This window comes from Nicotiana tabacum, chromosome 23, assembly GCF_000715075.1.
Source record: "Nicotiana tabacum cultivar K326 chromosome 23, ASM71507v2, whole genome shotgun sequence".
NCBI classification, from domain to species: domain Eukaryota; kingdom Viridiplantae; phylum Streptophyta; class Magnoliopsida; order Solanales; family Solanaceae; genus Nicotiana; species Nicotiana tabacum.
The window spans coordinates 2,034,212-2,106,300 of NC_134102.1; the positions used below are offsets into that span (position 1 = coordinate 2,034,212).

Consider the following 72,089-nt stretch of genomic DNA (forward strand, 5'->3'; position numbering starts at 1 on the left):
AACGATCCCACTAACCTCCAAAGTCAATCACACATGCCCTGAGCATATCCTCCAAAATCTGAATTGTCCTCTCTGACTGTCCATCGGTCTGCGGATGAAAGGTTGTGCTGAGCTCTACACGGGTCCCCAACTCACTCTGTACTGCTCTCCAGAAATGCAAAGTAAGTTGAGGATCTCTATCTGATATGATGGAAATTGGCATACCGTGCAACCGAACTATCTCCTAATTATAAATCTGGGCTAACCTCTCTAAAGTATACGTAGTCACAACAGGAATAAAATGTGCCGACTTAGTCAACCTGTCAACAATCACCCAAACTGCATCAAATTTCCTCAAGGTCCGCGGCAACCCAACTATAAAATCCATAGTAATTCATTCCCATTTCCACTCTGGTATGGTCATCTGCTGAAGTAGGCCACCTGGCCTCTGGTGCTCATATTTAACTTGCTGACAATTTAGACACCGAGCTACATACTCAACTATGTCCTTTTTCATTCGTCGCCACCAATAATGCTGCCTCAAGTCACGATACATCTTCGTAGCACCTGGATGAATAGAATATTGAGAACTATGTGCCTCCTCCAGGATCTTTTTCCTCAGTCCATCCACATTAGGAACACATAGACGATCCTGGAGTCGCAGAACACCATCCGCTCTAATAGTAACTTCCTTGGCATCACCTCGTAGTACCGTTTCACGAAGAACCACCAGGTGTGGGTCATCATACTGGCGAGCCTTGATCTGCTTAAATAGTGAAGATTGGGCCACAACACATGCAAGAACTCGGCTGGGCTCTGAAATATCTAGCCTCACAAGTCTGTTAGCCAAGGATTGAATATCTGAGGCTAATGGACTTTCCTCTACTGAAATGAAAGCCAAACTACCCATACTCTCCGCCTTTCTGCTCAAGGCATCTGCAACCACATTTGCTTTACCCGGATGATACAAGATAGTAATATCATAATCTTTTAGTAACTCCAGCCATCTGCGCTGCCTCAAATTTAGATCCCTCTACTTGAACAAATGCTGCAAACTGCGATGATCAGTGTAAACTTCACAAGACACCCCATAAAGATAATGCCTCCAAATCTTAAGAGCGTGAACAATCGCAGCTAACTCCAAATCATGTACCGGATAATTTTTTTCGTGGGGCTTCAGCTGGCGTGAAGCATATGTAATAACTTCCCCTTCCTGCATCAATACACAACCCAAGCCAACGCGCGAAGCGTCGTAATACAATGTATACATCCCCGAACCAGAAGGCAACACTAACATTGGTGTTGTAGTCAATGATGTCTTGAGCTTCTGAAAGCTCACCTCACAATCATCGGACCATCGGAATGGAGCACCCTTCTGGGTTAATTTGGTCAAAAGTGCTGCAATAGATGAAAAACCTTCCACGAACCGACGATAATAACCTGCCAAACCCAGAAAATTCCTGATCTCCGTCGCCGAAGTAGGACGATGCCAATTCTGAACTGACTCAATCTTTTTGGGATCAACTTTAATACCTTCGCCCGATACGATATGTCCCAAAAATGCTACAGACTCTAGCCAAAACTCACATTTAGAGAACTTAGCATATAGCTTTTGTTCCCGCAATGTCTGAAGCACTACTCTCATATGATGCTCATACTCCTCCTTACTACGTGAGTAGATCAAAATGTCATCAATGAAGACAATGATAAATGAGTCAATATATGGCCTGAATACCCTGTTCATCAGATCCATAAATGTTGTCGGGGCATTAGTTAAACCAAAAGACATTACTAGAAACTCATAATGACCATATCTAGTACGGAAAGCAGTCTTCGGAACATTCGAATCCCGAATCTTCAACTGATGGTACCCTGACCTCAAGTCGATCTTAGAGAATACCCTAGCACCCTGCAACTGGTCAAATAGATCATCAATACGCGGCAACGGGTACTTGTTCTTAATAGTGACTTTGTTCAATTGGCGATAATCAATACACATCCGCATTGTTCCATCCTTCTCTTTCACAAACAATACTGGTGCACCCCAAGGCGATACACTCGGTCTGACAAACCCTTTGGCTAGTAACTCTTCAAGCTGTTCTTTCAATTCTTTCAATTCTTTCGGAGCCATGTGATACGGTGGGATAGATATAGGCTGAGTATCTGAAGCCAAGTAAATACAGAAATCAATATCACGATCAGGTGGCATACCTAGAAGATCTGACGGAAATACATCGGGGAACTCCCGAACTACAGGCACTGAATCAATAGCTGGAGTCTCTGCAGTAGTATCCCGAACATAGGCTAGATAAGCCAAACAACCCTTCTCAACCATGTGTTGAGCCTTTATAAAAGAAATAACTCGATTAAATGAACTAACAGGCGAACCCTTCCACTCCAGCTTAAGCAATACTGGAATAGCCAAGGTAACAGTCTTGGCATGACAATCTAGAATAACATGATATGGAGATAATCAGTCCATACCTAGAATAATTTCAAAATCGGTCATCTCAAGCAATAGGAGATCTGCTCTAGTTTTATAACCACAGAATGTAATAATACAGGACCGATAGATCCAGTTCGCAACAACAGAATCGCCCACAAGAGTGGACACATAAACAGGAGTACTCAAGGACTCACGAGAAACACCTAGGAATGGAGCAAATAGAGATGACACATATGAATACGTAGATCCTGGATCAAATAATATTGAGGCCTCTTTGCCACAAACAGAAATAATACATGTAATCACGGCATATGAGGCCTCTACATTTGGTCTAGCCGGAAAAGCATAGAATCGAGCTGGAGCGCCAACTGGCTGGCCTCCGCCTGGCTGACCTCCACATCTAGGACGGCCCCTACCCACCTGTCCTCCACCTTTAGGTGGTCGGACTACTGGTGGAGCAACTGGTCCGGTAAGCATAGGCTGCTGACTCTGCTGTACTGGTCTACCCTGAAGCCTGGGGCAAAACCTCCGCATGTGAATGGGATCCCCGCACTCGTAACAACTCTTCGGTGCAATGGGCTGCTGACTAAGTGTCTGGCCCTGGGGACCTGAATACCCACTGGGAGGAACCTGAATAGTTAGTGGGCGGTAAGAACTCTCTGGGATAGCATTGAGAAAAGGTCGCACTGGAGCACCTCGAGGAGGTGGTGGTGCTGGATATAGGGGTCTGCTGGACTGTCCCCTCACGAACTGACCTCCGCCCCCGGACGGAGCTCCTCTGAACTCTCCAGAGTACCTGAACCGCTTATCTCTCATAATCTGCTCTCGGCTCCGCTGACGTACACCCTCAAATCCTCCGGGCTATCTCCACAACTCGCTCATAAGAAGTACCCATCTCAACATCTCGAGCCATAGTAGCCTGAATACCAGTATGTAAACCGGCTACAAACCTTCGCACTCTCTCCGCCTCGGTAGGGAGTATCATTAGTGCATGGCGAGATAATTCAGAAAACCTCGCCTCATAATCGGTCACTGACATCTGACCCTGCTGGAGCTGCTCAAACTGAAACCGTAACTCTTCCCTCCGGGAGGGTGGAATATACCTGTCCAAGAAGATACGGGTGAACCTGTCCCAAGTCATGGGAGGAGAATCTGCTGGTCTGCCAAGAGCATAAGACTGCCACCATCTACGGGCTCTACCCTTTAGCTGAAAAGTAGCAAAATCAACCCCATGGTACTCCAATATCCTCATGTTGTACAGTCTATCCTTACAACGATCAATGAAATCCTTTGGATCCTCATGTCGCTCACCCCCGAAGACAGGAGGATGTAGCCTAGTCCATCTGTCCAATAGTTTCTGAGGATCCGCAGCTACAGCTGACCTGGGCTCAGGTGTAGCTGTTGCCACTGGCTGGACTCCACCTATGGGTAGTGCACCCTGGGTCTGATATACAGCAGCTGCTTTTCCATGAGCCTGCGCGGTAGGGGTCTATGCTCCCCCGCCCGCTTGAGATGTGGCTGGGTCTGCCGGAAATAAACCGGCCTGAGTCATATTATCCATGAATCGCAGCATACGACCCAAGACATCCTGAAATCCCGGTGCAGATGTGAAGTCCACCGGAGCTGGCTCTGCCACAGGCACCTCACCATGCTCCTCAATAATGGGATTCTCTGTTGGATCCACTGGCGGCATAAGCGGAATAGTCTTGGGACATCCTCGCCCTCTACCACGAGCTGGAGCCCTCCCTCGGCCTGTGCCTCGGCCTCTAGCAACTGGGGGAGTAGCTCTTCCCTGGTCTGGAATCTCATTAGAGCGTGTTCTTACCATCTGTGAGAGAATAAGAGAAGGATATTTAGTACTACATCAATTGCACGATAGAATATGAAGAAAGGTAGTTTCCTAACACCATATAGCCTCTCGAAGATAAGTACAGACGTCTCCGTACCGATCTGCAAGACTCTATTAGGTCTGCTCATAACTTGTGAGACGTGCATGAACCTAGTGCTCTGATACTATGTTGTCACGACCCAAATTCGCCTATAGGTCGTGATGGCGCCCAACACTACAGCTAGGCAGGCCAACTAATAAGTCAAACATACATTTGTTACACTTTTATTCCAAGAAGATAATAAAATACCAATTTCTACTAATGTGTGTGCCAAGACCCGGTGTCACAAGTGCATGAGCATCTAGTAGATTATACAAAACTCCAAATACTGTCTGAAATAAAATAGACAGAATAGAAATATCGGAAGAGACATTGGTAGCTGCAGAACGGCTCAGCAAGGCAGCTCACCACTATGCCTCGGGATGACGTGGGTATGTGATGATAGGTCCTCCACTAGTACCTGTCTCAGATCCTGCACAAAAAGTGCAGCAAGTGTAGTATGAGTACGAAATAACTATTAAAGTATCGTGTAATTATTATTATTAAGCACGATTTCTGCCGAGGACGTACGACCCGATCCAGAGTGTCGTGTACACTGCTGAGGGACGTGCGGCGCGATCCATAGATGCATCTATCCTGCCAAGGCATTCGGCCCGCTCCACAAGAAGGGAGGACATTTTCTTATGTGCCTCCGGAAGGAGAGTATATTAATTATGAGATGAATTTGGGAAGAGAACAATTTCTTTTAACAATTAATTAATTTTAAATAGACAATAAAGCCTATATGATTTCCATCCTTTAATATATTTATCTAACAATTCACAATATATTCATATAGATATCAATTAATATAAATAAATCAAAGAATACAATTTACACAAGTAAGGCATGCTTTGAGTCCTAAACTACCCGGACTTTAGCATTAATAGTAGCTACGCACGGACTCTCGTCACCTCGTGCGTACGTAGCTCCCACAATTAGCAACAATTATTTATATTTTTTAATCACCTATGAGGTAATTTCCCCCTCACAAGATTAGACAAGAGACTTACCTCGTCTTGCTCTAATTTAATCCACTATAAGGCCTTTTCCACGATTATCCAACTCTGTCTGGCTCGAATCTAGCCAAAATAATTCGATGCAATCACTAAAAATTATAGGAAATAAATTCTACAAGAAAATACTACATTTTTAATAAAAATCCCGAAATTAATTAAAAATTCGCCCGCGGGGCCCACATCTCGGAATCCGGCGAAAGTTATGAAATTCGACAACCCATTCAATTACGAGTCCAACCATACCAGTTTCACTCAATTCCGACTCCGAATCGATATCGAAATCTCAAAATTTTGTTTCTATGAGATTTCTAAACTTTTCCAAATCTCAAATCTCAAAATACTAATTAAATCGTGAAAACAATGATATACTTGTATATGTAGACCAAATCCGAGTTAGAATCACTTACCCCAATATTTTTTCCTTGAAAATCTGCCAAAAGTCGTCTCTGCTAAAGCTTAAGTTCGTCAAAAATGGCAAATGGGACGAATGCCCTCTTTTTATAAAACTGCCCAACAGCCTTCGGAACTGGGCCTCGATCGGGGCTTCGATCACAGGCTCGAGCCTGGACCTCGGTCATGGCCTCAATCAGGGCATCGAGGTTGGGCCTTCGATCATAGCCTCAATCATGGCATCAAGCTTGAGCCTTCGATCAGGGCATCGAGCATGGGTCTCGATCCTAGCCCTCGAGCCTTACCTTCGATCATGCCCTCGAGCCTTACCTTCGATCGAGGCTTCGATACTGAGCCTCATCCCTGGCTTCGACTCAGGCCTCGATCGTGGGCTCGATATGAGGCTCGATATTTGGGGCTCGATCTGAGGCTCGATCACAGCCCAGAATATGCAGCAGAAGAGAAAATTGCAATAGCTTTTTAAGTCCAACTTTTGATTCGTTAACCATCCGAAACTCACCCGAGGCCCTCGGGACCTCAACCAAATATACCAAAAAGTCCTAAAACATCATACGAACTTAGTCGAACCTCTAAATCACATCAAACAACCCTAAAACCATGAATCATACCCCAATTCAAGCTTAATGAAACTAAGAGTTTTCAACTTCTACATTCAATGTCGGAACTTATCAAATCAACTCCGATTGACCTCAAATTTTACACACAAGTCATAAATTATATAACGGAGCTATGAAAATTTTCAGAACTGGATTTCGACCCTGGTATCAAAAAGTCAACTCCCCGGTCAAACTTTCAAACTTTAAATTCCTATTTTAGTCATTTCAAGCCTAATTTCACTACGGACTTCCAAATAAAATTCCAATCATGCTCCTAATTCCAAAATCACCATACGGAGCTGTTGGAATCATCAAAATTCTATTCTGGGGTCATTTTCTAAAAATATTGACCGAAGTCAAACTTAGCACATTAAGGCCAACTTAAGGAACCAAGTGTTCCGGTTTCACCTCAAACACTTCCAAATCCCGAACCAACCATCCCCGCAAGTCATAAATCATTACAAGTACCTACAGAAAGTTTTATTTTAGGGAATGGGGTTATAAAAGTTAAAATGACCGGTTGGGTCATTACATTAATAAGATAAAATATTAGTACAAGAAGTATGTACTACACCAAATTTTTCATTGATGATAGTTCTTATCAAATTAACATGTTGAATCATTTCTATATGGAAAGCATATAGTAGTAGATAGTAAATAGAGATTTGTCCCCTATTTTTTTGTATTCCCCGATTAACCTAAAGGTTCTGATATATCTCTTTGTTTTTCTAGAGAGCACAATACTTAGTTTCCACAAAAGTACATGGTAAGTAGTAGTACTATATTATTTTATTTGATACATCATTTTTTTTAATGTTCTAGTCATATAACTTTCATCTTGAAGTAAGCTTACTGCAGCAAAGACCACATGTGAATTTTTAATATTATTTTATATTTTTATATATATGTTTGACACTAATTGCTTAGCTTATTTGAGTAAACGATAGTCTATTGTTGATAATTATATCCAAATGACATTATGAAGAGTTTAACTCAAGAGGTAAGTATTTCCTTCGCATTTGAAATTATTTTTGTCCTTTGCTATTAATGATATCAACTTCAATGAGTTCAAGTGGAAATGCACCATGAGGGTAAGACATCAGGATCAAGTCCTGATGCTCCATGATGATAAGAGTTGGGTTTGAGTCCCAATTCATTATGGCCTAACATATTTTTATATTGGTAAGACATTGGGTTTGAGTCCCACTATACCATATTGATGATATAATGATAACTAAAGAAAAATAATATATTTTTCATGAAAATGCATGAATATTGTCCCACTTGATTTCCTCAATTCTTGAAGTGAATGTGGTAGCAACGCATAATAAGTCTAAATGAAGACAAGTGGTTGAACAATGAATGTGGGAATTCCAATTATCAAAATAATAATAATCATCACTATGATTATAAAAGGAGAACAATAATGGTTCTCAAAATAGTCCTTCAAAATGTCAAGGCACTGTTTACCATTAAATTGGTATGAAATATAATAAAGCACGCCGCTGATTATGATCCATTCCTTGAAGAGAATGTGACTTGTGATAAGCATTGAGAATGCAGACCCATTCTTAAAGGCGAATATGGCAATATGTGATAAAAGCAACGAATAAAGACATGCAATGCATGATTAGATGAATACCACACAACTCACCTCTAAGGGAGGTTTGGATGAAATAAAGAGAATAAATATTATTGTGAGGTTATATGAATATGTCATTGGTCGCGTTGTGATACGCCAAAAAATATATATATTTTGTTGTGCCTTATAAAAGGTTATTAAAGGCAAAATTAAAGCAAGAAATGATTTTGCTTCTATGAATGGTGTGACAAAAGATTTACCATATGAATGGTGTGACAAAAGATTTTATAGTACAAAAGTTATTAAGAGCTCCAGAAAAATTAATTTGTTACTATCCGGATAAATAAAATTATTCACGACATTGATATTGTAAAGTCTCAAAAGAAACTTTTTGAGTTTCAAATGTATAAGTCAAAGTGATTGGCATATTGAGACTATACGAATATTGAATATCTTCATATTTCTATAATCATAACGGGTAAATATAAAAGATTACCCGATTTTCTTTCTATTTGTACTACACAAATATAAGCATGATGATGGAATCATATGTCACAAGTAAACTTGAGGTTTACTGAAACAAATATTAGTTGGCATAACCGATTGACCATCCCAGTTCAATTATGATGCAAAAATTAATTGAGAATTACATTGGCATATATCGAAGAAATAGAAGATTCTTCAAGAATTCTCTTGTGCTGCTTATTCTCATGATATACCAATTAAGGTTGGGATTGAATCCCTTGATTTCTGGAATAAATAAAAGGTGATAAATATATGGGGCTAGTCACCTGCCATGTGGATTGTTTACTATTATATGATTTTAATAGATGCATCTATTCTATGGTTACATGTGCATTTGTTATCAACTTGCTGGCTATTGCAAGATTGATTGCTCAAATTATTAGAGCACAATTCCAGAATATAAATTATGATGATTTATCTTGATAATACAGGTTTAAATCTAAGTTGGTTTAGCAGAAATTGTATGCCTCCAATTATATCTAAACCGTTGATTATGAGAACAAAGCTGCCAAAATAAAATTTGGTATGTGATGTATTATTTAATATACAACAGCATATGTACGAATCTAGCCAAGTTATGATAAGCTCTCCATATCACACTCGGTTCAGGGTCAGGAACCAAATAATTTCCATCTAAAAATATGAATGTGCTATATGATTTAATTGTTTCACCACAATGTATAAAGATGGATCCTCAAATAAGGCTAGGGATATGTGTTGGTGATCCCAACAATAAGGGGGAAAATGGGCAGCTGAAAAACTAATGCATGTAATGAATTATTATGAGTACATCTAGATCCTCGTACGAGAAAATGTGAACTTGAAGTTCAAGTGATAATTCATTTGCAAAATATTGCAAGGCGTATTTGTTGACCCAAAGCTAAATGGCATATTCAGCTACTAATGCTCCAAATAAAATAAAGTTCATAATGAATAGAGTCTATGGCATGCATGAAGCATAACAGACTAATCGGTTCCAAAGATAAAACTCCTTGAAGAAGGAGAGGAGCAAATGTCCAAGATGATCATAATAAGGAGGCAAGTGCTCTAGAAGAGCACCACGACATAACACTTCATAAGACTTAATGGGAGAGGTTCAGATACCTAAAAAAAATAAGATAAAGAGATCTCAATAAGCTATGTCTTTATTGGGTAATAGTAGAACCGATATAAAATGATCGTCGACGATATTGTTAATATAATGTAGCGCTCAATATTATTAATATTGACGAGGATCTTGAGCTCAAATCTGTCATGAAATTTGGACAGATAAATGATTGGCCAAATGAAAAATACGCAATGAAAATTGATTTCACCTGAAAAATATGATGTTAGATGGATAGTCCCAACACCTTGAAGTATAAAGCCAGTGGAGGTATAACTGTGTTCTTCTGCGGAAAAAAAAGGTCAAGTCGATAGACATAAAGACGACTTGTGTCACAAGAAAATTTGTAAATATCCTGGCATTGATTATATAGAGACATGTTCTCTTGTGGTGGATGTCATCATTTCAGGTTTTAATCTGGCAATACAAGAAAAACGTGATATGCGTATAATGAAAATCATTGAATGATTAAAATTGTTCTGAAGCATATTAAGGTTTCCAAGAAATTTATTAAATAAAGCTTCATAATCCTTATACGGATTAAAACAATCAGGGCGCATGTGGTATAATCACCTGAGTGAGTACCTGTTGAAAGAAGGGTAAAAGAATGATTCAATTTGTCCTTGTGTCTTTATAAAAAGATCTGGATCTAAATTTATTATAATCATCATGTATGTTGATGATTTAAATTTCATTGGAACTCCTAGGGAGCTTCCTAAAGCAGTAGACTATTTAAAGAAAGAATTTGAAATGAAAGATCTTGGAAAGATAAAATTTTGTCTTGGTCTACAAATTAAGTATATGAAAGATGGAATTTTTGTCCATCAATCAACATACATTAAAAAGATTTTAAAGCGATTCTATATGGATAAAGTACATCCATTGAGTACCCCGATGGTTGTGAGATCACTTAATATAAATAAAGATCCATTACGACCTCATGAAAATAATGAAGAGCTTCTTGGTCCCGAAGTACCATATCTTAGTGCAATTGGTGCACTAATGTATCTTTCTAACATTACAAGGTCTAACATAACTTTTTCAGTTAATATCTTAACAAGATATAGCTCTGCTCCTTCAAGGAGACGTTGGAATGGAATCAAACACATATTGTGGTATTTAAAAGAGACTACCGATATGGGATTATTTTATGGCTATGATTGCAGTTCCGATCTTGTTGGTTATGCCGATACTGGGTATTTATCTGACCCACACAAGGCTCGATTTTAAACAAGCTATGTGTTTACATATGGAGGCACTGCCATATCTTGGCGATCGACTAAGCAATCAATCATGACTACTTCATCTAATCATGTTGAGATAATTGTTATTCATGAAGCAAGTCGAGAATGTGTATGGTTGAGGTGTATAATACACCTTATTCGAGACAAATGTGGTTTGATGTGTGACAAACTACCCACAATTTTGTATGACGATGATGCAACATGCATAGCCCAATTGAAGGGAGGATTCATAAAAGGGGATAGGAAAAAATACATTTCACCAAAGTTATTTTTCACACATGATCTTCAAAAGAATTGTGATATCAATGTGCAACAGATCCGTTCAAGTGATAATATGGCTGATTTGTTCACCAAATCTCTACCGACGTCAACCTTCAAGAAACTAGTATACAAGATTGGGATGTGAAGGCTCAAGGATGTGAATTGATGCTCTCATCAGAGGGAGTTAATACGCGTTGTACTCTTTTTTTCTTACAAGGTTTTGTCCCACTGGGTTTTCCTTGCAAGGTTTTTAACGAGACAGCCAAAAGGCGTATTTCTAAATATGTGTACTCTTTTTTTCTTCACTAGGATTTTTTTCCCATAGGGTTTTTTCCTATTAAGGTTTTAACGAGGCACATTATCTATAGACATCCAAGGGGGAGTGTTATAAGAAAAATCAAATTATGGTGGATGTCTACTCTTCCTCCGTGATATTCTCAAATGCTTAATGACATATTCAATGACATATTTCTATGTTTAATGACATATTCAATGACATATTTTTCTTCACTTTTCATGCCTATATAAAGGCCTTGTAATAGATAGAAAAATACACACAATTGAAGAAAAAATAAGAATCTCTCCTCTCTTTCTCTTTGTATCTCTTAGCTTATTTTTCCTTGTTCTATATTGTTACGTTTAGCTATATTTTATACCATAACTTTCTTTCTTTTCTAATTTCCAATTTAAGTTGATTGAAAATGTTGACTTGAAAGGATACCCTACCCACATAAATTTTCCTCTCCTATTAGGTTGTTTTAAAGAAAAAAGGTCTGATTAATGCTTTTTTCTCCCACCCCACCCCTAGTAGGCTAGTATTTTTGGTTGACATATGCGTCGCATGAACCTGATTGACCCAAAAAACACGGCCAAGTTTAAAACGACCAGTCGCGTGAGCTTGATCGCCCCAAAGGACACAACGAAGTCTATAAGCAAGATAATATCGACGTCTACAAGCCCGATTGACCCTAAGGACACAACCAAGATAATATCGGCGTCACATGAGCCTAACAAGTTATCCAATATAATTTCACAAGTAGGGTCTGAGAAGGGTAGTATGTACGCAAACCTTACCTCTACCTAGAGAGAGGTAGAGAAGTTGTTTCCGATAGACCATCGGCTCAAGATAAGGTAGAAAGGAAGAAAAGGGAAGAACAAGAAGAACAAGAAGAAAGAAGGGGAGACAAGACGATAAGGAAAATGAGGAGAAAAAGCATTGCCACATCAACCTACCCCTGCTCATCTTCTGTATTACAACCGCCGGATCTAGTCAGGCCCAGTTGCCTTACCCCTGCTCATCTTCCGTATTGCTATATCAACCTCCTCGCACTTAATCACAAATGAAAAGGACATGTCCAAGCTCAAGACAAGCACGACCATCGTAGTTTGATTAATTCTTAAAATTGAAAAGGAATTATTTTTTGTCAGCGAACCGAATTAATAGTATTATTAATTTATAAGGGGACTTTTAATCAAATTTTATTGTTGTTCAGAAATTGTCTGCAGTTGTTATTTGCTATCAAAAAAGTGGTTACCGCCAGAATTGAATTCATCCTAAACGCTGCTGGTCCTTAGGAGCCAATTTTTATTAATATTCAAATCTAATAATCCACTATAGGATATTCAATTAATGAATTTGTCAAAATTGAGAGCTGATGTCTCTTTTTATTGGTTATTGTGCCTACCTTTTTTATTTTGTTATTCTTTTTTCATTAATTAAAATGGTTACGTTTCACTTTATAAGTTAGTTTACTTTCTCTATTTTTATGTTAGTTTTCTTTCTTTATTTTACCTTTTTCCCACTTAAACTATCAGGCTTTCTCTTAGTAGTGTTCATGATGTGTAGATTAATTAGACGCTTTCTGATGCAGATACAAGTTTAGCATTTAATTAAAAAGGGCGAGTCTGTTATCTATTAAATTCAAAAAAAAAATCTGCTTTTTACTAATTGTGACGAGTTTGAAGGAATTTAGGTCAAAATACCAAATAAAAGTATATTGATTTTTTTTCATTCCTGAAACCACTTGATTGTAAGGAGAGGTGCGGTGATTTAACCGTAGTCGTGTTGATTCAATTTGATCTTCCCCTCCTTCTCTATTTATCATGTAAAAGGAAGAAAAAAAACTCAATATTAAATGCTGGTATGGCAAAACTTTTCTACCAAAATGGACCCAATTGATAGAACACAATTAAATGCGAGTGTATGAAGCTTATGTCATGTTTGATAATTAAGGTAAAGAAACAGCATCACCAAAGGTTACGATGGGATGGTAAGTACACTTTGATCCTTAATCAGATATTTTAAGGTCGAGCCCAACGAATGAAGTCGCTTTTGATAGAAAACACTTTACCCCAAAGATTTGGAAGTTTTTTGGTGTGTAAAGATGAACACAGATTTGGAAGTTTGTCTGGTAAACATTTTAGATGATAGGAGAAAAGTTTACTAGTATTACATTTTCCTGTTTAATTTCCATTTGAAATCTGTAAAAGAAAAAAAAAAAAAAGTCTTTCAATGTCCATTTTCTTTCATTCCCAACTAAGCAAAAGAAAAAAAGAGAGGAAAACGACATTGTACATGGAAATTGGAATGAGAAACCTTGTTCTAATTTCCACGTCAAATTCGTCTTGACTATTGGTCAATCTGAAAAATATGTGGTAATTTTATACCTAGATTGAATGCAGCGTTGACGTTGAAAATAACATTTTCTTTTCGTGGAAATTTAATGGAATTGACCACACACGATGTCCATAAGAAAAGACATTTCATTTTCAATATATTAATTAATACATTTTACCGTTAAAAGTAAATATCACGGAAACTTTTCTGATTTTTCTTTGGAAAGCTTTAACCATCACAAGTCTATGCAAAAGTTACTTTTTTTCCTTTTCCACTCGATATTCGAATTTGCACCATATAAGGCCAATTAAAGGAAGAAAACATTTTCTACTAAAAAAAATTTCATTCCTAAAGTTTGAACCCAAAATCTTTAGCTAAAGGTGGAGGAATCATATCTATAAATCTATCTCAACACAACCTATGGTAATTACAAACATTTTTTTTTAATCATAATTTTCTTTTAAGTAATATTCAGACTTTATCATGAGTTAAAAAAAATTATTTTTCTATCCACCTTTTTGAGTCGATTTTCTTATTATAAAGTTTTCGTGATAAACCCGTTGATGACGGGAAAAAAGACAAGGACATTTTTCTTGGATCAATCTTAAAGCGTAGACAAATATAAAGATAAAATTAAAGGACTACGATGATCAATTCCCACGTCTAAAAGAGAAAAACTCGTGACAGAAAGTACATGAAACACGTGAGATTTGTCACATCACAAGACGTGTATTAAGCTAGCGTTTGATCATAGATTCCCAAATTTATTTTGAAAAATTTGATTTGGATAAAGTTTAGTTTGGAGATGAAAATATGTTTAGACATCAGTTTTCAAAACATATTTCACTTTTTTCTTTTTTGAAAAAACATGAAACATGTCTTATACCCACAAGTTCTAAAAACTATCACAAATACCCAACAGTACTTTTATTAATAACATTCATTATATTATCGCAAACAATAGTACTGAACATAACTAAATTTGGTACAAAATTATCATTTTTATAATGAACTACATAATACACTATCAGATGACCGAAAAGACGAAGCACCATTATTACAAAATAATAAATAGTGACTTTTTTTATAAAATATAAAAGCTTGGGACAATTTTTTTAAAATGAAATAATAATATTTTGGGTCTTGAGCTGGTTTTGGGATTTGGATTTTGGGAATTTGCCAAAATATGAATAAAATTTATGGATAAACATATATTTATCAAAAAAATCCAAATATATTTTGGCAAAATCTATGACCAAACAGGTCCTAAATTTTATGAATACGTTGACCATTAAATAGAAAAAGTGATTCAACTTTTGTTTGAAAGTAGGAAGAAAAATATGTGTTCCAAATAAAAGAAATACGAAAGGTAACTTCCCGGATGGTCAGTAAATAAAATCACTAAATATTGTTTTGTAACAAAAAAGTGACTCTACATATCCTCCAACTTTGCTAAGTCACAAATAATATAAGCTAGCATTTGGACATAAATTTGATTGAAATTTGAAAAAAAAAAATTTGAATTTGTGTTGAAAAATAATTTATAAAAATTGAAATTGTGTTTGGACATGTATTTTATTTGAAGAAAAGTTGAAGTTTTGTGAGTGAAAGAAAAAATTTCACCCAAAAAATACCCTAAATCAATTTTTGGAAACTTAAAATTTTTTGAATTTTTTTTAAACCAAACATATCTTTCATAAAAAGCAATGTTTTCAATTTTATTTTATTTTTAAAATGAAGCCAAACGGAAGCTAAGCATCCACTATGATCAAGTGCCTTTCAAACCAAAAAATCATAAATATTACGTCCATTGTCATCAAGTGACTCTGTGCAATACCTAAGCAAAATTGAATGACCCTTTTTTCCCCCACAAAAATATAGTATAGTGATTTATGGTAAAGGGAAACCTAGGAACTGTTAGTTTACAGATATGTATAGTGTAGTTTTGTTCTACATTGGAAGATGAGTAATATGTCCTTGTAGTGTATAGCTATAAACAAGGACCTCTTGTATTGTATTCATTATCCAATAATCAATAACATATTTTCTCATGTGCTTTCTCACATGATATCGGAGCAATTGTAAGAGATTTATCGCTGTGCATAAATTTCAGCGATTCCGGGAAGAGAAATCAGTCAGCGGAATTCTTTTTCAGGCGACTCTTTTAAGGATGTTTTGCGTCTGCTTCGTCTTCGTCAGTGTTGTGAAAAATCCAACACTACCACAAGAGTCGTCACTATCCGGCGATCAAACCCCAGTGAAAATCTCCGGCAGTAGCCTCCTCACGCGCCTCCAGAAGCTCACGCGTGTGAGCTCACACGCCGGCGCGTATGACCACTTCCGGCCATTTTTTGAAAAACTTCCTTCAGAACAGTTGGGTCGTCTGGTAATTCCGATCCTACCCCTACTGTTTTTATTTAATTTCGACCACTTTGAGTTTTTTACAGCAGCTACAGTACTATTCCGACAGCTACAATGAGATTCCGGCAGGTACAATATTCCCTTATTCTGTTTATGTGTTTCCTTACTCTGTTTCAGTGGATTACAGTTGATTCTTTCTCTTATTTGGTAATAATTTGCAATGATGTCTTTGGGATTTGATGCTTTTGGGTCTAGAAACATGAGTTCTGGAAGCTCTAGTGTTATTATTACCTCAGAACCTTTAATGGGAGGTTCAAACTACTTAGCTTGGGCTTCATCTGTCGAATTATGGTGTAGAGGCCAAGGTGTTCAAGATCATCTAATCAAATAGTCTAGCGAAGGAAATGAAAAGGCAATAGCACTTTGGGCAAAGATCGATGCTCAGTTATGTAGCATCTTGTGGCGATCTATTGATTCCAAGTTGATGTCCTTGTTTCGTCCATTCCAGACATGTTATTAGGTTTGGGCAAAGGCACGCACTTTATACACTAATGACATATCTTGCTTCTATGATGTGATATCGCGAATGACAAACTTAAAGAAGCAGGAATTAGATATGTCTACTTACTTGGGTCAAGTACAGGCAGTCATGGAGGAATATGAGAAGTTGATGCCAGTTTCTGCTAGTGTTGAAAAACAACAAGAGCATCGACAGAAGATGTTTCTAGTTCTTACCATCGCTGGACTTCCTAATGATCTTGATTCAGTACGCGACTAGATTTTGGCTAGTCCGACTGTCCCGACAGTTGATGAATTATTCTCTCGATTACTCCGCCTTGCTGCAACACCAAATCACCCGGTGATCTTATCACAAATACTTGATTCCTCTGTTCTTGCATCCCAAACAGTGGATGTTCGGGCATCTCAAACTATGGAGCATAGACGAGGAGGAGGTCGTTTTGGAAGATCTAGATCCAAATGTTCTTATTGTCACAAACTTGGGCATACTCGTGAAATGTGTTATTCCTTACATGGTCGTCCACCCAAAAATGCTTACATTGCTCAGACCGAGACTACAGGTAATCAGGGATTTTCTTTATCTAAAGAAGAATATAATAAGCTCATTTAGTATCGAGCAAGTAAGCAGACATCTCCACAAGTAGCCTCAGATGCTAAGATACTTTTGTTACTGGTAATTCTTTTGCTTGTGTCTCCCAGTCTAGTACTCTTGGCCTATGGGTCATGGACTCAGGCGCTTCTGATCACATCTCTGGTAATATATCACTTTTGTCAAATATTGTATATTCACAGTCTCTTCCCACTCTTACTTTAACCAATGGATGTCAAACTAAGGCAAAAGGAGTTGGACAAGCTAATCCCTTGTCTTCTATCACCCTAGATTCCGTTCTTTATGTCTCTGGCTGTCCTTTTCGTCTTGCATCTGTTGGTCGTTTGACTCGTGCCCTCCGTTGTGGTATATATTTTATTGACGATTCTTTTATTATGCAAGACTGCAGTACGGGACATACAATTGGTACAGGACGTGAATAAGAAGTCATTTACTACCTTAACTCACTCAGTACTTCCACAACATGTTTAGTTACAAATCCTCCAGATCTAATCCACAGACGTTTAGGACATCCGAGTTTATCCAAACTTCAGAAGATGGTGCCTAGTTTATCTAGTTTATCTACATTAGATTGTGAGTCGTGTCATCTTGGGAAACATACCCGAGCCTCCTTTCCGCGTAGTGCTGAGAGTCATGCAAAGTCTATCTTCTCCTTAGTTCATTCTGATATATGGGGTCCTAGTAGAGTCGGTTCAACCTTGGAATTTCGTTATTTTATTAGTTTCATTGATGATTATTCAGGATGTACTTGGTTTTTCTTAATGAAAGATCGTTCTGAGTTATTTTCTATATTCCAGAATTTCTGTGTTGAAATCAAAAACCAATTTGGTGTTTCTATTCGCATTTTTCGCAGTGATAATGCCTTAGAATATTTATCTTCTCAGTTTCAGCAGTTTATGACTTCTCAAGAAATTATTCATCAGACATTTTGTCCTTATACCCCTCAGCAAAATGGGGTTGCTGAGTACCGTATTGAGACTGCTCGCATACTTCTAATTGAATCTCGCGTTCTGTTGCATTTTTTGGGCGATGCAGTTCTCACAGCTTGTTATTTGATTAATCAGATGCATTCATCTCCCATCAAGGATCAGATTTCGCATTCAATATTGTTTCCTCAGTCACCCTTATACTCTCTTCCATCCCGTGTTTTTGGGAGCACGTGTTTTGTTCATAACTTAGCCCTTGGGAAAGATAAGTTAGCTCTTCGTGCTCTCGAGTGTGTCTTCCATGGTTATTCTCGTGTTCAGAAGGGATATCGTTGTTCTTCTCCAGATCTTCGTAGGCACCTTATGTCAGCTGACGTCACATTTTTTGAGTTTAAACCTTTCTTTACCTCTGCTGACCACCATGATATATCTGAGGTCTTACCCATACCGACCTTTGAGGAGTTTACTATAGCTCCTCCACCTTCGACCACCGAAGTTTCACCCATACCAATTGTTGAGGAGTCTAGTGTTGTTCCTCCTAGATCCCCAGCCACAGGAACACCACTCTTGACTTATCATCGTCGTTTGCACCCTACAGGCCCAACTGGTTCTCGTCCTGCACCTGACCCTGCTCCAACTGCGGACTTGTCTCTTCCTAGTATACCGATTGCACTTCGAAAAGGTATACGGACCACACGTATTCCTAATCCCCATTATGTCGGTTTAAGTTATCATTGTCTGTCATCTCCCCATTATGTTTTTATATCTTCCATGTCCTCGATTTCCATCCCTAAGTCTACAGGTTAAGCGTTGTCTCATCCAGGATGGTAACAGGCTATGAGTGACGAGATGTCTGCTTTACATACAAGTGGTACTTAGGAGCTTGTTCCTCTTCCTTCAGGTAAATCTACTGTTGGGTGTCGTTGGGTTTATGCAGTCAAAGTTGGTCCCGATGGCCAGGTTGATCGACTTAAGGCCCGTCTTGTTGCCAAAGGATATACTCAGATATTTGGGCTCGATTACAGTGATACCTTCTCTCCCGTGGCTAAAGTCGCATCAGTCCGCATTTTTTTACCCATGGCTGCGGTTCGTCATTCGTCATTGGCCTCTCTATCAGCTGGACATTAAGAATGCCTTTCTTCACAGTGATCTTGAGAATGAGGTTTATATGGAGCAACCACCTGATTTTGTTGCTCAGGGAGAGTCTCGTAACCTTGTATGTTGCATGCGTCGGTCACTTTATGGTCTAAAGCAGTCTCCTCGAGCCTGGTTTGGTAAGTTCAGCACGGTTATCCAGGAGTTTAGCATGACTCGTAGTGAAGCTGATCACTCAGTGTTTTATCGGCACTCTGCTTCAAGTCTCTGTATTTATCTGGTAGTCTATGTTGATGATATTGTTATTAATGGCAATGATCAAGATGGTATTACCAATCTGAAGCAGCATCTCTTCCAACACTTCCAAACTAAGGATCTAGGCAGATTGAAGTACTCTTTAGGTATTGAGGTTGCTCAGTCTAGCTCAGGTATTGTTATTTCTCAAAGAAAATATGCTTTAGACATTCTTGAGTAGACATGGACGGTAGGTTGCAGACCTGTTGACACTCCGATGGATTCGAATTCCAAACTTCTGCCAGGACAGGGGGAGCCGCTTAGCGATCCTGCAAGCTATAGGCGGCTGGTTGGTAAATTAAATTATCTCACAGTGACTAGACCTGACATTTCTTATCTTGGGAGTGTTGTAAGTCAGTTTATGAATTCTCCATGTGATAGTCATTGGGATGCAGTTGTCCGCATTATTCGTTATATAAAATCGGCTTCAGGCAAAGAGTTATTGTTCGAGGATCGAGGCCATGAGCAGATTGTTGGATACTCAGATGTTGATTGGGCAGGATCACCTTCTGATAGACGTTCTACGCCTGGATATTGTGTTTTACTAGGAGGAAATTTGGTGTCTTGGAAGAGCAAGACAAAGAATGTAGTTGCTCGGTCTAGTGCAGAAGCAGAATATCGAGCAATGCTTATGGCAACACGTGAGCTAGTTTGGACCAAACAATTGCTGAAGGAGTTGAAATTTGATGAAATCTGTCGGATGAAACTTGTATGCGATAATCAAGTTGCCCTTCATATTGTATCAAATCCAGTGTTCCATAATAGAACTAAACACATTGAGATTGATTATCACTTTGTCAGAGAAAAGATATTTTCAGGAGAAATTGCTACAAAGTTTGTGAGGTCGAATGATCAGCTTGCAGATATTTTCACCAAGCCCCTCACTGGTTCCCGTATTGGTTATATATGTAATAATTCGGTACATATGATTTGTATGCACCGGCTTGAGGGGGAGTGTTAATTTACAGATATGTATAGTATAGTCTTGTCCTACATTGGAAGAAGAGTAATATGTCTTTGTAGTGTATAACTATAAATAAGGATCTCTTGTATTGTATTCATTATCTAATAATCAATAACATATTTTTTTCCCGTGCTTTCTCACAGGAACAATGATAAAATTATCTCTATGTGATCTATAGGTCACGGGTTCGAGCCGTGGAAGCAGCCAATAATACTTGCATCAGAATAGAATTTCTACATCGCACCCCTTGTAGTGCGACCCTTTCTCGAATCCTACGTGAGTATAGTTTGGTGATAAAATTTGCTAAAGCACCTTCCTCTCCTTCAACAAAATAATGTATGTTCCACTCAACTAACAGTTCTTGAACCTTTTATTACATAATTCCACTACGCAGTTGTATCTACCCGTTTAAATTAAATCTCTATTTCAGATTTTCAGTACAACGAGAAGGGTTTTACAGAAACTAGCTAAAAACTGCAAAGTTAGCCAATAGAAGTTTCCCCTCCAGCAATCAGTGACTTAATGGTATGTATTGAATTAATTCAAATATCTATACCTCGCGTGCAGTGTTGTCCGCTCCATCACTTGGTGTTACAACAGCTTGCAATTTGTGCAGCCAGTCGACGTATTGACCTTGCTCCTTTTTGTGTAGGTGGAGTAAGAGTGAATCCGCGAAACTTTTACTAACTCCTCTTGCTTCTAGATATTTGTAGAGCTCATCTTGAAGTTTCTGATCTAACGAACTGAAAAAACTGAAAAAGGGACACAGTAAAGAAACTCATAAAGGTTCATACATATTTGACCAGAAATATGATGCAACAACAAGAAAAAACCCGGTATAATCTCATAAGACCTTACCCCTACCTTGTGAAGGTAGAGAGGTTGTTTCCGATAGACCTAAAGAAGTATGATGCAAGAAACTGAAAAGGCCACTCTTGAAATAAAAGCAATGTGACTCAAGTGTCACAAAATAAGCCAAGACGAATTGTTCTGTTGGAGCAACAAAAGGGACGCACAACATCAAAACCATCTCGAGAAACAGATGGAAGAATTCAAAAACTCAAATGAATATTTCCGACGATACCTTGAAGACTTCTTTAAGTGTTTAAACGAAATGCTCAGACGGCAGACCATTATGACTTGGATGCTCAAGACGGGCCAACATAAAAATACAAACCTTCTAGCGCTTAAATTAAATGCCACCTTTAGAATTTTAAAAACTCAAACTCGTCTTCCAAGGATAAATTTAAGACTTTCTTTCACTAACACTGCAACTTACGATGCAAGCATGCAGCATTCTCGTGATTATTTCTCCTTGAAAGGCAATCTTGTGAAAGACAAAGGTACATTTCAACTATATAGTGGACACCTTACTCACAAATATAGTAGGAAGTCTTATTGCATCAATTACTTAGTATCAAGGAGAGGTAAATGGGAAGTGAATACCCTTCCATAAATAAGTCGAGAAGAAAAAGACAAAGCATCAATTTTAGTGGTATCCATGCAATCCATGTACAATACTGAATTCTACAACACCAAAACCTTCAATTATAGCTTAGAAAGTGTTAAACAGACCAAAAATTGAATATCTTTACCACCTTGGCGAGGTGCGCAGGGGTCGACAAATTCGGCATGCATGTCTTGGAGAAAACTTAAGGAGTTTCACAAGAGGCAACAAAAAACATATGGAAAAGGCACATCCTGACATGCATACGGGCTTGAAGATATGGAAAAGGCACATCACAACAAGCAAGCTTTTTTACCAAGTTTGGAAATAAAATCAGAATAACCAACTGCAGTAAACTTATGAGTCCAAAGCTGAGCTCCCACTTCCCCAAAGCCAAAAATTGTACGACACTGCTTAAGAGGACAAAAGTACCTGAACGAGGGACCTTTGAAGGCTGAAGAATCCAGGGCTGATGATGGAATGTAGTTCACATTTTGAATTTCAAAGTTACAAACATCACCAGCTTGTGCAGTTGCCACACAATCAAACTCTAGCACGGAACTCAAGCCAGGCTTCTTCACACCTACTTTCATGAAAGCTTCCCTGGGAAACTTAACATTTTCATTAGAGCTCTCAGCACCCAATAAAGCAGAAACAGCAACTTCCTCCCCTGATTCGCATCTCCTGCGTAGAACCACATCTTGAGATTGTGGTGAATCCCAATCTACAACAAAATCTCCAAAGCTTCTACTTTCATTATTCTGCTTTAATCAAGAAGGTAAAAAAAAGAGGTGCTCAGATAGCCTTCTCAAAGAAAAACTATAAAACTGCAGGCATTAGTTACCCATAGCATGGTGGATGAGACCATAAAGGTGATTCCAAGATTTCAGCTTCAATAGACTGAACTAATTTGTCTTTGAAGGGAAAAAAGGTAACAGATAACTGATGAAACAAATTTTATACAAGACATAAGGATTAAGGTGAATACAGCCATCAATACTTCTTCCACTGCAAATTGATTTTATAGCAGTTTTGTTTTTTACTGTTCCTCTGGAAAAATAAACTTTTTGGTTGTGGTAACAAGGAACACCTCGACATACCTTCGCTGACTTCGTGGAATACTTAAGAGAGTCTTCTCTATGACATAGGCTTTTGTTTTGCTAGTGTTTTGCTGCTCTTTGTACTGTTGCTTTTTCTCTCCAATTTGCTTGCTTTAACTTGACATCATCTTGATGTCTTTTAATTAACAAATTGTTGTTACCATTTTAGCGACGGAATATTTGAATGAGTTACTTCATTACTTATGATAAAAAGTATGTTATATCTACGGCATTAGATCAACACTACAATAAAACATTGCCAAAAATATTTCCTATACTTGAATTGGGTAACCTGATCACCTGAAAATATCATTTTCAATCACAAAAAATCAATCAATCAACTACTGCTCAATCCCGAACTAGTTAGGATCGAATATATGAATCCTTTGTATCCTTAAAGAATACAATCTCAGGGGATTCATCATAATTCAACTATCTTTACGCTAGCCATTAACCTACTGCACAAAACTTGAACTTGTTCAAAAATACCTTTAAACCTTTTCACATCAACTTCATGGGGTAGCAAAAATTGGGTGAAAAATATATATGAAAATAATTTCCATAAAATGGACAAGTAAAATACCAAGAAAAGCACTACTTTATTTCAAGGACTACTTTTTTGTTTTTATTTAAGCGGTTGCAACCGAGCCAGCTTACACACACTATTCCACCGGGCACCTGCTATCTCCCACGTCCACGGGTTTGTTCAAAAACACCATTGAACCCCTTTTCATATCAAATTCAAGTAATACCAAAAATGGGGGGGAGAAAGTATCAAATATAATTTCCCTAAAATGGGCCGAAAATACCACCAAAAAAGTAATGTTAGAACTCCACTATGATAGTGTAGGGGCGGAACTAAAGTGTTGGTTACTGTTTGGCCAAACTCAGTAACTTAATCCATTGAATATGTACAAATTTTAATTTGTAATTTGGTAACTTAAAAAGATTAGAATCTCCACACTGAATTGATAAAATACCCAAAAACACTGAAACAATACAATGATACCCACAACCCAATATCTTCAATTTGTTCAAAAATACCATTAAACCATTTTCACATAAACTTCATGTGGTACCAAAAACTGGGTGAAGATTAAATATTGAAGGTAATTTCAATAAAAATGGACAAATAAATACAAAGAAAATGAATGGTTTTTTTATGAAAATAACGTATGTACCTGAAAAGGTTTAGCGGAGAGTTCGTGGTTGATTTCAGATTGCACAATTTTGAGCAAATCTAAATCTCCAATAGCTTTACGAGCTTGAAATAATACGGCTGGTACTCTCCTCATTCTTGTGTTAATTAAACTCTGCTCAAAATTATACAGTGGTGAGTGGGTGGGTGCGCCACAAGGAATAGAAGAAATAATAAGTTCGGGTACTTGAGGAACTGCCTAATTTTTTGGTAAAATAATCATAATATATATATATAAAGAGTAAATAAAAAATTCAATTGGCTATTTGTGTAAGAAAAATCTTGAGAAATAGAAGAATCACTTTAAAATATTAAATGTATAATATTTTTTTTATCTATATATAATATAATATATGTATAAACTTGTAATCAATATATAATTTATATATACTATCTAAAAAAAAGTAACAGTAAATCCAGTCAGCTATTTGTGCACAAATCCCTATTAGACGGAAGTATTCTTTGGAAGTGCACAAATAGCCGTATTTAGGATCTTATTTACAATATAGACGAAGTTTATAAACTTTAGCCATCTCATAATATACATATCTGTCGGACATAAGTACTTTTTTTGGCCAAAAATCTTTTAAAGACGGGACTGAAATACTTTTTCTAGTTGCTAAAAGTATTTTTTTTTTTCTTCCAATATTAAGGTGTTTGTCCAAACTTTTATAAGAAAAAAAAATATTTTTCAGTAGAAGCGGAAGCAGTTCGTGAGAAACACAAAAAAAGTAACTTCTCTCCAAAAAGTATTTTTTTTGAAAAAATAATTTTAAAAAAAATATACTTACAAACACTTCTTAAAAACTTGACATTTCAGCTTAAAATGCTATTCAAATGAACTAGTCTTAGAATGTGCGCTTTACGCGTCGGTTTTAAAAAAATCACATTATGTGAAGGGTAAGTTCTTGAAAATAACTAATATCAATCTCATTTAGCAGACTAGGGGTGTGTTTGGTATGGCGAAAAATATTTTCCGAAAAATATTTTTTTATTTTCCATTATTTGGTTGCACAAAATAATTTGAAAAATATTTTCTTAGATATCACATTTTTCTAAAATTGGAGTAAAATAACTTCACTATAAAAAGTTAGGAAAACATTTTTTTAAAACTCCACTTACTATTTTCTAAAAACTCCAGCTACTCTCACATCTAACCCCAACCCCCCTCTCTCCAATAAGTTTTTTTTTTCTTTTCAGATTTCAGTTTTTTTCTTTTCCGTCGCCCTCTCCCCCCAAAAAAAAATTACCTTTTTTTTGTATTTTTCAATTTTATATTTTTTTTGTTTTTTTGCACTGCCCCACCCTCACCCCCACGCAATTTTTTTTTTTGTATTTTTTTTTTTTATGTTTTATGTTTTTTCGTTTTTCTGCACCATACACCCGCCTCACCTCCCCATCCCCCCACCCACGGCAATATTTTTTAAAAAAATATTTTCATTGCTGGTTTTTTCATTTTTTCGTTTTACAGATTCAAAATTTTACGAGTTCCAAAGTTATGAGTTCAGAGGTTTATGTGTTTAGAAGTTTGCGGGTTTAGAAGTTATAAAGTTTACGGGTTCGAAAGTATAGCGGTTCAGAAGTTTACCAAATTTATTGGTTAGGAAGGTTGTTGGTTCGAAAGTTTATGGCTTCATGTTTATTGTATCTAAATTATTTATGAATACTGTTGAGAAGTTATTTTTCTTAATTTGCGTACCAAATACCGAAAAATATGTAAAATTAATACTTATTTTCCGAAAATATTTTCCACGGAAAACATTTTCCGTTATACCAAACACACCCTTAATGAAAGAAACCTTGCTCCATCAAAGTCTTTAGATGCCTTATTGTGAATTCAAAATTATTGGTACTTCTATTACCTACTACTGAAACAAATAAATCACAAAATACTTTTATTATGAATTTTCAAAGATTTGTGAAATAAAACAAATTGAAAAAGTTGAATAATGAAATCTTTTGGTATCTTAGATATTTGAGAATGAACGGGGTGGCCTTATAGCTCATTAACAAAAATTGATAAATGAAGATGCAAAGTCTAAGAATAACTATTGAGTTAATATTTTATCAAAAATAACTTAATAATATATATATATATATATATATATATATATATATATATATATATATATATATATATATATATATATATATATAAGGAGTTATGTGATGGACAACCTATCAAATAAAATATCTCATTTAAAATAAAATTTATCTATTAATATTTCATCCTTATTGTTTAAGTTTGTATTTTTATCAATTTGACTTTAATACTATTATAACTATATTTGCTCTATTTTCTGATATCTTTCACTATCAATGCTCTTTTTTATAGAAGTAAATTTACGTAGCCTAAGAATTTTGTCAACTAAAAAAAATAATTTTACTTAAATAATAAATTAGAAAAGAATACTTTTAATTACTAATTATTTGAATTTAAGAACTAATCATTTGTTCTCAATCTTAAAGGAAAATTTTATTTTCTGTTGATTCAAATTCATAGCTCAAACTTTAAATATTTAAATGTAACTATAATTTCATTCAAGCATTTATAACGTAGAAAAGTCCTTCGTATCCTTTCAAATCTTAATTAATACTATTAGTTTATCTAAAGTTAAAGATAATTAGATATTTTTGTGATATACTTTAAATACCTAAAGATTGGAGTTCGTACATTGTTCAAATAAGAAAATATTTAATAGTCTAAACTTTAGTTAATTTTAAAGTATTCAATATTAATAAAATAATTAATGACAATTTTGTCCAATATAAAATTTATTTTTAAAGGATAAAAATACCGATCAACCTTTCTGTTACATTCCGCAGTATTACGTCGATGTTACACCCTGTAGTATTGTACGTTAAAATTGTCGTAAGATAATTGACCTCAGTTCAAGTACAAGATTATTTGGAGATTATAAGTATTATGCTATTTCAAACAAGTGATAAGTAAATTCGTGAAGGTGAGAGAGTAAGCGAATCGAAGAAAGTGAGTTTTTTCAAAATTTGACAATTTGAGAATAAAATACGGTTCATGCTATAATACCCTGTATTTATGGACTTGTGTCATACAAGGTATCACATGACCATGATAGTGAGGTGTATAAAGTATGTTAAACGTGATTCGTATTTTAAGTAATTTGGATAATTCTTAATTATGTGGGTAATTGGTTAATTATTGAATTAGTGGGGGATTAATAAGTCGATTAAGGAAAGGGGTAAATTATTTTGGATAAACTTGATAGGCTCCTAACGTGGCAGCAAGTTTTGGCCAAATTAATGACTCTTAAGTCAGGACTTGTGGCCAAAGTCATCAAAGTGTGGGGCCACACCCACTAATACAAAAGACTTCTTGAATTCACAAAATAAGATACTTACACTTCTAAAGTGACGGATGAACTTCAGCAAAGAAAAGTTATATAAGATTATGATCAAATTCAAAAGTGATGGCAAATGGGGGTGGACCCCACTGTCCATTAACTGCCACTATTATATTTACTTTTTGATGGATAAACTTATGTCTTGAAAATCTATGTATATCATCAGCAACGCTTTAGCAAGTGTGGAGGAAATAAATATTTTGCCTTTTATCAACATAGTTTAGAAAAAGGCCCCCTTGAGAAATATGAGCTACAACGTGTGGAGGTAAAGATATGTTCTTGCATGGAACAAAAATGCGAAGAACGACATAGAGATTATGCCTACGTCAGTTTCCTCCGGATGATTGCAAATCAGCTTCAAAGTAAAGTAAGTTAGAAGAAGAGTGTAATCTTTCTCAAAGATACTATACAGGTTTTGCGCACCACCTCGATCTCGTTGTTCTGTTTTGGCGCGTTGGTTAATCTGGGCTTTCTTCTATGTGGAGTAAGGAGGAATAAGAGTATTTCTTGGAAAATAAGGTAAGAATTTTCCTCTGCTTGGTATATTTAAATTCTTCCAGGTCATAGCTAAATTGTAGGATGGGAATTATAAGATTAATAGCGGAAACTCGTATTTTGACGTTGTTATTGTCGTATCAGTTATTCGGTAATTTTTTAAGTTTTTTTTTCGTGGCTGGAAATCATTGGAGTAACTTGGATATATAGTTGTAGTCATGATTGATATGTGTTTTGAAGGAAAGAAAATATTGAAGAGGTATGTTTGATAATTGTAGCCGAGATTGCCGCTTGTTGTATCATAGTTTGGGTTGTAAAACTTGTTGTGGGAGTTGCTAGTTATGTTGTTGTATTACCTTCACCATGGTAGGCTTGAGGGAATGATAAGAACTGGAAAAATATCGCTTGTTTCATTGTAGAATTTGTTACCTTCTCTTATGGATTAAGAGAATTGTTCGTGTGGTTGACAATAGTATTATTCGTGTTATTGATAATGTTACGCCTCACATTATTACATCGATGTTACACTCCGCAATAATTTATTACGATGATGTTACGCTCCGCAGTAATTAATTACGACGATGTTACGCTTCGCAGTAATTTATTACGATGATGTTACACCCTGTAGTATTGTACGTTGAATTTGTCGTAAGATAATTGACATCAGTTCAAGGACAAGATTATTTGGAGATTATAAGTATTAGGCAATTTCAAACAAATGATGAGTAAATTCGTGAAGGTGAAAGGGTAAACGAACCAAAGAAAATGAGTTTCGTTGAAATTTGATATTTTGGGATAAAATATGGACCGAACTAAAATAGTCGGTATTTATGGACTAGTACCATACAAGGTACCACATGACTATGATAGTAAGATGTATGAGGTATGTTAAAAATGAGTAGTATTTTAAGTAGTTTGAGATAATTCTTAATTATGTGGATTATTGAATTAGTGGGGGGATTAATGAGTTGATTAAGGAATTAAGTGGATGATTTTTGGATAAGCCTTATAACCATTTACGTGACAGCTCATCACTATAATTAGTGACTCGTGAATTATGTTGCAAAATGATAAAGTTAGGTGAATTTTGGGTAGCTTAGTCATTATGCAAGTGTGGCACATGCCACCAATATACAAATCTTCTCTATATTATAATATTGAGATGCTTACTACAAAGCAACAAATGGAATTTGTCAAAGAAGGAATTTACATGAATCCTTTACAGATGTTGATGGCAATGTGAGTTACCTCTCAAAAGAGACTTCTCAAATTCAAAGAGAGACATCATGTGAATTTGAATGGCAACGTGAGTTACGTCAAAAATTCATACGAGATTGTATCTGAGTAACGTAAGAATTTTCATCTTCAAAGTGACGGATAGCTTCAGCAATAAAGGTTATCCAATATTGTGATCAATTTCATTAAGAGAGAAGGATTAAAAAATTCATCAAGGTAACTATCTTAAGCAAGAATTTCATACGAAATTATTTTGCGTAATAACAACGGAATTTTGCGATTCTAAGGGAGTACGGTACAATCTTTTTCAAGAATATCATACGGATATTTTTCTACTTCGATCCGTCGTCACGTGTTGTTGCAATAGACGCGTGTTAGAGAAATTGTCAAGAAAATCTATCCAGGTATGTTAAGGCTATCCCTTCTTTTCTTTTGGCATGATCCGTACGATACAAACGAAACGAGCAAATACGCAACTTTCATAAATGACTCTATTCATAGAAATACTAGAGATGTCTATATTCTTGATTCCCCATGTGAATTATTATTATATCCTATGTTCATGGGTCTCAGAAAAATACGTATTTGATAAAGTTTGTCCGAAAGGCATATTGATTTTATGATACTCGAGAAATCTTATTAATGTATTTCTTATGCATTTATACATGTACATTGACCCATGACTAGAAGTCATTATATACGCATATATTATATGTATATGGGATATAGGAAGAGGTTATGGTGTTATATACGCACCACCACCTGATCAGCTGGTATATGTTGATGATTTTTCCCACAGTGGCCAAGTTGATATGATGGGATGCCCTCAGAGGCCTAATGATGTTATGAAACATGTACCTATGCACGACATGACATTCATACACATATGCATGATACTATAATTATTTCATGATTTATAGAGTTATCCAGACTTACAGGTTGAGTGATTTACTCTATATTTCTTCCATGTCTGTTATGTACTTATTTATGTGCCTTACATACTCGGTACATTATTCGTACTGACGTCCCTTTTGCCTGGGGATGCTGCATTTCATGCCCGCAGGTTCCGATAGACTTGCCGAGAGTCCTCCAAGTAGGCTATCTGCTCAGTGAAAGATGTTGGTGCATTCCATTTGCTCCGTAGTTGCTTGTTTGGTTAGTATGATTTAGACGTGTATTGTTTGGTGTGGCGGGCCCCTATCCCGACCTTTATGATAAGTACTTACTCTTAGAGGCTTGTAGACAGATGTCATGTATACAGATATTTGTATGGCCTTGTCGGCCTATATTTAAAGTATATAATGGATCACATGGCCTTATATGCCCGTATGTCACAGGTATAAGTTTCTATATCAGGTTGGGTCGTTCTATGTCGGGTATTCTCTCATGTTTACTCTGGTTGTATCATGACGCGCCTTCTGGCCCACTTCTCTATGATGATGTAATAAGAAAGATACATTACATTGGTACTCGGTTGAGTAAGGTACCGGGTGCCCGTCACGGCCCATCGGTTTGGGTCTTTACAAAAGTGGTATCAGACCAATTCTGTCCTAGGGAGTCTACAAGCTATGTCTAGTATAGTCTTGTTTATGGGTGTGTTGTGCACCACACTTATAAGCATGAGGCTGCAGGGCATTTAGGACTGTCACTCTTTATTCTTACTCTAGATCTTGTAGTAGAGCTTAGTTGTAAGACCCCAATTTCCTAAACTGTATCTTATTCATAATACGGCGATGCCTACATCCAGAAAGACGGTTGATAAGAGGTATAGTTGTGGAAGAGTTGAGTCAGAAGAACTCGATTTTGCATGATTCTTATGATGAGTAAATGTGAGGTATTCAGAAGATCATGCATGTACTAAAATGTGTAAGGTTCTTGACAAGGAGCTTTAAGGCAAGAATATTTATCCACTATTACGGTAAAAAGGAATAAGAGAATTGGAAGGTAGATACAAATTTCAACAAGTAAAAGAAGCAAGGTGAAGAAGGGAATAATGTACCAAGTTAGTAAAGATGAACATTATCTACAATTCAGGAAGAGAGATATAAGCATTTTGAGTTACCTTCAACAGTAACAGAGGTATGTACAATTGGCTACATCCATCTCATTTATGCCCTATGGAAGCAAACAAAAGTAGTATAAGAGATGAACGGATATTAGGATCTGGCTGGGGTTAGAGTGAACCAACATGGTGGATGGCTTGTTTGCGTGGGTTGCCATGTCCGAAGAATACTGCAAATGTGCTAATAGATCTCCTCGTGAGACACCAGATGGTGTACTCTAAAATAGTACAACTAGATACGAATACTACAAAGATAGTCACTAGAAGCCTTGAAGGGATAAATATTACCTTAGTGTGGATCCCGTCACGGGTAGAGAATGAATGTTAGGCAACCCGAAGAGCCAGTAGATGGATCAAGGGGAGCTAAAAAGCAAAAGAATGTCTTGTTCGAGTTTTCAGAATAAAGTGATAGATAGAGATGTTAGCAGGGAAATAAGAAGAGAGTTAATGAAGCATTACAAGTAAGATGTGATACATGGATGACAACAGTAGATCAAAACGATGACAGTATTACAGAGTCTATAGTCAAGTGAAGGAAAAGACGAGAGGTGATAGGCCTTGAGACAACAAAAGAGTATAGGCCATAAAGTCATATCCTCATTTCGAGAAATAAGTTTGTGACTCCAACGTGATTACCAAAAGGAAAAGTTAGACCCCAGAGTAATAAGAAATCAGCATGGACTGATGAGCAAGATAAACTAAACATGAACTAGGGACTGAGTAATAGTCGGCATCATGAGAATATCAGAAATTGCGTCCCGACGATAATAGAATGGAGGACAAAAGAATAACCTTTAAAGGTCATTCAGGAAGACATTTCCGTAAAGCAAGCAATGTGAGCAAAGTTAAGCTTAAGGGACTATGTGTGCCAGTTACACTAAGTGTCACCCTCGTGGGTAAGGAATTTTGTTATCCTTAGTACATAAGGATTATCGCAAGGCGGGTAAGGGTCATCAATGATGTGAAAAGACACCAAAGAGGAAGAGGTAAAACATCTATAGGTAGATCATCGTAGCTCTAAATCTGAGTACTCCCCTAAAGTGGGGAATATGGAGTGATGTGGCATTAAGTTAGAATTAAGTGATTCTAGTAACTATAAAATAGTGAAGGAAGAATGCGATAAGAATGAGAAAGAGATAAGATTGCACTTATTCGAATCCTATAGATATGCTACGATTCCAGAACATTATGCAAACACGGCGTTAAGGAGAGGAGGTAAGGGTTCCTGCCCGAGATGTTATTGATAAATAAGGAGCCAGTGCGAGACGTAAGTTAAGACAAAGAAAATAACCCAAGAAAGATTACGCGTAATATTTATATGAGAATGGGCCAACGAATAATTAGCAGCTGATTCAGGAAGAGCCTAGTTATGGCTAGACAAGAGGATACAAACAAATCAACAGATCGTGCAAGATAAACATATTAAACCCCAACGGGGGAATTCAATCTCGCAGATACGACATCGTGACCCTTGAAAAATATTCAAATAAGAGTTGGGTAGTTAAAGGTATCGTATGAATGTTACGAAAACAAAATAGAGTGCAACTGTAAGAAAGTCAAAATATCAGTTCAGAAGCAACCCTACAAGCACAAGGACGTGGAGATAAGTAACTAAGGATAGTTAAAGAAAGGAAGAACATCAAAAATTCTGTCAAGTATACGATGTAATAAGCTCGCAACTTTACAAGAGTTAGAAGGTCTTCCCTAAGTACTACAACGAAAGATTAATTGAGGAAATAAGGAAGAAGGCTTCAACCTAAGCACGACGACCTAAAGAGGAAATGGTCATGTAAAAAAAAATAGTCTCACTACAACATTGTATGCACTCCATAAGAAAGTGACACCTACCGTGGCTAATGAATGGGAAGTAAAAATCAAAAGTAACATTCGAGATCATATGAGTTGCACGAAAACTCTGGCATGTGTGGGAACTAAGATAAGCTAAGTATGCAGGCAACAATGGGGCAGAAAGACCAGGAAAGGTAATATCTTACGTTTAAAGAAAGCTGAGAAAGAACGAAAGGAATTATTCGATTAATGATCTAGAGTGAGTTACGTTATGAATGCACTCAAGATTTCAGAGTATTATCCATGCAGCATATATGTTGACAATCATACAGTCGTAGAAGACTCATGTATGAGTTAAAATAAAGAATTGAGTCCAGGTCATAGACAAAGGATTGAATCGTTAGAAGATTGTATCATGGATATTCCATAGCGTTCATGAAAGGCTAAAGTAATAACTAATACCATGAGCCGCAGATCGGAAAATAGCTTAAGCCCACATAAAGGCTGATTAGAAGGAAGGGGAAACTAAAGAGTTACATCAACTAAGTAAATCAGGAGTCTGATTATTGGACCCAGAAAATTATAGAAATCGTGATTGAGAACATAGTGGAATCACTCTTGATATCAGAGGTGCAAGAGAGATAGAAGATGTGATGCGAGATTTTAAGGTAAGTAAAGTAAAGATGAACAACGTACGAGATACTCAGCTACAGAAGGATGTGAATAATCCATACTGCAGATAGAAGGCTAGAAGTGCTAGGATTCAGTATCCATGAATGATAGCGGCGTTGTCAGTGGCATATTTTCTGGCCTATGGTTTCTATGTATCAAGAGGTCTAATTAAAAGAATAAAGAAGAGTTGAAAACGATGTGATATCTCGCTTGATGTTCCAGGATGACATAAGGAAATCTACGATGCAAGTAAGTTGAAGGAAGGTTGTGAGTAATATAAATAGATATGTATAGGTCGCAAGATAAAGTATGGTAAAACAACAAGGTTTTAGGAAGACATGAGTAAGGATAAGAAAAAGGCGAGTGAGGAGGTGATGAAAATGGATAAGTCCTCAGGATTAAGCCCATTAAAACAAGAAGAGCTGATGATTTCTCTAAGTTATAAAAAGCTCAGTATAGCCTGAATGAACTCAAAGGAGTCTAATACTAGTAGCATTTAGAAAAGATGGAATGTTGCCCTGGTAGTAGAATGAGGGTGTGATTGCGATAGATAAAGGATGGCGTTTGGGCCTTCGATTGAGTAATGATTTAATTTCATGAATTGTACAGGATTAAAATACCCACATAAGGTGAATCACATTGGGATGCTATGAAATACGGTTATGAAAGCATGGTATCGCCCCAGGTGGATCAGTCTGATCATTTCAGATGTTCCCCGATGAGACGCAAGCCCTAGTGGCAAGGTATTACATAAGAAGTTTCAAGTTATCAGTGGTATATTGTATATCAATATTGAGGTGAATAAACAATAGATGGATAAAAGTCACAAAGTATGAGATGAGATTAAGTCGTCATTCTTAAGATGAACAGTAATGAGGAAGCATTAAAGGACTTAGATTTATACATATGGGATAAGCAACGAAAGTAACCTGAAGTTCGATAGCGGACCTCAGTAAAAATCGAAGTAAGAATTATGGTATAGTATGACCTACCTAGATGCAGTAAAGTCATACGAATGGATAATCGGGTCTATAAAATAAGATATAGCAATATTCGTAAGTTTAACAAAGTATCTGTAATGACCCGAATTATCGTTTCAAGAATTTAAGTCTCGTTTGGAGTCATAAGACCCTGAATACCTTCATATTACGTGTATTGACTTGCGTGCGTGGTTGAATTCAGTTACCGGATGATTCGGAGTGAAGAGTTACGAGATTGGAAGAATTCCGACCACAGACCGTGGTGTGAGAAAGAGGCCTAAAGGAGGGAATGCCCTGGCCTTTAGATTTATTCAAACAACAGTTGCCTAAATGGCAAGAGGAGTATTAAAGTACTCATAAGAGCCATGGGTTATGAGAATGATAAGTGCATCAGTCAACATTCGAGGACGAATGTTCCAAAGGGGGGAATGATGTTACTCCTCACGTTAGTACATCGATGTTACGCTCCACAGTAATTCATTACGATGATGGTACGCTCCGCAGTAATTCATTACGATGATGTTACGCTCCGCAGTAATTTTTTACGACGATATTACGCTCTGCAGTAATTTTTTACGATGATGTTACACCCTGTAGTATTGTACATTGAATTTGTCGTAAGATAATTGACATCAGTTCAAGGACAAGATTATTTGGAGATTATAAGTATTAGGCAAATTCAAACAAATGATGAGTAAATTCGTGAGGGTAAACGAATCAAAGAAAATGAGTTTCGTTGAAATTTGATATTTTGGGATAAAATACAGACCGAGCTAAAATACCCGGTATTTATGGACTAGTACCATACAAGGTACCACATGACTATGATAGTAAGATGTATGAGGTATGTTAAAAATGAGTAGTATTTTAAGTAGTTTGAGATAATTTTTAATTATGTGGATTATTGGATTAGTGAGGGAGTAATGAGTTGATTAAGGAATTAAGTGGATGATTTTGGATAAGCCTTATAACTATTTACATGGCAGCCCATCACTATAATTAGTGACTCGTGAATTATGTTACAAAATGACAAAGTTAGGTGAATTTTGGGTGGATTAGTCATTATGCAAGTGGGGCCCACACCACTAATAAACAAATCTTCTCTAAATTATAATATTGAGATGCTTACTACAAAGCAACTGATGGAATTTGTCAAAGAAGGAATTCACATGAATCCTTTACAGATGTTGATGGCAACGTGAGTTACCTCTCAAAAGAGACTTCTCAAATTCAAAGAGAGACATCATGTGAATTTGAATGGCAATGTGAGTTACGTCAAAAAATTCATACGAGATTGTATCTGAGTAACGTGAGAATTTTCATCTTCAAAGTGACGGATAGCTTCAGCAAGAAAAGTTATCCAATATTGTGATCAAATTCATTAAGAGAGAAGGATTAAAAAATTCATCAAGGTAACTATCTTAAGCAAGAATTTCATACGAAATTATTCTGCGTAATAGCAACGAAATTTTGCGATTCTAAGGGAGTACGGTACAATTTTTTTCAAGAATATCGTACGGATGCTTCCCTGCTTCGATCCGCCGCCACGTGTTGTTGCAATAGACGCGTGTTAGAGGAATTGTCAAGAGAATCTGTTCAGGTAAGTTAAGGCTATCCCTTCTTTCCTTTTGGCATGATCCGTACGATACAAATGAAACGAGCAAATACGCAATTTTCATAAATGACTCTATTCATAGAAATAATAGAAATGTCTATATTTTTGATTCCCCATGTGAATTATTATTATATCCTCTGTTCATGGGTCTTAGAAAATACGTATTTGATAAAGTTTGACCGAAAGGCATATTGATTTTATGATACTCGAGAAATCATATTAACGTATTTCTTATGCATTTATACACGTACATTGACCCATGACCAGAAGGCGTTATATACGCATATATTATATGTATATGGGATATGGGAAGAGGTTATGGCATTATATACGCACCACCACTTGATCAGCTGGTATACGTTGATGATTTTGCCCACAGTGGCCGAGATGATATGATGGGATGCCCTCAGAGACTGATGATGTTATGAAACATGTATCTATGCATGACATGATATTCATACGCATATGCATGACACTATAATTATTTCATGATTTACAGAGTTATCTAGACTTACAGGTTGAGTCAGTTACTCTATATTTCTTCTATGTCTGTTATGTACTTATTTATGTGCCTTACATACTCGGTACATTATTCGTACTGACGTCCCTTTTGCCTGGGGACGCTGCGTTTCATGCCCGCAGGTTCTGATAGACATGCCGAGAGTCCTCCAAGTAGGCTATCAGCTCATCGAAAGATGTTGGTGCACTCCATTTGCTCCGGAGTTGCTTGTTTAGTCAATATGATTTAGACATGTATTGTTTTTATGGCGGGCCCCTGTCTCGACCTTTATGATAAGTATGTACTCTTAGAGGTTTGTAGACAGATGTCATGTATACAGATATTTGTATGGCCTTGTCGGCCTGTATTTAAAGTATATAATGGATCACATTGGCCTTATAGGCCCGTATGTCACAGGTATAAGTTTCTATATCAGGTTGGGTCATTCTATGTCGGGTATTCTCTCATGTTTACTCTGGTTGTATCATGACGCGCCTTCTGGCCCACTTCTCTATGATGACGTAATAAGAAAGATACGTTACGTTGGTACTCGGTTGAGTAAGGAACCGGTTGCCCGTCGCGGCTTATCGGTTTGGGTCGTGATAGATAATTATGTATTGCTGTATTGCTGTCACGACCCAATTTCACTTATAGGTCGTGATGGCGCCCAACACTACAGCTAGGCAAGCCAACTAATAAGTCAATCGTACATTAGTTAAACTTTTATTCCAAGAAAATAATAAAAAACTAATTTCTACCAGTGTGTGTGCCAAGACCCGGTGTCACAAGTGCATGAGCATCTAGTAGATTATACAAAACTCCAAATACTGTCTGAAATGAAATAGATAGAATATAAATATAAGAAGAGACACTGGTAGCTTCAGAACGGCTCAGAAAGGCAGCTCACCACTATGCCTACATTCATACGCATATGCATGACACTATAATTATTTCATGATTTACAGAGTTATCTAGAATTACAGGTTGAGTCCGTTACTCTATATTTCTTCTATGTCTGTTATGTACTTATTTATGTGCCTTACATACTCGGTACATTATTCGTACTGACGTCCCTTTTGCCTGGGGAAGCTGCGTTTCATGCCCGCAGGTTCCGATAGACATGCCGAGAGTCCTCCAAGTAGGCTATCAGCTCATCGAAAGATGTTGGTGCACTCCATTTGCTCCGGAGTTGCTTGTTTGGTCAGTATGATTTAGACGTGTATTGTTTTTATGGCGGGCCCCTGTCTCGACCTTTATGATAAGTATGTACTCTTAGAGGCTTGTAGACAGATGTCATGTATACAGATATTTGTATGGCCTTGTCGGCCTGTATTTAAAGTATATAATGGATCACATTGGCCTTATAGGCCCGTATGTCACAGGTATAAGTTTCTATATCAGGTTGGGTCATTCTATGTCGGGTATTCTCTCATGTTTACTCTGGTTGTATCATGACGCGCCTTCTGGCCCACTTCTCTATGATGACGTAGTAAGAAAGATACGTTACGTTGGTACTCGGTTGAGTAAGGAACCGGTTGCCCATCGCGGCTTATCGGTTTGGGTCGTGACAGATAATTATGTATTGCAGTATTGCTGTCACGACCCAATTTTACCTATAAGTCGTGATGGCGCCCAACACTACAGCTAGGCAAGCCAACTAATAAGTCAATCGTACATTGGTTAAACTTTTATTCTAAGCAAATAATAAAATACCAACTTCTACCAGTGTGTGTGCCAAGACTCGATGTCACAAGTGCATGAGCATCTAGTAGATTATACAAAACTCCAAATACTGTCTGAAACGAAATAGACAGAATATAAATATAAGAAGAGACACTGGTAGCTGCAGAACGGCTCAGAAAGGCAGCTCACCACTATGTCTCGGGATGACGTGGGTATGTGATGATAGGTCCTCCACTAGTACCTATGTGAGAGCATGCACAAAAAGTGCAGCAAGTGTAGTATGAGTACGTAAACAACGTGTACCCAGTAAGTAGCAAGTCTAATTTCGAAGTGGTAGAGACGAGATGACCAACTTTGGCACTCACTATGGGTCAATAATAATTGAAATAAAACTAGGATATTTAAATCAGCATGATTTACAGAATTTACAATAATTTATTTAATCAGCGAAAATAATCAAATTCCTTCAAATGTAACAATTCTCAATATATTAATTAAATTCCTTCAATTCAAATAAATTCCAATTTATTAATTAAATCTCATTTACAGGAGTAACAATTAATTCCTAAACAAGCAAGAATAATAATTCATTAAATTTCAACGATTTTCCAATTTATTAATTAGCTTCACAAACTGAAATAAATTGTTAAAGTATCGTGTAATTATTATTATTAAGCACGATTTCTGCCGAGGACGTACGGCCCGATCCAGAGTGTCTTGTACACTGCCGAGGGACGTGCTGCGCGATCCATAGATGCATCTATCCTAACGAGGCGTTCGGCCCGCTCCACAAGAAAGGAGGATATTTTTTTATGTGCCTCCGGAAGGAGAGTATATTTATTATAAGGTAATTTCGGGAGGAGAACAATTTCTTTTAACAATTAATTGATTTAAACAGACAATAAAGCCTATGAGATTTCCATCCTTTAATATTTTTATCTAACAATTCACAATATATTCATATAGATATCAATTAATATAAATAAATCAAAGAATACAATTTACACAAGTAAAGCATGCTTTAAGTCCTAAACTACCCGGACTTTAGCATTAATAGTAGCTACGCACGGACTCTCGTCACCTCGTGCGTACGTAGACCCCCACAATTAGCAACAATTATTTAATTTTAATCACCTATGAGGTAATTTCCCCCTCATAAGATTAGACAAGAGACTTACCTCGTCTTGCTCCAATTTAATCCACTATAAGGCCTTTTCCACGATTATCCAACTCTGTCTGGCTCGAATCTAGCCAAAATAATTCGATAAAATCACTAAATATTGTAGAAATCAATTTTATAAGAAAATACTACATTTTTAAGAAAAGATCCCGAAATTAGTTAAAAATTCGCCCGCGGAGCCCATATCTCGGAATCCGGCAAAAGTTATGAAATCTGACAACCCATTCAATTACGAGTCCAACCATACCAGTTTCACTCAAATCCGACTTCGAATCGATACCGAAATCTCAAAATTTTATTTCTATGAGATTTCTAAACTTTTTCCAAATTTCAATCTCAAAACACTAATTAAATTATGAAAACAATGATATACTTGTATATGTAGACCAAATCCGAGTTAGAATCACTTACCAATTATGAAAACAATGATATACTTGTATATGTAGACCAAATCCGAGTTAGAATCACTTACCCCAATATTTTTACCTTGAAATCTGCCAAAAGTCGTTTCTGTTCAAGCTCAAGTTCGTCAAAAATGGCAAATGGGACGAAAGCCCTCTTTTTATAAAACTGCCTAGCAGCCTTTGGAACTGGTCCTCGAACTGGGCCTCGATTGGGGATTCGATCATAGGCTCGAGCCTGGACCTCGGTCATGGCCTCGATCAGGGCATCGACGTTGGGCCTTCGATCATAGCCTCAATCATGGCATCGAGCTTGAGCCTTCGATAAGGGCATCGAGCATGGGTCTCGATCCTAGCCCTCGAGCCTTACCTTCGATCATGCCCTCGAGCCTTGCCTTCGATCGAGGCTTCGATACTGAGCCTCGTCCCTAGCTTCGACTCATGCCTCGATCGTGGGATCGATATCTGGGGCTCGATCTGAGGCTCGATCACAGCCCAGAATATGCAGCAGAAGAGAAAATTGCAGCAGCTTTTTAAGTCCAACTTTTGATCCGTTAACCATCCGAAACTCACCTGGGGCCCTCGGGACCTCAACCAAATATACGAACAAGTCCTAAAATATGATACAAACTTAGTCGAACCTCTAAATCACATCAAACAACGCTAAAACCATGAATCATACCCCAATTCAAGCTTAATGAAACTAAGAGTTTTCAACTTCTACATTCAATGTCGGAACCTATCAAATCAACTCCGATTGACCTCAAATTTTACACACAAGTCATAAATTACATAACGGAGCTATGAAAATTTTCGGAACTGGATTCTGACTTTGGTAACAAAAGTCAACTCATCGGTCAAACTTCCAAACTTAAATTCTTGTTTTTAGCCATTTCAATCCTAATTTAACTACGGACTTCCAAATAAAATTCCGAACACGCTCCTAAGTCCACAATCACCATACGGAGCTGTTGGAATCATCAAAATTCTATTCCGGGGTCATTTTCACAAAAATGTTGACCGAAGTCAAACTTAGCACTTTAAGGCCAACTTCAGGAACCAAGTGTTCTGGTTTCACCCCAAACACTTCCAAATCCTGAACTAACCATCCCCGCAAGTTATAAATCATTACAAGCACCTACAAGAAGTTTATTTTAGGGAACGGGGTTCTAAAAGTTAAAATGATCAGTTGGGTCATTGCATTCTCCACCTATTAAACAAACGTTCGTCCTCGAACGGGTTTAGAATTGTACCTGGAGTGCTGAATATGTGTGGATATCTGCTCCGCATGTCTTCCTCGGCCTCCCAAGTCGCTTCCTCGACTGGTTGGCCCCTCCACTGGACTTTTACTGCAGAAATCCTCTTGGACCTCAACTGGCGAACATGTTTATCAATAATGGTAATTGGCTCCTCTTCATAACCCAAGCTATTATCTAGCTGAACTGTGCTGAAGTCTAACACATGTGATAGGTCGGCATGATACTTTCGGAGCATAGATACATGAAAAATCGGATGAACTCCCGATAGGCTGGGAGGCAATGCAAGCTCATAAGCAACCTCCCCAACTCGTTTCAACACCTCAGATGGGCCTATAAACCTTGGGCTCAACTTGCCCTTCTTCCCGAATCTCAAAATTCCCTTCATCGGCGAAACTTTCAAGAGAACTTTTTCACCTACCATAAATGATATATCACGCGCTTTCTGATCCGCGTAACTCTTTTGTCTGGACTGTGCTGTACGAAGTCGCTCCTGAATCAACTTTACCTTTTCCAAGGAATCCCTTACCAAATCAGTACCATATAACTTAGGCTCACCTGGCTCAAACCATCCGATAGGTGAACGACATCGCCGACCATATAAAGCCTCAAATGGATCCATCTCGACACTGGATTGGTAACTATTATTATAAGCAAACTCGACCAAAGGCAGGAAACGGTCCCACTGACCTCCAAAGTCGATCACACATGCCCTGAGCATATCCTCCAAAATCTGAATTGTCCTCTCTGACTGTCCATCGGTCTGCGGATGAAAGGTTGTGTTGAGCTCTACACGGGTCCCCAACTCACTCTGTACTGCTCTCCAGAAATGTGAAGTAAACTGAGGACCTCTATCTGATATGATGGAAATTGGCACACCGTGCAACCGAACTATCTCCTGAATATAAATCTGAGCCAACCTCTCTAAAGTATACGTAGTCACAACAGGAATAAAATGTGCCGACTTAGTCAACCTGTCAACAATCACCCAAACTGCATCAAACTTCCTCAAGGTCCGCGGCAACCCAACTGCAAAATCCATAGTAATTCGTTCCCATTTCCACTCTGGTATGGTCATCTGCTGAAGTAGGCCACCTGGCCTCTAGTGCTCATATTTAACTTGCTGGCAATTTAGACACCGAGCTACATACTCAACTATGTCCTTTTTCATTCGTCGCCACCAATAATGCTGCCTCAAGTCACGATACATCTTCGTAGCACCTGGATGAATAGAATATCAAGAACTGTGCCTCCTCCAGGATCTTTTTCCTCAGTTCATCCACATTAGGAACACACAGACGATCCTGGAGTCGTAGAACACCATCTGCACCAATAGTGACTCCCTTGGCACTACCTTATAGTACTGTTTCACGAAAAATCACCAGGTGTGGGTCATCATACTGGCGAGCCTTGATCTGCTCAAATAGTGAAGATTGGGCCACAACACATGCAAGAACTCGGCTGGGCTCTGAAATATCCAGCCTCACAAGTCTGTTAGCCAAGGACTGAATATCCGAGGCTAATGGCCTTTCCTCTACTGAAATGAAAGCCAAACTACCCATACTCTCCGCCTTTCTGCTTAAGGCATCTGCAACCACATTTGCTTTGACCGGATGATACAAGATACTAATATCATAATCTTTTAGTAACTCTAGCCATTTGCGCTGCCTCGAATTTAGATCCCTCTGTTTGGACAAATGCTGCAAACTGCGATGATCAGTGTAAACTTCACAAGTCACCCTATAAAGATAATGCCTCCAAATCTTAAGAGCGTGAACAATCGCAGCTAACTCCAAATCATGTACCGGATAATTCTTTTCGTGGGGCTTCAGCTGATGTGAAGCATATGCAATACCTTGCCCTTCCTGCATCAATACACAACCCAAGCCAACGCGCGAAGCGTCGTAATACACTGTATACATCCCTGAACTGGAAGGCAACACTAACACTGGTGCTGCAGTCAATGATGTCTTGAGCTTCTGAAAGCTCACCTCACAATCATCGGACCATCAGAATGGAGCACCCTTCTGGGTTAATTTGGGCAAAGGTGCTGCAATAGATGAAAAACCTTCCACGAACCGACGATAATAACCTGCCAAACCCAGAAAACTTCTGATCTTCGTCACCGAAGTGGGACGATGCCAATTCTGAACTGCCTTAATCTTTTTGGGATCAACTTTAATACCTTCGCCCGATACGATATGTCCCAAAAATGCTACAGACTCTAGCCAAAACTCACATTTAGAGAACTTAGCATATAGCTTTTGTTCCCGCAATATCTGAAGCACTACTCTCATATGCTGCTCATGCTCCTCCTTACTACGTGAGTAGATCAAAATGTCATCAATGAAGACAATGACAAATGAGTCAATATATGGCATGAATACCCTGTTCATCAGATCCATAAACGTTGTCGGGGCATTAGTTAAACCAAAAGACATTACCAGAAACTCATAATGACCATATCTAGTACGGAAAGCAATATTCGGAGCATCCGAATCCCGAATCTTCAACTTATGGTACCCCGACCTCAAATCGATCTTAGAGAATACCCTAGCACCATGCAGTTGGTCAAATAGATCATCAATACGTGGCAACGGGTACTTGTTCTTAATAGTAACTTTGTTCAATTGGCGATAATCAATACACATCCGCATTGTTCCATCCTTCTTTTTCACAAATAATACTGGTGCACCACAAGACGATACACTCAGTCTGACAAACCCTTTGGCTAGTAACTCTTCAAGTTGTTCTTTCAATTCTTTCAATTCTTTCAGAGCCATGCGATACGGTGGGATAGATATAGGCTGGGTATCTGAAGCCAAGTCAATACATAAATCAATATCACGATCAGGTGACATACCTGGAAGATCTGACGGAAATACATCGGGGAACTCCCGAACTACAGGCACTAAATCAATAGCCGGAGTCTCTGCAGTAATATCCCGAACATAGGCTAGATAAGCCAAACAACCCTTCTCAACCATGTGTTGAGCCTTTTATAAAAGAAATAACTCGATTAAATGAACTAACAAGCAAACCCTTCTACTCCAGCTTAGGCAATGCTGGAATAGCCAAGGTAATAGTCTTGGCATGACAATCTAGAATATCATGATATGGAGATAACCAGTCCATACCCAGAATAATTTCAAAATCGGTCATCTCAAGCAATAGGAGATCTGCTCTAGTTTCATAAGCACAGAATGTAATAATACAGGACCGGTAGATCCGGTTCACAACAACAGAATCGCCCACAGGAGTGGACATATAAACAGGAGTACTCAAGGACTCACGAGAAACACCCAGGAATTGAGCAAATAGAGATGACACATATGAATACGTAGATCCTGGATCAAATAATACTAAGGCATCTTTTCCACAAACAGAAATAATACATATAATCACGGCATCTGAGGCCTCTGCATCTGGTCTAGCCGGAAAAGCATAGAACCGAGCTGGAGCGCCAACTGTCTGACCTCCACCTCTAGGACGGCCCCTACCCACCTGTCCTCCACCTCTTGGTGGTCGGACTACTGGTGGAGCAACTGGTCCGGTAAGCATAGGCTGTTGACCCTACTGTACTGGTCTACCTCGAAGCCTAGGGCAAAACCTCCGCATGTGACTGGGATCCCCGCACTCGTAACAACTCTTCGGTGCGATGGACTGCTGGCTAAGTGTCTGGCCCTGGGGACCTGAATACCCACTGGGAGGACCCTGAATAGCTTGTGGGCGGTAAGAACTCTCTGGGATAGCACTGAGATAAGGTCGCACTGGAGCACCTCGAGGAGGTAGTGGTGCTGGATTTGGGGGTCTACTGGACTGCCCCCTCACGAACTGACCTCTGTCCCCGGACAGAGCACCTCTAAACTCTCCAGAGTACCTAAACCTCTTATCTCTCATAATCTGCTCTCGGCTCCGCTGACGTACACCCTCAATCCTCCGGGCTATCTCCATAACTCGCTCATAAGAAGTACCCATCTCAACCTCTCGAGCCATAGTGGCCTGAATACCAGTATTTAAACCGGCTACAAACCTTCGCACTCTCTCCGCCTCAGTAGGGAGTATCACTAGTGCATGGCGAGATAATTCAGAAAACCTCGCCTCATAATCAGTCACTGACATCTGACCCTGCTAGATCTGCTCAAACTGAAACCGCAACTCTTCCCTCTGGGAGGGTAGAATATACCTGTCAAAGAAGATACGAGTGAACCTGTCCCAAGTCATGGGAGGAAAATCTGCTAGTCTGCCAAGAGCATAAGACTGTCACCATCTACGGGCTCTACCCTCTAGCTGAAAAGTAGCGAAATCAACCCCATGGGATTCCAATATCCTCATGTTGTACAGTCTATCTTTGCAACGATCAATGAAATCCTGTGGATCCTCATGTCGCTCACCCCCGAACCACTGGCGGCATAACTGGAACAGTCCTGGGACGTCCTCGCCCTCTACCACGGGCTGGAGCCCTCCCTCAGCCTCTGCCTCGGCCTCTAGCAACTGGGGGAGTAGCTCTTCCTTGGTCTGGAATCTCATTAGAGCGTGTTCTCACCATCTGTGAGAGAATAAGAGAAGGATATTTAGTACTACATCAATTGCACGATGGAATATGAAGAAAGGTAGTTTCCTAACACCATATAGCCTCTCGAAGATAAGTACAGACGTCTCCGTACCGATCCGCAAGACTCTATTAGGCCTGCTCATAACTTGTGAAACTTAAGTGAACCTAGTGCTCTGATACCATGTCGTCACGACCCAATTTCACCTAAAGGTCGTGATGGCGCCTAACACTACAGCTAGGCAAGCCAACTAATAAATCAAACGTACATTGGTTAAACTTTTATTCCAAGAAAATAATAAAATACCAACTTCTACCAGTGTGTGTGCCAAGACCCGGTGTCACAAGTGCATGAGCATCTAGTAGATTATACAAAACTCCAAATACTGTCTGAAATGAAATAGATAGAATATAAATATAAGAAGAGACACTGGTAGCTGCAGAACGGCTCAGAAAAGCGGCTCACCACTATACCTCGGGATGACGTGGGTATGTGATGATAGGTCCTCCACTAGTACCTATCTCAGAACCTGCATAAAAAGTGCAGCAAGTGTAGTATGAGTACGTAAACAACGTGTACCCAGTAAGTATCAAACCTAATCTCGAAGTGGTAGAGACGAGATGGCCGACTTTGACACTCACTATGGGTCAATAATAATTGAAATAAAACTAGGATATTTAAATCAGCATGATTTACAGAATTTACAATAATTTATTTACTGAGCGAAAATAATCAAATTCATTCAAATGTAACAATTCTCAATATATTAATTAAATTCCTTCAATTCAAATAAATTCCAATTTATCAATTAAATCTCATTTACAGGAGTAACAATTAATTCCTAAATAAGCAAGAATAATAATTCATTAAATTCCAAGAATTTTTCAATTTACTAATTAGCTTCACAAGCTGAAATAAATTATTAAAGTATCGTGTAATTATTATTATTAAGCACGATTTCTGCCGAGGACGTACGGCCCGATCTAGAGTGTCGTGTACACTGCCGAGGGACGTGCAGCGCGATCCATAGATACATCTATCCTGCCGAGGCATTCGGCCCGCTCCACAAGAAAGGAGGACATTTTTTTATGTGCATCCGGAAGGAGAATATATTTATTATAAGGTAAATTCGAGAGGAGAATAATTTCTTTTAACAATTAATTGATTTAAACAGACAATCAAGCCGATGAGATTTCCATCCTTTAATATCTTTATCTAACAATTCACAATATATTCATATAGATATCAATTAATATAAATAAATCAAATAATATAATTTACACAAGTAAGGTATGCTTTGAGTCCTAAACTACCCGGACTTTAGCATTAATAGTAGCTACGCACGGACTCTCGTCACCTCGTGCGTACGTAGCCCCCACAATTAGCAACAATTATTTAATTTTAATCACCTATGAGGTAATTTTCCCCTCACAAGATTAGACAAGAGACTTACCTCGTCTTGCTCTAATTTAATCCACTATAAGGCCTTTTCCACGATTATCCAACTCTGTCTGGCTCGAATCTAGCCAAAATAATTCGATAAAATCAATAAATATTGTAGAAATCAATTTTATAAGAAAATACTACATTTTTAAGAAAAGATCCCGAAATTAGTTAAAAATTCGCCTGCGGGGCCCATATCTCGGAATCCGGCGAAAGTTATGAAATCCGATAACCCATTCAATTACGAGTCCAACCATACCAGTTTCACTCAAATCCGACTCCGAATCGATACCGAAATCTCAAAATTTCATTTCTATGAGATTTCTAAACTTTTTCCAAATTTCAATCTCAAAACACTAATTAAATTGTGAAAACAATGATATACTTGTATATGTAGACCAAATCCGAGTTAGAATCACTTACCTCAATGTTTTTTCTTTGAAAATCTGCCAAAAGTCGTCTCTGCTCAAGTTCAAGTTCGTCAAAAATGGCAAATGGGACGAATGCCCTCTTTTTATAAAACTGCTCAGCAACCTTCAGAACTGGTCCTCGAACTGGGCCTCAATCGGGGCTTCGATCACAGGCTCGAGCCTGGACCTCGGTCATGGTCTCGATCAGGGCATCGAGGTTGGGCCTTTGATCATAGCCTCAATCATGGCATCGAGCTTGAGCCTTCGATCAGGGCATCGAGCATGGGTCTCAATCCTAGCCCTCGAGCCTTACCTTCGATCATGCCCTCGAGCCTTGCCTTTGATTGAGGCTTCGATACTGAGCCTTATCCCTGGCTTCGACTCAGGCCTCGATAGTGGGCTCGATATCTGGGGCTCGATCTGAGGCTCGATCACAACCCAGAATATGCAGCAGAAGAGAAAATTGCAGCAACTTTTTAAGTCCAACTTTTGATCCGTTAACCATCCGAAACTCACCCGGGGCCCTCGGGACCTCAACCAAATATACGAACAAGTCCTAAAATATCATACAAGCTTAGTCGAACCTCTAAATCACATCAAACAACGCTAAAACCATGAATCATACCCCAATTCAAGCTTAATGAAACTAAGAGTTTTCACATTCTACATTCAATGTCGGAACCTATCAAATCAACTCCGATTGACCTCAAATTTTACACACAAGTCATAAATTATATAACGGAGCTATGAAAATTTTCGGAACTGGATTCCGACTCCGGTATCAAAAGTCAACTCATCGGTCAAACTTCCAAACTTAAATTCTTATTTTTAGCCATTTCAATCCTAATTTAACTACGAACTTCCAAATAAAATTTCGAACACGCTCCTAAGTCCAAAATCACCATACGGAGCTGTTGGAATCATCAAAATTCTATTTCGGGGTCGTTTTCACAAAAATGTTGACCGAAGTCAAACTTAGCACTTTAAGGCCAACTTAAGGAACCAAGTGTTCTGGTTTCACCCCAAACACTTCCAAATCCCGAACCAACCATCCCCGTAAGTCATAAATCATTACAAGCACCTACATGACATTTTATTTTAGGAAACGGGGTTCTAAAAGTTAAAATGACCGGTTGGGTCATTACAATTGCTCTGGTTATTGTTATTGGTATATGGTATAGGAGGAGGCTCTTGTTACGGGAGAGATGCTGCCTAAATTTACATAAACGAGCTTATAGTTTAAGTTGCGGACTTAGCCTTTACTCAACACTAATTTTCAATCTCCTTATGCTATGGTAGATTTAGTAGAGTTGTTTGAAGAATTTCTTGGAAGGTATTACAGACTCAATAGAGTTAAGGTATGTTAAGGCTATCCCTTCTTTCCTTTTGGCATGATCCATACGATACAAACGAAACAAGTAAACGCACAACTTTCATAAATGACTCTATTCATAGAAATACTAGAGATATCTATATTCTTGATTCTTCATGTGTCCTGTTATTCTATCATATGTTCATGGGTCTCAGAAAATACATAAGTTGATTAAATTTACTTTATGACATTAATCAAAGGCATAATGGCCTTATGACATTCCGAGAGATTTTATTGATGTACTTCTCATGCATTGCATTCATTTACATTGACCCATGACCCGATGGTGTTATATACGCGTATATACATATGGAGTTATATACGCGTATATTATATGTATATGGGATATGAAAAAAGGTTACGGCGTTATATACGCACCACCACCTAATCAGCTGGTATACGTTGATGATTTGCCCACAGTGGGCGAGATGATATGATGGGATGCCCTTAGAGGCTTGATGATGTTATGAATGCATATACATATGCATGGTATAACATTTATACGCATATGCATGACGTTATAATATTAAATTATTCACAAAACTATTCAAACTTACATGTCAAGTCTTTTACTCCATGTTTATCTCATGTAAATGATTTATTGATTTTCATTCCTTACACTCAGTACATTATTTGTACTGACGTTCCTTTTGCCTGGAGACGTTATGTTTCATGACCGCGGGTCCCGATAGATACGTCGAGAGTCCTCCAAATATGTTATCAGCTCAACGGAAGATGTCGGTGCGCTCCATTTGCTCCGGAGTTGCTTATTTGGTCAGTATGATTTGGGCGTGTATTGTTTAGTATGGCGGGGCCCTGTCCCGACCTTTATGAAGTTTATGTACTCTTAGAGGCTTGTAGACATATGCCACATATATGTATACTTGTATGGCCTTATCAGCCTATGTTTTGAGTATACTAATGATCATGTCGGCCTTATAGGCCCGCATGTCACATGTATGAGTTTTTATATCATGTTGGGTCGAACTGTGTCTAGTATTCCCTTATGTTTTATTCCCGTTATCTCATGACGGCCCTTCTGGGCCACTTACCTATAATAGTATGACAAGAATGATACGTTACGTTGGTACTCGGTTGAGTTAGGCATCGGGTGCCCATCGCGGCCCTACGGTTTGGGTCGTAACAGAAGTGGTATCAGAGCACTTCTATCTTAGGGAGCCTATAAGCCGTGTCTAGTAAAGTCTTGTTTATGGGTGTATTGTGCACCACCCTTATAAGCAAGAGGTTACAGGGCATTTAGGACTGTCACTCTTTCTTCTTACTCTAGATCGTGTGGTAGAGCTCAGTTGTATGAATTCAAACTCCTAAATTTTATTTTATGCGTAATACAACGATACCTACATCCAAAAAGATAATTGGTAAGAGATTGAATGTGGTTATGGAAGAGTTGAATCAGAGTAACTCGATTTTGCATCATGCTTATGGTGAGTAAATGTGAGGTCTTCAACAGATCACGTGTGTACTAAGATATGTAAATTTCTTGATAAGGAGCCCTAATGCAATAATATCTATCCACCCATATGATAAAAATAAATAAGAGAATCAGAAGGTAGATACAAGTATCGGCAAGTAAAAGAAGCAAGATGAAGAAGGGCACGAGGTACCTAATTAATGAAGATTATCAGTATTTGCAATTCAGATAGAGAAATACAAGCATTATGCGTTACTCTCAACAGTAATAGAGTTATATACAATTGGCCACACTCATCTTAATTATGCCCTATGGGAGCCAACGAATATAGTTTAAGAGAAGGATGGGATATCAAGATCCAGCTGGGGTTAGAGTAACCCCCAAAAAATGGTGGATGAATTGTTATCATTAGCTAACATTTCCGAAGATAGTGCAAATGTGGTAATAGGTCTTCTTGTGAGACACCCAGATGGTGAACTCTAAAATGGTGCAGTCAGTTATGAATACTAGAATGTTCAGAAACTTTAGAAGATAGTAAGTGAAATCCTAGAATGGATAAATATTTACCTTAGTATGACTCCACCCCCGAGTAAAAAAAAAGTAAGAATGTTAGGCATTCCGAAGAGCCAGTGAGATAAAGGAAGAAGAGCTAAAAGTGAAAGAACGTTTTGTTGAAGTTTTCAGAATAAAGTGATAGACAAAAATATTATCCTGAGAATAAAAAGCGAGAGTAAATGAAGCATCGTGAGTAAGATGTGATAAATGGATGATAATGGTAAATCAAAATATGACAGGACTACAGATTCCATAGTTAAGTGAAGGAAAAGACAAGAAGTTACACGCCTTGAGACAATAAAAGAGTATAAGCCATAAAGTCATGTCCCTATTTCGAGAAATGAGTTGGTGACTCATACATGATTACCAGAAGGAAGAGTTAGACCCCAGAAGTAATAGAAATTAGTATGGGCTAGTGAATAAGATAATCTGAACATAAATTTGGGACCAAAGGATTTGATAATAGTTGACATCGTGAGAATTTCAGAGATTGCGTTCCGGCGATAATTGAATGGACAATAGAAGAATAACCTTTAAAGGTCATTCAGGAAGACGCTTCCCTAAAACAAGCGTTGTGAGCAGAGTTAAGCTCGAGGGATTAAGTGTGCCAGTTACACTAGGTGTCACCCTCATGCGTAAGAACTTTAGTTATCCTTGGTACAAAAGGGTTATTGCAAGGCGGGTACGATGTCAGTAAAGATATGAAAAGACGCCAAAAATGAAGAGACAACTATGGAATAGTAAAGAAATAATACGGTAAAAAGGTGAAAGGAATGATATTGTATTTATTCAGATCCTAGATATATGATAGGACTCCAGAACATTATGCAAGCATGACGATGGGGAGAGGCAGTAAGGGTTCCGCACTAGATGATACTGATAATTAAGCGGGAATGAACACTCGATACATAAGGAGCCAGTATGAGAGGTACGTTAAGACAAAGGACATAACCTAAGAAAGATTACACGGTATATGGATATATGAATGGGCCAACGAGTAGGTAGTAATTGATCCAGGAAGAGCCTAGTTATGGCTAGACAAGAAGATACCGATAAATTAACATATTGTGCAAGATGAATATAGTGAACCCCAACATGGGGAATTCAGTCTCACAGATATGACATCGTGATCCTTGAGATATATTCAGATAGGAGTTGGGATAGTTAAAGGTACCGTATAAGTGTTACAGAAATAAAATAGAGTACCACTGGGAAGACAACCAAAATATCAGTTAAGGAACAACCCTACAAGCACAAGGACGTGGAGGTAAGTAACTACGGATAATTATAGGCGAGGAAGGACATCAAAAATTCCGTTGAGGATACGATGTAATAAGCTCGCAATGTTACAAGAATTAGAAGATCCTCCCTAAGTACTACAACAAAAGACTAGCTGAGAAAATACGGAAGAAGGCCTCAACCTAAACATAGTAACTTGAAGGAGAAATGGTCATGTAAAAGTAGTCTCACTACAATATTGTATGCACTCCATAAGAAAGTGGCACCTATTGTGGCTAATGAACGAAAAAAAGAAAAAAAAAATCAAAAGCAAATATTTGAGATCATATAAGTTACAGGAAATTCCAGTATTCGTGGGCAATGAGATAAGCCATGTATTCATGCAATAAGTGGCAGAACGACCATGAAAAGTAATTGCTCACATATAAAGGTAACTGAGAAGGCACGAAATGAAATATATGGTGCTAGCAAGTTAAAGGAAAGTTACGAGTAATATGAATAGATGTGTGTAGGTCGCAAGCTAAAGTATCGTAGAGCGACAATGGTTTAGGTAGATAGGAGTAAGGATACGTAAAGATGAGTGAGAAGGTGACAAGAATAGGTAAGGCCTCAAGATTAAGCCCATCAAAATAAGAGAGTTGATGGTTTCCGTAAGTTATAGAAAGCCTAGTATAGCCTTATTGAATGCAAAAGAGTCTAAAACCAGTAGCATTTAGAAGAGATGGAATATTGCCTGGTAGTATAATAAGGGTGTAACTGTGTTAGATAAGAGGATGACGTTTAGACCTTCGATTGAGTAATGATTTGAAGAGGATTTCATGAATTGTACGGGATTAAAATAACGACGTAAGGTGAATCACATTGGGATACTATAAAATACGATTATTGAAGTACATTATCGCCCCTAAGTGGATCAGGAAAAATCACTTCAGATATTCCTCGATGCAACGTAAGCCCTAGTGGCAAGGTATTACGTAAGAAATTTCAAGTTATTAGTGGTAGATTGTAGATCAACATTGAGGTGAATCAACAATGGATGGATGAAATTAGGCCATCGGTCTTAAGATGAACAGTAATGAAGAAGCGTTAAAAGACTTAGCTATATATATATATATATATATATATATATATATATATATATATATATATATAAGAGTTGATGAAATAGTATGGTAGCATACTATAGTATAAGCAACGAGAGTAACCTAGAGTTTGGTAGCATACTATAGTAACGATAAATCGAAGTAAGAGTTATGGTATAGTATGGTCTACTTAGATGTAGTAAAGCTAATGACGCCCAGAGGGACAACTTGTCATAACTTTGTATACGTTCACAAAGTGAGGCCTAGAGATTGGCTAAAAGCTGGAGGAAATAGGAAAGAAGAGTTGCATAGGCGCACATACAAGGTAAGAGTCGTACAATATGCATGATAGAAGATAGCAATAGTTACGATATTGAAATAATTTCGACCACAAGTCATGGTATGAGAAAGAGGCCTAAAGGAGGGAATGCCCTGACCTTTGGATTTATTCACATATCAGTTGCCTTGAAGGCAAGGACAGTGTTAAAACTATTTATAAGAGATATCCGGTTATGAGACCGATAAGCGCAACAGTCAACATTCGAGGACGAATGTTCCAAATGGGGAATGATGTTATACCCCGCGGTATTACGTCGATGTTACACCCTATAGTATTGTACGTTGAAATTGTCGTAAGATAATTGACCTCAAATCAATGACAAGATTATTTGGAGATTATAAGTATTATGATACTTCAAACAAGTGATAAGTAAACTCGTGAAGGTGAGAGAGTAAGCAAATCAAAAAAGTGAGTTTTCGTCGAAGTTTGACAATTTGGAGATAAAATACGGTTCAAGCTATAATACCCCGTATTTATGGACTTGTGCCATACAAGGTACCATATGCCCATGAAAGTGAGGTGTATAAGGTATGTTAAACGTGATTAGTATTTTAAGTAATTTGGGATAATTCTTAATTATACGAGTAAATAGTTAATTATTGGATTAGTGGGAGATTAATAAGTTGATTAAGGAAATGGATAAATTATTTTAGATAAACTTGATAGGCTCCTAACGTGACAACAACTTTTGGCCAAATTAATGACTCTTAAGTCATGTAATTTGGTGGCAAATCAGAGGACTTGTGGACAAAGTCATCAAAGTGTGAGGCCCACACCCACTAATACAAAAGACTTCTTGAATTCATAAAATAAGATACTTACACTTCTAAAGTGAAGGATGGACTTTAGTAAAGAAAAGTTATATAAGATTATGATCAAATTCAAAAGTGATGGCAAATGGTGGTGGACCCCACTGTCCAGTGATTACAACTATTATATTTACTTTTTGATGGATAAACTTATGTCTTGAAAATCTATGTATATCATCAGCAACGCTTTAGCAAGTGTGGAGGAAATAAATATTTTGCCTCTTCTCAACATAGTTTAGAAAAAGGTCCCCTTGAGAAATATGAGGTACAACGTGTGGAGGTAAAGATATGTCCTTGCATGGAAGAAAAATGCGAAGAACGACATAGAGATTATGCCTACGCCGATTTCATCCGGATGATTGCAAATCAGCTTCATTGCAAATCAGCAAAGTAAGTTAGAAGAAGAGTGTAATCTTTCTCAAAGACAGTATACATGTTTTGCGCACTACCTCGATCTCGTTGTTCTGTTTTGGCGTGTTGGTTAATCCTAGCTTTTTCCATGTGAAGTAAGGAGGAATAAGAGTATTTTTTGAAAAACAAGGTATGAATTTTCCTCTCCTTGGTATATTTAAATTCTTCTAGGTAATGGCTAAATTGTAGGATGAGAATTATGGGATTAATAACGGAAACTCGTATTTTGACGTTGTTATTGTTGTATCAGTTATTCGGTAATTTTCTAAGTTTTTTTTTTCCGTGGCTGGAAATCATTGGAGTAACTTAGATATACAGTTATAGTCATCATTGATATGTGTTTTGAAGGAAATAAAATATTAAAGAAGTATGTTTGATAATCGTAGCGGAGCTTGCCGCTCGTTGTATCATAGTTTGGGTTGTAAAACTTATTGTGGGAGTTGCTAGTTGTGTTGTTGTATTACCTTGACCATGGTAGGCTTGAGGGAATGATAAGAACTAGGAAAATGTCGCATGTTTCATTGTAAGATTGGTTACCTTCTCTTATGGATTAAGAGAATTGTTAGTGTGGTTGACAATAGTATTATTCGTGTTATTGATAATTATATATTGCTGGATTGCTCTGGTTATTGTTGTTGGTATATGGTATAGGAGGAGGCTCTTGTTACGGGGGAGATGCTGCCCAAATTTACATAAACGAGCTACTAGTTTAAGTTGCGGACTTAGCCTTTACTCAACATTAATTTTGAATCTCCTTATGCTATGGTAGATTAAGTTGAGTTGTTTGAAGTATTGCTTGGAAGGTATTACAGACTCAATGGAGTTAAGGTATGTTAAGGCTATCCCTTTTTCCTTTTGGCATGATCCATACGATACAAACGAAACGAGTAAACGCACAACTTTCATAAATATTTTATTCATAGAAATACTAGAGATGCCTATATTCTTGATTCCCCACGTGTCCTTTTATTCTATCATCTGTTCATGGGTCTCGGAAAATACGTAAGTTGATTAAGTTTACTTTGTGACATTAATCAAAGGTATAACGATCTTATGGCATTCCGAGAGATTTTATTGATGTACTTCTCATGCATTGCATTCATTTACATTGACCCATGACCCGATGGCGCTATATACGCGTATATATGTATGTGGGATATGAAAAAAGGTTACGACATTATATACGCATCACCACCTGATCAACTGGTATACATTGATGATTTTCCCATGGTTGCCGAGATGATACGATGAGATGCCCTCAGAGGCTTGATGGTGTTATGAACGCATATACCTATGCATGGTATGACAGTTATACGCATATGCATGACGTTATAATATTAAATTATTCACAAAACTATTCAAACTTACATGTCAAGTCTTTTACTCCATGTTTATCTCATGTAAATGATTTATTGATTTTCATTCCTTACACTCAGTACATTATTTGTACTGACGTTCCTTTTGCCTGGAGACGTTATGTTTCATGACCGCGGGTCCCGATAGACACGTCGAGAGTCCTCCAAATATGTTATCAGCTCAACGGAAGATGTCGGTGCGCTCCATTTGCTCCGGAGTTGCTTATTTGGTCAGTATGATTTGGGCGTGTATTGTTTAGTATGGCGGGGCCCTGTCCCGACCTTTATGAAGTTTATGTACTCTTAGAGGCTTGTAGACATATGCCACATATATGTATACTTGTATGGCCTTATCAGCCTATGTTTTGAGTATACTAATGATCATGTCGGCCTTATAGGCCCGCATGTCACATGTATGAGTTTTTATATCATGTTGGGTCGAACTGTGTCTAGTATTCCCTTATGTTTTATTCCCGTTATCTCATGACGGCCCTTCTGGGCCACTTACCTATGATAGTATGACAAGAATGATACGTTACGTTGGTACTCGATTGAGTTAGGTATCGGGTGCCCGTCGCGGCCCTACGGTTTGGGTCGTGACACTTTCGCATAACGTCTTCATGCTTTTATAAAAGTAATAGATAATAAGATTAATTATACATTTTCAAAACGAAGTAAAAGAAATAGGTAATTTGCTTATCAATTTTGAATTTGAGGAAGGATGGGATAGTTAAAAATTAACATTCCAAATAATTGAATTTTAATGATTTATTTTTAGGGTAAACTTTTAATTGATTTAAGTCCTAAATTTTAGGTACATAATTCAAATATGAAAAGATTTAATAACCAAATTTTAATAGATTTTTCAGTCCTTAATATTAGAAAAATAATTGAATGACTATTTTGTCTAGTGTGAAATTTATTTTTAAAGGGTAAAAAAGACGAACAATATTTCGTTAAGGATTTTCGTGTTTTTAATATATAGTAATAATAATAATAATATAATATAGATATAGATATAAATTAACCAAACACAAAATATTTTTCAAAAAGAAAAAATACTTTTAAAAAAAAGTATTTTTGAAAAAACACTTACTATCAAATAAGCTGATTTAAAAAGCTTGACCAAAAAGACTAATATTGAATTACATGTTTGGTGATACCAACTAATTTTCGATTAGGCATATTATTGTTGCTTTGGGAGTAGGTTTCTTTGTCAGCCACTTTATTATATTCTTCGCTTTGTGCTATTTGAAATGTTATTTTATTTTTTAGGTGTTCATCTGCTAGTGCTTAATTGCCGTTTGAAACATTATTTCAATCAACTAATCAAAGAATTAAAGCTATAACTACAAATTTGATTTGAATGCTACAGTAAATATGTTGGCTGAAGAATAAGAAGTTGCAATATTGACTAGTCTGAAGTTGTTTAAAGTTGGCTAAATTTTAAATAATTATTTTAAATTGAATCTATTTTCCTCAAAGCAGCTACATGGTACGTGAAATTTATTATTTCTTATATTTTAACATTAACCTACATTGGATTCATGTTTCTTTGTTTGATCCATTTTCTTTTTGTCGATTACAACATATTTTCTAATGCTATAACTACATTAAAGCAAACTACTAAAAGTTTCACTTTTAACAAAAGATCCTTCACAAAATTCATATATGATTTATGATATAGACGCTAAGTAAATAATTTTGTTAATATCTGGATAACTTTATACCATGCTAGTTACTATTCGTGATTGCAAATTAGTATTTATCATAACTAGTTTTGCATGTAATCATGTTTTAAGTGATTTAATACTACAAGTATTTTTCACATCGTTGGTGTTTTTAAATTAAATTTATATGAATTGTAAAATTTCACAAATGCTTGGTAAATATGTGAGCGAACTTAATTAACTATATTTCATAAGCTATTACTTTGTTTTCTTTATTATTATTATTATTATTATTATTATTATTATTATTATTATTATTATTATTATTATTATTATTATTATTTTACAAATGAAAACTTCTCTTATGTTCTAGTATTATTTTTCTTGCTTGTATATGGCTAGTTAATTTTGAAGTAGTAACTAGTATATAAAGCTAAAAGAATTATAGGTTTATAATGCAACTTTAGAAGTCCTAACATCAATGAAATACTAAACACGGGAGTAAGGTGTAATTGATGGATTGATCGAGCTTGAAAATGAGGCACAACTAACGATGATTAGATAGATTGATAGATATTGACAATATATGAAGTATCAATATATAACACAACAAATCAGCTCACCATGTATTGCAAATAAACTTGTATTTGATTGTGAATATTTGCAATTACTTAAAGTAGTTTTATTTACTTTTGACCTACTTTTTGATTTACGTGATTGACAATCCCAACCATATACATGTATTCATCTTATATTTGTTATGTCAAGTTATACTATATGACTAAATAAAATATTCTATAATAATAATAATAATAATAATAGTAATAACATTTAAAAATATTTTTTTTGTCCATTTATGGGTTACAATTAGCTTAAATTATTTAATAGCATGTTTGGCCAAGCTGGAGAAATCAGCTTATTTTGAGAAGTGCTTTTGAAAAAAGTACTTTTGGACAGAAGCAATTTGTGCTTGGCTAATCACTCTGAAAATCACTTTTGAACAATAATTTGTGTTTGACCAAGCTTTTCAAAAAGTGTTTTTAAGTATCAAATTACGAATATATTTACTTAATAGTTAATATTATAAGTAAATAAATAATCTCAAAAATTATTATTATAGACAATAATTAAATCTTTTTATTTTATTTAAGTAAAATATGAAAATAAAATTTAAAAGTTCTTAATTCTTTTAATATAAATTAAATATATTAAAATTCATTCAACAAATATAAAAGCATTCACCCCTAAAGTCACTATATATTAGAAAGTTATCCTAAAAATAATAAGAAATATGTATACATTAATATCCTAAGTATTAGGTTTAACGGTTATTTTGGTATATACTATATTTTGTTAAGGGTATTCTTGGTAAGAAGAGAAGTCAAAACTGCTTTTGCTTCTCCTTTTGGGAAAAAATTATTTTTTCTGGTTCTCAAAAGCTGCTTCTGCTTCTTCCCAAAAATATTTTTTTTCCCCAAAAAAAATTTGGCCAAACACCTCAAGTTAGGGAAAAAAGTGTTTTTGGGAAGAAAAAAAAAATACTTCTGCCTCTTGGCCAAACATGCTATAAATATGGATGTGTTATAAAATAAAAACTGTAAAGTAAAGACAAGTATAGAGAGAAACTGATATATTATTCAAACTTATGTACATAATGAACTGAAAACTCCTCTATTTATAGAAGAAAGGAAGCAGCTGAAAGGTTTTTCAGGAAGCAGCTGCAAGGCTTTTCTTTAGCTGCTTGTAAGTTGTCTACATGAGTTGCTTGCAACCTGCCTGTTTAATAAGAAGCTGCTGCAAATCATTTCATTGAGCTGCTTGCAACTTGCCTGCATCAGCTGCTTGTAGATAAAATTTCAACAGAGTACTAAATGGATAATCTTCTTCAGGAAGATTATCTATAGCGGAGTAATAAATTAACATCCACAATATAATTATTTTCATAACACTCTCCCTTGGATGTTCATTAAAAGGTATTGTGCCTCGTTAAAACCTTACTAGAAAAAACCCAGCGGGAAGAATCCTAGTGAAGGAAAAAAGTACACATATTTAGTAATACGCATTTCTAACTGCCTCATTAAAAACCTTATAAGGAAAATCCCGTGGAAAAAAATCTTAGTAAGGAAAAAAGAGTACATAGCATATTTTACTCCCCCTGATGAAAACCTTGTTTCAAATATTTGAGTCTCCGCATTCCAATCTTGTATACCATCTTCTCAAAAGTTGAAGTTGGCAAAGATTTAGTGAATAAATCTGCCGGATTGTCACTTGAACGAATTTGTTGCACATCAATGTCACCATTTTTCTGAAGATCGTGTGTGTAGAATAATTTTGGTGAAATGTGCTTCGTTCTATCTCCTTTTATAAATCCTCTCTTCAATTGGGCTATGCATGCAACATTGTCTTTGTATAAAATTGTGGATCTTTTATCACACTCCAAACCATATTTTTCTTGAATAAAATGAATCACTGATCTCAACCATACGCATTCCCTACTTGCTTAATGAATAGCTACTATCTCAGCATGATTTGAAGAAGTAGCAACAATTGACTGCTTTGTGGAGCGCCATGATATGACAGTACCTCCACATGTAAACACGTATCCGGTTTGAGATCGAGCTTTATGGGATCAGATAAATAACCTGCATCTGCATAACCAACAAGGTCTGCACTACCTTTATTAGCATAAAACAAACTCATATCAAGAGTTCCCTTTAAATATCGCAAAATATGCTTAATCCCATTCCAAGGTCTCCGAGTAGGAGAAGAGCTATATCTTGCTAGTAAATTAACAGAAAATGCTATGTCATGCCTTGTAGCATTAGCAAGATACATAATTGCACTAATTGCACTGAGATAGGGTATTTCAGGACCAAGGAGTTCCTCATCCTCTTCTGGAGGTCGGAACAGATCCTTATTCACTTCAAGTGATCGAACAACCATTGGTGTACTCAATGGGTGCGCTTTGTCCATGTAAAAGCGTTTTAAGACCCTTTCTGTATAGGCAGATTGATGCATAAAAATCCTGTTTGCTAAATGTTCAATTTGCAATCCAAGACAAAGTTTTGTTTTTCCACGATCTTTCATCTCAAATTCTTTCTTAAGATATTCAATTGCCTTTTAGAGCTCTTCTGGAGTTCCAACAAGATTTATGCCATCAACATAAACAGCAAGTATAACAAATTCTAATGTCATTTATAAAAATACATGGACAAATAACATCATTTATGTAACCCTCTTTCAGTAAATATTCACTAAGGCGATTATACCACATGCGCCCAAATTGCTTTAAACCGTACAAAGATCTTTGTAATCTGATTGAATATATTTTTCGAGATTTCAAATATGCTTCAGGCATTTTAAATCCTTCAGGGATTTTCATGTAAATCTCATTATCAAGTGACCCGTACAGATTAGCTGTAACCACATCCATCATATATATTTCAAGTCTTTCATGTAAGGCTAAACTGATGAGATATCGAAATGTTATGCCATCCATAACTGGTGAATATGTTTCTTCATAATCGACTCCGGGTCGTTGTGAGAATCCTTGTGCGACAAGGCGAGCCTTGTATCTTTCAACTTTATTTTTGTCATTCCTTTTTGCACAAAAACTCATTTATGACCAACTGTTTTTACACCAACGGGTGTTTGGGCTACTGGTCCAAAGACCTCTCTTTTAGCAAGTGCATTAAATTTCAATTGAATTGCCCCTTGTCATTTTAGCCAATCAGATATTTGTTGACATTCTTCGACAGATCGGGGTTCACAATCCTCACTATCTTGCATAATATTAAGTGCAACATTATATGCAAAAATATTATCCACCACTATTTCAGATCGATTTAAATTAATCCCATCACCAGTAGAACTTATTAAAAGTTCCTCACTCACTTGAGTCTCGGGTTCATTGATTACTTCAGGAATCTCAGAATTAATCAAATCTTGGGTCTCTTCAGGAGATCCCTTCATAATATCATTTTGATTATTTGTCGATTTTCTTTTTCTAGGATTTCGATCCTTAGAACCCAAAGGACTGTCACGTTTCATGCGTGCTTTAGGTTCACTAGTTCTTATGCTAGTAGATGGCCATGCTGGGACATTAATTCGTATAGGCACATTCTCTGCAGGGATATGTGACTTAGTTATCCTTTTCAAATCAGTAAATACGTCTGGTATTTGATTTGCTATATTTTGTAAATGAATGATCTTCTGGACCTCCTGATTACATATAGGGGTACGTGAATCAAAATGAGATAATGATGAAACTTTTCACACAATTTCTCTTTTGATTCCCTTTTTCTCCCCCCCCTAATTGTGGGAAATTTATTTCATCAAATCGACAATCTGCAAATCGAGCAGTAAATAAATCTCCCGTCATTGGTTCAAGATAGCGAATAATAGAGGGTGATTCAAACCCAATATATATTCCTAACCTTCTTTGGGGGCCCATCTTACTGCGCTGTGGTGGTGCTACTGGCACATATACAACACATCCAAAAATTCGTAGGCAATATTTAGTTCATGACCAAAAACTAATTGTGACAGAGAATATTTATTATAATGTATTGGTCTGAGACAGATAAGTGATGATGTGTACAATATAGCATGGCCCCAAATAGTAATGGGCAATTTTGTTTTCATAAGTAGTGGTCTTGCTATCAATTTCAGCCGTTTAATAAATGACTCTGCAAGACCATTTTGAGTATGAATATAATCTGGGAATTGTGTCCTTAATCAAATTATTTGGGCTAATAACTTTGCAAACGCCAAGTTGCAAGATGATAGTAGGCAAACATGAGACCATCTTGAAGATGCATCTATTAGGACCATAAAATATCTAAACAGCCCATTTGGTGGGTGAATAGGTCCATAATATCCCCATGTATACGTTCTAAAAAGGTAGGGGACTCAATGCCAATCTTCATTGGTGATTGTCTAGTGATCATTTTGCCTTGATAACAAGCATCACAAGAAAATTCATCATTTGTAAGAATCTTCAGGTTCTGTAATGGATGCCCACTCAAATTTTCAGTAATTTGTCTCATCATTATTGATCCATGATGGCCCAAACGGCCATGCCAAAGCACAAAAGTATTTGAATCAGTAAACTTCTGATTTACGATAGAGCGTGCTTCAACTGTACTAATCTTTGAATAGTATAAGCCAGAAGATAAAGTTGGTAACTTTTCTATAACGCATTTCTGACCAGAAATATTCTTTGTAATACAAAGATATTCCACGTTCATTTCATCTATTGTCTCAACATGATACCCATTTCGGCGGATATCTATAAAACTCAACAAGTTTATTTGGGACTTAGAGGAGAATAGTGCATTGCCTATAATAAGTTTGTTCCCTTAGATAGAAATACAATAGCTCTTCCGGAGCCTTCAATCAAACTTATATTACCAGAAATTGTAGAAACATTTGCTTTTTCCTTATGCAAATAAGAAAGGTATTTCTGATCTTTGAATATGGCATGAGTTGTTCCACTATCAATTACACTAATATCTTCACGATTGGTCTTTGATCCAAACATAATTTGAGGATTATCCATATTCTTCAAAATGACATAAACAAAATAAATATGATAGTAAACATTATTATCAAAGCATAACTTTTATTTATGTACAACAATTACATAACCATACTATCTACTACAAACAATAAAAATTAAAATATTTACATTTCTACATATTCACTACCGACCGCATGACTTGTTTCTCCTTCTGAGAGTGCAAAATAATCAGCTACATCCAAATACATGAAGTCTAAATTATCTTCAAAAATAAAATTTGCTTCAGCATTTTTCTCTGTCTTCTTCAGGGAGGCTTGATAAAGCTCAACCGGGTGCTTTGGCGTACGACATGTACGCGACCAGTGCCCTTTTCCTCCACATCTATAACATACATTTTCTGGCTTTGTTGCTTGCACCGCTTCATGCTTTTGTTCCTTCCTTTTCCACTGATGGTGGTGAGGAGGGTTCTTTGGTGCATTGTTATTACCACGATTAGAGTTTCCTCCCCGACCATGGCTATGACCACGACTGGGGCCATGTCCTCTTCCACGCTTAGCTTGGTGGAAGTTCGTCTCATTCACTTCAGGGAATGGACAAGAACCAATAGGTCGGCTTTCATGATTTTTCATTAATAACCCATTATGTTGCTCGGCTACAAGAAGATGTGAAATAAGTTCAGAATACTTTTTAAATCCCATCTCTTAATATTGCTGTTGCAGGAGCATATTCGAGGCATGAAAAGTGGTGAAAGTTTTCTCCAACATATTATGATGAGTAATATTATCACCACATGGTTTCAATTGGGAAATAATTCTGAACATAGCAGAATTATACTCATTGATAGATTTAAAATCTTGTAGCTTTAGACGAGTCCAATCATAACGTGCCTGTGGAAGAACAATCATTTTTAGGCGGTCATATCTATCTTTCAAATTATTCCATTGTATGACTGGATCTTTAACAGCAAGATATTCCATTTTCAGGCCCTCATCAAGGTGATGACGTAGGAATATCATTGCTTTGGCATGGTCTTGGTTTGATGCCTGATTTTTATCTTTGATGACGTCTGCCAGACCCATCGCATCAAGATGAATTTCGGCATCAAGTACCCAAGATATGTAGCTTTTGCCCGATATATCCAGGGCTACAAACTCAAGTTTAGAAAGATTTAATATTATTTAGAAAAAGAAAGTTCGTACCTCTAATACTTTCAAAATATTTTCTCGAGATGGCAGAGTCTCGTGCTGATAACGTGTTATAAAATAAAACTGTAAAGTAAAGACAAGTATAGAGAGAAACTGATATATTATTCAAACTTATGTACATAATGAACTGACAACTCCTCTATTTATAGAAGAAAGGAAGCAACTACAAGGTTTTTCAGGAAGCAGCTACAAGGCTTTTCTTTAGCTGCTTGTAAGCTGTCTGCATGAGCTGCTTGCAACCTGCCTGTTTAATAAGAAGCTGCTGCAAATTATTTCATTGAGCTGCTTGCAACCTGTCTGCATCAGTTGCTTGTAGATAAACTTTAATAAAATACTAAATGGATAATTTATAGTGGAGTAATAAATGAACATCCATAATATAATTATTTTCATAATAGGATGACCTTTTTATGCTTTTTGTCGGTTTTAAATAAGTTTTTTTAAAAAGGTCACCCGTTGAAATAGCGACCTCCTTAAAAAAATACTGTAGGGGTAAAACAGTCATTATATTACAGTGTGCCCGATTGCAGAGAATAACTAAAGAGTAACTAAAGAAAAAGGAGAAACTTTACCGCTCAAATTAGGGCAGTTCTGGCATCTCTCTCTCTCTCTCAGTTCAGTAGCCACAGCGCAAAAAAAATGGCGAACGATGTAGACATGAGTGGGTGGAGTGAGCTTCTACACTCTTCTTCGAAGCTTCTAGAACAAGCCGCTCCTTCTGCTCAGTTCCCTCCTCTTCAGGTTCCATTTATAAAACTCCTTCATTCCTTTTTTTTTTTTGAAATTTCAATATTTATTAACGGAGGAGAAAATGTGTTAATTGACAGCTTTGATTAGTTTAAATTGTTGAGTAATATATTCCGAAATTTCAATGTTTTGAAAACGTGTGTGGATTATCGTTATTTTCTCTTAAAATTTTGATATTTATTGTAGTTTTGATAGTTTAAGATGTGTAATGTTTTTTTCTAATTTTTTTGTTGGAATATTTAGAGGAATTTGGATCAATTGGAAGCATTAACGAAGAAATTGAAGGCTAAAAATCTAAGAACTGAAGCTCCTTCTCAATCTATTGCTGCGACCAGGTACATTTACTTCTTATGTATGCATTATTAGTACTAGTTTTAATTTAATTTAAAATCCTCATTTTTTTTTGTAAAGTGATGTATTTGATTATGAGTTTTAGCATTATTCTTTTGGGATTTTGGTAAAGTAAAGTTGCAACTTGTGGTACTTTTGTATATCAGTATTTTGTAAAAAAATCAATTCATATCCGATCTAGCTTCAAATGTAGATTAAAGATTTTAAGTTATGTGCACAGCTGGTTTAAAGAATATTTACGTAATCAGTCACTTATTAGGTAGTTATAGGTAAATTTCTTAATAAGCCTTAAATTGGTAACCTTGTAAAAGTAGCAATTAACCTGCTATCATAGGTTAAATTCACCCATAAAACCTTATTTCTCGTCCTCTTTATCTCCTTATTTCCCTTCCTTTCTGTAGTTTCCAAAATAGGGTTAGTTTCATATTCCCACATGTTCTTTCAAAACATTTTTGAAGTTTTATTTATGTACTCGTAATCTTTTTGCATACATTTTCAATAGATCAGGGGTTAGTGGTGAGAAATATGGAGACTTAAGACTAATGGAAATGTAGGTTATGCACTGTTTGATTGTTTGTTCCTTTGTTCTGAAAGGCTACTAGCTCGTGAGGGCATCAACGCAGAGCAGCTTGCTCGTGATCTTAAGTCTTTTGAGTTAAAGGTACAGTTTTCCTTCTCACTTTGAGCTTTGCAAGTTTGATATTTATTCAGTGCTTATATTTGATAGTGCTCCACTTTGAGAATTTATACACATATAAAAGATGATTACATAAAATGATTTTGAGGTAATGGATGAAAAAATCAAAGGTTTGGTAGATGTTTTGTTAATGATGATGTTTATCCAACAACATCAGATGTGAGTACGTATGAGTCTCACTTTAAGTCGTGCCAACTGTTTGTCCTCCTCTTTGTGCTTATAAATAGGTCCTGAGAAGGATGTGAGCACTATGCATGACTATAGTCCTTTTGCTGCATGCGAGTGAGTTAGCTCATCGTAATGGCATACTAGATTGGAATTAAAATTAGTAGTTCGAAATATAAGAATAAAATAAGGGTTTCTCCTTTTTCCTTTTTTTTTTGAATAAGAATCTAAAGGATCATTTTCTGCTACTGAATTCTAAATTAGTTCTGGTGTGAAATTGGGTTAGAAAAATGTCCCTGACAGTTTTTTTCTGATTGTACCTTTTGTTCATTTTCTTTCCATTCATCTGTTCACTTCCCTTAGCAGACGACATTTGAAGATGTTTTCCCTGCGGAGGCAACAACTGTTGAAGAGTATCTGCAACAGGTATATTCATCTTTTAATGTGCAGATAACGTTCTGTGTAAGTACTACCGTGATGTTACTATCATGCTGCATTTTTTGGCAAGTCATATGGATGGCTCATTCACATTTTTTTGAGAAGAAATAATGGACTGTATAACTTGATCTGTCCGTCTTTTGGGAGATTGGTCATCAAAGTATTGTTAGAACAGTAAGGACTACGATGAGCAGATTCACATAGGGTAACTTAGCTGGCATGGTAGTGTCTAGAGGTGAAATATAGAAGCATCATGAATAAGTAAGTGGTGATATGGATATAGATAATGAAAAGGAAAGCAGAATTAGCTTGGACATGCCTTTGCTTGTAGGTGTCCTTATATCCCTGTTAATGGCTCTCGTGATATTTGAAAGGTAAGATATTTCCTAGATTTAGTGGTGTAATTTAGTGTGGCGCGCGAGAAAATTGTTTGACTTCAATTTGAGATGCTTGGTTTAAACTCATACTAATGGTCTCGTAGCAAGATTTGGCGCATGCATTTTAATAGCATAAGCTAATAAGTGAACTTCAAATATATTAAAACAGACTGGAGTTCAACATGAAGAAGTGTCGGCTGCAGTAGGATTTAGATTTTTACCAGTCATTGATCGCTTTATGCTCATTGGGTGTTTCAATTTTGTCGGATGTTCCTGAAGGGTCTGACAAAAATTTTAGGATATCAGAAAGACCATTTGACAACAAAGCAAGTAGAAGAATGCAGTTGTCTGGTAGGGCCAATTGTTATGTCTCATTGGTGTCAGCATTGTCACTCTTCAATGCACTTTTTCTACAACTCTTCTATGCACTTGAAAATCCCAAATCTTTTAACTAACAACACTTTCGATAGTGAAGAGTTAAAATGTTATTGAAGGATATTCGAAGGATGAAAGCATGTGGAAACTGTCCTGTTTTTGTCTTTCCTTGTTTTAGTATATGTTACATGTTCTCTTTCAAGGGCATGTAACTGAGATGGGTGTGTTTAGGTATCAGCTATGCCTACATGCAATTTTTTGCTAATTGAAAGTGTATTTTCGATGAATCTGCACGAAGTGTCTTTACCCATGTCAGATCACTTCGACATGAGTCGAATAAAGAAATCATTTATCTAGGTTTCAGTGTCAAGTGTCAACACTCCTATCATGAGGCAAAGTGAGGCTGCATGAGCTGGATGAGAATTGGAGAAGGGAGAATGGTGACATTTAGGGATTGGAGATGAGAAATGATATCATCGAATACAAGAGATTGATATTTTGTTACAGTAACTAGGTTTCAATTTCAACACTTCTATTGAGAAGCAAAGTCAGACTGCATGAGCTGGATGGGAATTGGAGAAGGGAGAATAGTATGTTGAGGGAGTGGAGATGAGGGATGATATCATCGAATACGAGGGAATGATACTTTGTTAGAGTGACAACCAATTATACCTTAGTCCATTATTTTGGAACGATTAGTGGTGTTAAGGGGGACTATTCCTGAGGAGAGAGGGATAGCAAACTAGCAGTGTTGTAAAGTCATTTCTCTTTCATATTTTCGTTTGGTGTAAGGAGAAAATGCCCTTATGCATAGATGTTTGGTGCAACATGTTAGAAGATGATTGTTGAGCCACTTATTCACATTGCAATAATTTTGGTACCACCTTGATGCGATATCAATGATCAAAAATTGATTTATCAAAAAGAAATAACACTTTTCCCCCGATCAGGAGATCCTGCAACCAAAGAGAGATTGTTCTTCTTGTTGTGGTTTTTCTAATTGTGGATTTTAGGAGTTGTAAGGTACTTGTAAAAGCCACAAATTTCTTGTGTGTTTTGCAAGACCTTTTAGATGTTTTTCTGCGCACTGTGCTCAATCTAATTTAAGTTTTTTCAAAATGGATATTCTCTACTTAGTGCTGTCTTCTTTCCCTCCCAGCAATGAGTAAAGGAATAAATTTCAGCATTCTCAATGGGTGACCTTCTGTTTCGCTTGAAATGCATCATCGTCTCAGGATATCACATATCCTCTTCTGCTGTTTGATCTTTTGTTCTTTGTCAGTTTGATACTTTTGTAATATCCAACTGCATCATCATATTTTGTGCATTGCTCTATTTTACTTCATACGATAAAGGATAATAATGCTTGATGTTGTAATCTTGGAATGCTGCAAAACAGATCCATGAAATGGCAATGGTCTCTGCTGTTCAAGAAGCTCAGAAGGATAACCTAAAAAATTTCAATGATTACATGATGAAAGTTCTGGAGGTTAGTTGCTTTCCATATGGTTATCTTCTTTGTGGTGTGAGTTGCTTACATCTTTTGATTCTTATCATAATCAATCATTAGCTGCTTAAGGTCGACATGAAAAGGCTATCAATTACTTTTATTATATTTCTTTTCCATCTAGATTTTGATATGTATCTATTTGGTTCCTTTGTTTTTATGCTTATTTTAAGGTCTAGTTGCATTGTGGACTTTGTTACAGAACGACTGGAAGAAGGAAAAAAGGGACTTCCTCCAGAGCCTAAGCCGAATTTCAACCTTACCTAGGACCAATATCAGTGAATCAAGCCCTTTAGGTGGTCGTCAGGGGCAAATAGCGTCTTTGACATATAGCCCTCAGATTTCTTCTGGTCCAGCTAGCGTGGAGTCTGTACCATTAGCCAATAGGCCCATTGTTGAGAAAAAGGCTGCTGCATATGGAGAAGTTGTCAAGAATCTCAATAGTGCAAGAGAGCGTAGTTTTCCCTTCAAAGTAAGTTCCCCGTCTTGGTTCTTCATTTGGTTCCTCCTTCCTGTGAAGCCAGTGTATTTCTTCTATTTAGTTTTTGTGATTATATCTGGTATTGCTTTATTATGTAGTCTGAGGACTAAGATGTCAATTGTTACGCCTTTAAGAGAACAAGAAGATTGTGACGTGGGGACTTGAAAGGGAATAGTTGCAAAGTACTTAAATTCTAAGAATGCTGCCCAGTCATCTAGCAAAAGTCAAAGGGAAAAATGTACTTGAATCGCTTATGTTGTAGTTTTCTTGGACAAATAAGGTACCATATTAGAAAAAAGCATGCAAGAAAGAACACAGACAAGATTGAAATACTGTAGTACACAAGACGCAATGTTGTACTCTCTGCCTGCTCATCAAAAAAGAAAAAAAATGATATGTTCTGCCTATCCTACTTCATATGACAATGCTGTACTATTTGAAGAGGCATAGTTTTTTGATTAAGTGTTTTTTTCAAACATATCAAAGTACTTTAAAATAAGTAAATGTCATTTATGGTAGTTTTTATGTTGTCTCTAAAAAGATTTATTTTTTCAAAAAAAATGAAGGAATTGATGCTCAAATGAACGTATAAAATGACATTCAATGACCGTCATTCACCAATCCCCGTCTTTCCTTTTTGGGGCAGAGGGAGTATTTGCATATTGCTGTCGGACACTAACTAGATAAAGCCCAATACTTTATAATTCAAATTAAGAATTCATGCATACTATCACTTTGGCCTCTTTATTTGGTAGCCTCCTCTTGGTGTTCATTTGATGTTTCACTATGTTGATTTTGTTGATTGGATGGTCTTCTTAATTACTTTAAAGAATTTTCACTGTGTTATTGTATTTGGTTAATTAATTTTTGTATTTGGTTAATTAGTTGTTATTATTGTTAGCCTGCTACAGCTTTTAAGCATGCTCTTGAGGGTTTGGGTCTCAATGCATATGGTGGGAAGTCAGTTGGCATTCAGAAGATCTGGCATCTAATGTCGGTATGGTGGCAAACTTGACTTTGTATCTCTCTTTTAATCTTATGCTGTTTAGATTTTCCATCTGCAAATGGTTATCAATTAACAAAATTTAATGATAGGCATTGATGGGTGAAGATCCAGCTTTCCAACATAATATTTCAAAGAAAATGTCCTTGGTAATTGGAGCTAGACGCCACCTAGAATGGGGTCACGAGAAGTATGTCATGGAAACAATTCAAGCTCATCCTGCTCAGGTAATGTATTGGGGCTGGTGTTGTCATTTGATAAGCATTTCTTTGGTTGACTCCACGCTCTGTAATCTATTTAATGTACTGTTAATTGGATTTTTCAAATTGACTGAAGGATAGCTTGTTACTTTGAGTGTGTATGAAGTATCTTTTGGTCCTTTTCAACATTCTGTTTTATTCTTACCCTCAACCCCCCCCCCCCCCCCCAAACCAAAAAAAAATGAAAGGAAAATTCTGTCTTCTTAGTTTTTCTTCATTTTGGGTGGGGGGGTGCGGGGAGAACGGTTTCTTCGGCTTGTCACTATTTGTTGCCAATTTGATTTAAATTGACATTACTGATAACTGAGGTCCTGCCGACTATTGTAGGCCGCACTTGGTGGTGCTGTTGGTAATTTGCAGAGAATCCACGCCTTTCTCAGGGTTAGTTTGGCATCTCTTCAGAATGTCATTATTATCTGCAATCTTCGTTTTAGGAGGCTTGCATATATCATTTTCCATAGTTATAGCATTGTGGAGATTGGTTTTCATTTTCTATGACTGGCATTAGCGTGATTGTTTTTCCCTACCTCAGATCCGTCTAAGGGACTATGGGGTCCTTGATTTTGATGCGGTTGATGCCCGTAGACAGCCTCCTGTTGATACCACCTGGCAGCAGGTTTGAATTCTCTACTCTGATGACATAAACCATCACTATGCAGGCTTTTGCATTTTGTTATGAACTTTAGATCTTTCCATTAAGGTTTCTTTTCTTTTTCTTTTCTTCCTTTTTTGATAGGTGATATTTCAGTTATGGTTTAGATCAATCAATCTAATCATATGTGCAAGTTACGACTCCATTCTTATTTGTTCTTGTATT

At 36.9% G+C, this 72,089-nt stretch overlaps 2 protein-coding genes across 5 annotated transcripts in view; one reads left to right on the forward strand and one right to left on the reverse strand.

Annotated features, from left to right (window-relative positions):
* Positions 1–20,826: 20,826 nt before the first annotated feature.
* LOC107772210 (mitochondrial acidic protein MAM33-like) lies at positions 20,827–24,432 on the reverse strand. Its single transcript, XM_016591701.2, has 3 exons — positions 24,211–24,432; positions 22,362–22,690; positions 20,827–21,234 (listed from the first exon to the last, which is right to left on the reverse strand). The coding sequence occupies exons 1-3, from the start codon at positions 24,322–24,324 to the stop codon at positions 21,033–21,035; spliced, it is 645 nt and encodes a 214-aa protein (XP_016447187.1). The 5' UTR covers positions 24,325–24,432; the 3' UTR covers positions 20,827–21,032.
* Positions 24,433–65,410: 40,978 nt separating this feature from the next.
* Positions 65,411–72,089, forward strand: part of LOC107832412 (nuclear pore complex protein NUP93A) — an 11,938-nt gene continuing 5,259 nt past the window's right edge. The window contains exons 1-10 of one of the 4 annotated variants that reach the window (XM_016660254.2): positions 65,411–65,612; positions 65,862–65,953; positions 66,564–66,630; positions 67,198–67,257; positions 69,421–69,510; positions 69,731–70,000; positions 70,911–71,006; positions 71,105–71,239; positions 71,600–71,653; positions 71,805–71,888. In XM_016660254.2, the coding sequence (XP_016515740.2) occupies positions 65,511–65,612; positions 65,862–65,953; positions 66,564–66,630; positions 67,198–67,257; positions 69,421–69,510; positions 69,731–70,000; positions 70,911–71,006; positions 71,105–71,239; positions 71,600–71,653; positions 71,805–71,888 (1,050 nt within the window). In that variant the 5' untranslated portion in view covers positions 65,411–65,510. Of the gene's footprint in view, positions 65,613–65,665; positions 65,756–65,861; positions 65,954–66,563; positions 66,631–67,194; positions 67,258–69,420; positions 69,511–69,730; positions 70,001–70,910; positions 71,007–71,104; positions 71,240–71,599; positions 71,654–71,804; positions 71,889–72,089 lie in introns of those variants that run through there. The other 3 variants (XM_016660253.2, XM_075246358.1, XM_075246357.1) reach the window with 3 other exon arrangements.

What these genes read in the sequence shown, in the direction of transcription:
- LOC107772210 (XM_016591701.2), bottom strand. Translation starts at nt 24,324, where the DNA reads ATGAGGAGAGTACCAGCCGTATTATTTCAAGCTCGTAAAGCTATTGGA. An exon ending in TCTCCGCTAAACCTTTTCAG is followed by an intron (nt 22,691 to 24,210) that starts GTACATACGTTA and finishes TGATTAAAGCAG; the next exon opens with AATAATGAAAGTAGAAGCTT. An exon ending in TTCAAAGGTCCCTCGTTCAG is followed by an intron (nt 21,235 to 22,361) that starts GTACTTTTGTCC and finishes TCCCTTTTTCAG; the next exon opens with TTTTTTCAGTTCGTTAGATC.